We start from the raw sequence: 72089 nt of genomic DNA, 5'->3' as shown, positions 1-72089 counted from the left end.
GTTTTTGCTGTGCACATGGTACATCCGGGTCTTAGAGCAGATAATCAATGGCACATGTCCACATGTTAAAGGTTTTTAACCCTCGGCACTCAAACACAATTCATGAAATTTCATTGGGAATGAATATGTCACAAGGACAGGGATAAGCAATAGATTGAACAGCTTAGTCCCTCATTACTTTGGGCATGAAAGATTGTTCATTGTCGTCTGCTCAGTCATCAGGTGCCCGGTCTACAAAGCTGTCGCATCGCTGCCTCAAGTACATTTACCATGGCGATGTATCTCTTCACTGTATGTTATCATGGATATTGCGCCAGGCGCAGTTTGCGTCTGCTTCATAGGACGAGCTCCTGAAGGATGAAGTACGACTTTTTTTCTCAGGAACATAACTTCACGCTGACCTACACAAAAATAACAATACGTGTAAAATATTTTGTTCTTAACAGGTTTCTGCACCGCTTCCGCCAATCTCGCAAGGCTCACGTGGACACGAGTCAATGCCGAGCAGCCAAAAACAGATCTCCCGTGTAATGGGTTTACAGCGAAAGGTAACAACTTGTGGAACTTATAATCACCAAGAAGACGATAAGATTGTCTTCCGTAAATACCTGGGGAACTACAGGTGTTTTTCTGTCTTCGAAACATAACGTGAAATTTTATTCATTTATTTATTTATTTATTTTGATTTGGGTTAATTAACATGAAGGCAGAAGAAACCGGAATATACTTATGTGACTGATATGGGTGTGGCTCATAAATTGGCGGTTTTGATCAGTATAGCTTTATGTTGGTCTCACTCGGTGCTCAGGTTAATGGGCGCCTGTATTCTACGGCTGAGCTTGTGTTTGGTGTCCAGATTTGGTGTCCTAGTCAAGGTGTTCTGATGACTCAGTACTGCAAGTATGTTGTCACGCTGGGGTTGGCCGAATGCTGAAATGCCGAAATGAAACACCGTCGTCTGTATGAAAGATTACAGTATATTTGTTAAACCAGAGCTACGACGACAATGTGATAATTGGGAAATGCATGGTCACACATAATCGGTGAAATACAGCCTCTTGTCAGCTTATCTCAGTTATAGGTTTATTCTAAATTTTCATGTAAATGCTTAAAATTTAGCAACTTACACTCCCATATCACCATGGCATAAGCAAACAGAGAAACAAAGTTCCACACGTCTTTAATCACAAAAAAGGTTTTGATCCGTTTGACCCACATATTATAGTGTTTCTTAACGCCATACCGCCCGTACGTGGGACGGTCTTCCAGCAACCTGCGGATGGTCGTGGATTTCCCCCGGGCTCTGCCCGGTTTCCTCCCACCATAATGCTGGCAGCCGTCATATAAGTGGAATATTCTTGAGTGCGGCGTAAAACACCAATCAAATAAATAAATAATGCCATAACCAAGGCAAAAGATTCGAAGAACGAATGATTATGCTTAACGCCACTTCGGCGATATTGCGAGGGTTTGAAGTATACATTTGATACAACAGATATAAATCACGCTCAGATTTTGTAGCAACGTTTCAGCTAATCACACAGCTTCTCAATTAACTTTTAATCTGTACACAATAAATAGCTAGGAAGGTTTTTTTTTTTCAGTTAGGACCTCTAGCGGAGGAGCTGACTGGCTGGTCCTCCAACACACATATCAATGATACCGACGTGGATGACAAGGTAAGATGAGATGATTATGTAATATATTTTGCATGGCGTTTAGTCTAAAAGTTGGCAAAAGCTCTGACGTTTACTTCATCAAAGCCAACATAACAACAAGGGAGCAGCCATCTTGCAGGGCAACGTTATACCAAGGTTATCATGTATCACCTCAGATTAGTCTTATTACAATTTTCAATATTTAATGTCGTCACTGTCAGTGTTCAAATACAGACCCGTTTCTACTGTTTTTTTTCTATTTATTTATTTATTTGTTTCGTTGTTGTTTAACGCCATACACAAGAATATTTCACTTCTCCAGTGACGGTTAATATTATGAATAAAGAAACAGTGGAGTGGCATGGTAAACCACGGTCCTTTGGCAAGTAACTAACAAATATTTTCCACGCAGAGATTCAATGCATACCATACTGAAGGAACACAAGTGGTGTTGAACGTGACTGCGCCGTCTAACGTGTATTGTCAGCAAGGTTCCACGATCAATGAAAGCGGTCTAGATTAATTTCATGCTCAGAAAAAAATGTCAAATTCAGTGCATTACAAAGACTTCATTTCAAAAGCATAAATACAATTCCGGTTACAGTATCTTAAGTACGAAGCCATCTGGTATGCGATCAGAAAGTTACAGTGGACTAGGCCCGGTCTGATCTCGATTCTGACGGGATCCCTCCACCCTCCACTACAATCCCGAGATTTTCCACCAGGGTCCCTCCACCCTCCACCAAGATCTATCCAGAAAGCCAAAAGCCAGTGTGTACCCGACCCTCTGAAGCCTGAGCGCGAGCCGCAGCGTGCCCCACCACTCGTCCAGTATTCATTGCATCAAAAGGCTAGTAAACACACATCTGTTAATACGACTTATTCTTTGTCATTTTGATAACAGACTTGAGCATCATCTACTCAAACCCGCGAAGAGATCTTAGACTTAAGTTGAACTTTCAGATCACATTGAAATTACTAGTTCTTATGGAACAAGGTCAAAGTAGTGTTTGACAACATAAATTCTGGGCAAGTTATTTTGAAACAAATTTCTAAAATAAGGGAAAGAAACATACGAAGTATAATGATTGAAATGTTTAACTTAAGCCTAAGGTAGCTTCGTGATCATTGGCCGGGAGGCCCAAGTACTAGTATAAGGCGTACGCAGACAAGTCTCAGTAAGCTGCGTGTAGTTAGGCGAGGAGTAAGTCGAATAGGAAGTACCTGAAGTAATAGGAATACTGACATCAAAGACAAAAAATAAAGGTATATTCACAGCTGTTTATGTGAATTATGTGGTTGCCACTTATACAATCGTGATGTAAATCATTCCGTTAAAGGAATGTGAAAGACCGCTTTTCAAAGCAGCATCATCATGGCGGTTTTCTGGGATCATGAAATTGTCAGAAACTCTACATGATCATAGCCCTATAGCTTGTGAGCTTATTACTGAGCTGCGATCATTGGTTAGAAAAAATACTGTTCATTTTAATGGGAGAAAACTACTTTATACAGATGTATGCTTGGTCTGTATCCAAAATGCTTTTGTATTAAGTAACAATGAGGTTAATAATCATAATGTACCAGGCTTCATATATGTGTCGTCAAATTCGATCTCTTTGAAAGATACGGGGAAGGGAGCCATTTTGTAATTGAGTTATAACTTATAGATCGGAGCTCTCGAGCGCTCCTGTTAACCAAATATAAGGCATGAGCTGTATTTAAGCTCACAGCGGTCACACTGGTGAGATTCTACTAGAATATTGTGCTGCGATAACACGCTGTCACTCGGCCACGCGGTTGCCCCCAGACTCCTTTACCTGTGGCCTTGATTTCTGCTTAGCAAATCTGCCCCGGAATACTTTTGGAGCACGGTTTTAAACACCGATCAAATATATAAATACATCAACGAAAAGCTAGGTTATATGTTAAAAGACATTGGAAACTGGTTTGAAATTTCACCATTTCTGAGAAATTAACGTTAGAGCGACAGTGACAATACTTAGTCTCTAATCGCGTTCCATTCGAAGTGCACTATCGAAACTACGCGTAAAACTATCGAAACTACGCGTATGAAAGTTAACACGGAGCAAATGTTACGCTGTGTAACTCCCGCTCTATCCCACCCCACTTTTCACCCCGCAGATAGAGACCCCTGTACATTGGCAATGATCAATTAATGGCTAAAGGCTGACGTTAGCCAGTTTAATGGTACATGTAATACAAATCCACCCAGTCATAACATCTCTGTGACAATCCTTTCGAAATCCCTTGTAACATTATAATATATAATCACATTATAGACAGTGATCTTAAAGGTTTTATAAGGGATCGGGATTATTATTTGTAGTGTGACGTAATATTACAAGTAATAAAGTCGATTCTGGTCACGCATGATAAACCAGATCAATTAACTGGCATATTTGATCCGATTTCTATAAAATTACGCGACGAATTGCAAGCTTAAGACTTTGCAAGACAGCTCTGACATGGACGTAAGTTGCAAGCGTGAGAGCTGCATTCTATCGGTGTACGCTGTACGCTCGTGTACATTATACACATAGATAACAAATACGATAGTCGGTTTCATTTAAACTGTCGCCTGTATTCAGAAATGTGTAAAATCTCCCATACTCACTATCAAAACTGCTTTTCGTCAGTGACACATCGCGTTACAAGCTAGCTCCACATGTCGATATGTTAGACAACCACTCTGTTGCAGTTATTTTTAAATTAAAGTATAACGACAACCGAGACATTGAAGTCATGATCTCAAAAACAAGGGTTTAATATGAATTAGAAAGATCATTTCCCCTTTACACTAATATGGACGCTTAAGTGCATGTGGTATTATTTATTGATTTATTTTATTGGTGTTTTGCTCAAGAATATTTCACTTATACGACGGCGACCAGTATTATGGTTGGAGGACCGGGAAAAACCCACGGTTGCTAACATACCTTACAACGTAAGGCCGGAGAGGAAGCCAGTATGAGACTTGAACTCACAGCGACAACATTGGTGAGAGGCTTCCGAGCCATTGCGCCGCGATGGCACATTAACCACTTTGGCCACGAAAGCCCCGCGTGTGGAATTAAGAGTTGCTGACAAAAAACAATTTTGATGACGAGTATGAGTGATTTTACTGACAGCTGAATATGGGCTGATTGTGATAAGTTTAAAAAATAGACAACAAAACTGTGTAATACTGGTGCACATGACAGATGAAAAAATGAATTTGCACATTCGCGTTCGTTTCACAGACACGTTTTCATCAGGGAGCAAACAATGAAAACGTAAAATTCCATGCAGCGTTGTAAACGTATATGATATAATATAATATAATATAGTTTAGCAGGAATTAACGTCAGTTGTAATCTCTGCCAAAGACGATTGACTTGCAGTTAATAACTGGATTACAGTCTTAGTAGCTCTATCCGGATAGTTTTTTCAGCTCTAGTTTTTAAGCCTCTAATTTCTGCAGCAAAGCATTGGTTTGTTCAGTTTCGCATTGCTTGCAATACAGTGGTTGCTTCTAAACACAACACACAAACCTTGATACAAGAGCTTGGGGTTAATGGTCACGCGTCCTGGACTGCAAATTACAGCGAGCCTAGATTTTCCGCCCAGTGCGCATTATTAATTATTTACACTTGAACTGATTATACCTTTGTAGTGCTCGTTAGGTGAGCTGAACTCCGGTGTTGGATACGTGTATACTTACCTGTAGACAGGGTGTTACACCTGTATTTGTCATGAAATTAATACCTGACCCTGCAAAGTGCACCACTGTATATCTCGACATTGTTCCCAGACAACGGAAAACCCTCCATTAAATGTAGACCTTACAATGCTCGATAGTGCTATCAAATGAACCATTGCGCGATGTAGTATTGTTCTTGATTAATAGCCAGGTAATTCAACTCAGAACTGTTACAGTGGGGCTTAAATATCAGTTCAACACGAACGTTCATTCGGTTTGATTGTCCAAAATGTAAACAGCGTGTTATAACTCATTTCTCAACTTATATATGTGCATGGAACTATGAATGTGTATGCTGAAATGCCAGTCCCGACTTAGCTAGAACTGCCAGCCTGCTGAATACCTGTTGGATTTTTATCTCAACATGACGGACTTTACGGAAGATTTTCGTTGTGTTTCGTGTCTGGAATAGCTCCTGGGCCTATAGCCTTCAAAGAAATTACATTCCTGTGAAAATACATGTCATGGGTACACGTTGCTATCGTAGCCGCACGTATAGCTCGGTGTCGAACTGGATTACGGTATCAATAACTGAGATTTCCTGTTAGAACCTGGGTCATACAGCTAAATTCGAGATTGCTGTGTTGACATCTCATCTGACGTGACCTATCTGATATTGATTACAGGTGTGAAATCTGGACAGGTGGTGTTTTATTGCTCGTTGTACACCTTTTACAGCCTTGTCAGTCAATCTTGGCAGGAAAGCTTGATGTTGGTGTTGTTGTTGGCAACCATACCGTTGTATGTGAGGATAAGATACCGTAAGAGTTGTAACTCTGGAGACAATTTCATGGACTAGAAAATTCAGCACTTCATTCACAGGTGATAAAATCTCTGACAGATGTTAGCAAACCGACATGACTACCAATGGGTTCAGAGATTACGGCACTCCAGAACCAAACGCAAACGATGAAAGGCTCTCAGCTAGTCCAACTCATTAACATGGACCTTTCTTAAATTAACGAAGCTGAACTACCACGGTACAAATATCGACAGCGTTTACAAGGGTGATCGGATAGTGAACATGTAACTAGCATTTTAATCCAGTATTTGAGCAATACTAGAAGATGTAACAATGTGGCGGCGAAACAGTTCATATACATCGGTATACCAGAAGGAAGGGGTGTAGGTCTCTTACCTACTTGGACCTGCATGCTAAAGGATGAAATTGACGGGGCTTCCTCATGCGTATATGATTTGTGTGTTTATTTGTCCTGATTATGACCGGGGAGTGATTTAAATGTCTACCATACTCAAACAAAAGGCATAAGCAGTGAGAGTTGTTATTTAAAGACGGTTGCGAAGAGAAAAGACGTTTTAGAAGACTACTGATACCTGCCTGAAGGAGGAATGTTTGAATCAATGTACTTGTGCTAATGTTTGAAAGCAGATATACCTGAGTTTGTGGCCACACGACAGGTTACATACAGAGGGCACTGCTACTGCGTTTAGACACAAGCCATGCCGTCCTGTACCTAAAAAAACAGTATACGCACAGTACATGTAAGTCAGTACCAGCGCCTTTAATAGTCCTGGAGACCAAATATCAATATCTGTGGAAGTAAATGATTCAAGGCAAAACAACTGAACGGTTATGAAGAAGACGTAAGGTTGGCTGGCAAAGTGGTCAGCGTATAGTCATAGTGTTGCATATAACAAGGACAGTATTACTTGTAATCCATGGTACCGGCCATGGGAAGATCGGACTTTCCGAAGGGATAATTGGCCTGCTCGATCCAGGAATCCGTAGAGCCTGTTGGCCTCTCCAAAGCTCTGCTCATGACTTATGAATCATGAATTTGGTTTTCATGACGTGTAACTTCTTGCACAATTTCTGATAAGGAGGATCCATTTTCTGATCCTGAATTTGGTGGGCTGTTTCCTTATACCAATACAAGAAGTCGTGCCTTCATGGAAAATCCAGGCTTTTTGCCCTTTTATTTATTCTTTTAATTCCTGCCTGATTCAGACTTCGCATGAAAATGGCCAACTTCCGTATTGATTTTACGCCATCACAAATTCGTACATTTTCTAATGAGGGCATGATTCAAACACTGCCACAGTTTGTAAGACATGGCTCGTGGATGAATCCCGAAGGAAAGAATGGAATAATGGATAGAATAGGAACCAGTGGCACTAATAGTGATCGGAGAAAAGGGTACATCGTAAGCGAAGCTGGCAGAGAAGCCAAACAGGAGTTAGGGAATCTGGTGAGTGAAATTCATTTTGTACAAAGTTGTGTATGTGTAAAGGATGTACAAGAGATAGCTTAACACAAATTACTACTGCAAAGAGTGTTTGATTTAGCTGTTTGTGTTGTGACGTGGTTTATCCATTAAACCATCTTGGGAATTGTTATTTAACATCCAATACTAGCTGGTCGATGTTGGTTCTTTGAAAAGACAGCTATGTTATGATAGTTAATCATGAGGGTTAAATTCTCTCTGATGAGAACTCGATTTGCAATTCCGACTGTCTCATCTCCAACATTAGATATGTAATTCTGCACAATGATGTCTACACATTTTTCAGAATAGTTAAAAAAGAATAGTTAATTAGTTAATTACCTTTCAAATAAGGGGTTTATGTGTTGCTTGTGACTATTTGCCAGCGATATAAACACATCATTGTCATTCTGTGTTTTTTAACATGACAAACGTTTCCCATGACCTCATCGATAGCAATCATTCAAAACAATTATTGTGTATTTTTTAATTGTGTACCTACCATTGTGTAATCATTATCTTATATCCCTTAGCGTGTACACATTAGTAGCAGACTCCTTATTCTTGGCTCAAAATTGTAGACTCCTCACCTTAAACTCATTGTTTTTTTTTATCATTACTGCTTTTCTTATGCATAGCGTTTGAGGTAAAATAAACCAACAATAACATTTTTCGCCGTGTGTTGACGTGAACACATCGTCACAATTGTATCGAATTTTGTCTGTGGAACCATCACTTGTATGGCAATCGTACTAAAGACGCCAGAAATTTTTTGAACAGGCACAAGGTCTAAAAAAAATGGTAGCTTGATTCACTAAACAATATCGTCTAAATATTTACCTTTGACACACACGTGCGATGTGCTGAATAAACAAAGCAACGTTAACTTAAGCTTTAGAAAATCATCTCCTGGTTACACCGGCTGATCTTTGAAGACTGTCTTGTCATGTATCAATGTTTTCCATATCTAAAAGAGTTACATACTTGCGGATCAGTTCAATGTTTTGTTTTTTTGTTTTTTTTTTCCATCACAAATCCATCAGGCTTTGCTGGTCAGTTGATTTCATTTTTTATTTGATTTATTTATTTGATTGATGTTTCACGCCGTACTCAAGAATATTTCTCTTATAGGACGGTGGCCAGCAGTATGGTGGGAGGAAACCGGGCAAAGCCCAGGGGGGAACCCACGACCATCCGTAGGTTGTTGGCAGGCCTTCCGACGTACGGCCGGAGAGGCAGTTGATTTCTCCTTACATATGTACTACCACGCCATACAAATGACCTTTGATACCAGTCAAGCTTGTCAAGATGTGTTATCTAAGTTAAGTTAAATATGTTTATTAATAATTAAAAACTAAACCGTTGATGAATGTGGTTTGCATATGTGTTGTTTACTTTATTGATTTCTTTGATATTCTACACAATACTCATGATTATGTGTGGTTTTACGAAGGTTATATGTTTATTGAGAAATTCATTTGTATCTTAGAGTCCAGTCGGATTTTGCCGAGGAGAAATCCGTTCTCGCAAGGATTCCTTTGATAAAAGAGGAACGCTTAAAACTCACAAAGCAACCATTCCAAAGAAAGGTCAAATCAAGCTCACGGCCATGGACTACGAGATGGAAAACCCCACATTCTATGATAAACCGACAGGTACAGAGAGTTGCTTGTTTAACACTCTACGATAACCAGAAAGGGATAAAAAAATTAAAGATTAATTAAGATTATTTTCCTAACAACTGCTCTCATCGTACCATAAGCAAGTACAGTTATAGGCAGTTGTTCGTTTGACTAATAAAGCTAAAATTACTTGGTAGATACCATGGACAGCTGTTGTGGGTTTTTTGTCTAGTAAGCCAGAAAGTCACTTTCTTCCCCAAAAGCCACCGTATTTTACATAATCATACGGACACAAAAAGTGCTTATTTTTCTAGAACCAGAGAGCCGTTTTCTTGTCCAAAAAAGAAAAAAAACACTATATTCTACCATATACAAATAATTTCAGAGCGACAGTATATCACCGGTACGTGTGGCTTTACCAATTGTCACGCTGAAGTCGTTTCTCTGGTTTTATTGTCTGTGCTGTAGTTTTTTAACCCTAACAGATATATTTATTTATTTATTTATTTATTTATTTATTTATTTATTTATTTATTTATTTATTTATTTGATTGGTGTTTTACACCATACTCAAGAATATTTCACTTATTCGACGGCGGCAAGCATTATCTCGGGAGGAAAGCGGGCAGAGCCTGAGGGAAACCCACGATCATCCGCAGCCTGCTCGAAGACCTTCCCACTTACGGCCGGAGAGGAAGCCAGCATGAGCTGGACTTGAACTCAGAGCGCTAACAGATTCAGTGACTTTGGTTTATTGTTTAATGCCTTCAGTATGTAATCTGTTTTCTTATACAACGAAAATCCAAAATATATATACAATGGGCTTGCATATTATTTTCACAGTCGATGACCAAAACATTGAAAAGAAACAGCGTAAAAGGCGACCGAGAACGGAAAGTCTTACCTAATCAGCCGTCCTGAGATCGTGGATCAAATCCGTGAAGGGGACAAGCGACTGACGGAGGAGAGGATCAAAACTGCCCTGAGGAGGGCGAGGATGGCCTAGCCTCCCACACTGTCCCGGGATCTCACCTCTCTGCTGAACTTCACGGTAAGAATATACTCCATCATTTCCGTGTTATTTATTCATTAACTAACAGTGCTGGCTTAAGCCATGGTGCTAGGTAGCGTATAATTTACTACTGTTTAAAAAATGAATAAATGCTTGAGGGTTTTCCGTCGTACTAATAACAATTTTTCAGTCATATGACGATGAAGAGTCAATAGGTGTGTGTACATATACTGTGTCTTCTTGTGGCAGTCCGAGTCCATGCCACAAAGTGCTGCCGTTGTACTGACACCGGGTCAACCAGTCCACGTCTCATTGCTCTGACCTCTCTGCTGCGTGTCAGTAGAGACAGAAGCAAGTACCATTTTTAAAGTCTTTGGTATGACCCGACGTGGGTTCATCCCGGGGTCTGTCGACTTCGAGTACTATATTTTAAACATATACTCATATACAGTATGCATGCAAATGTTAATATAGAGTATAGCCCTAACTTAGGTAAATTGAGAAGACGATGTATTTCACCGGTTTTACGTGTGACCATTTGCCAACTACCACACTGTTGTCGAGGCTGGTTTTATTCACTCAGAGTAGAGTGAGATGCATCATGTGCAGGATGGCGTCACGAATGAGGATACAGAATAGAGTGAGATGCATCATGCAGAGGATGACGTCACAAATGAGGGTACAGATCAGAGTGAAATGCATCATTCTTAAAACGACGTCACAAATGAGGAGACAGTATAGTAGAGAGATGCATTATGTGTAGTATGACGTTACAGATGATACAATAACAAACAACAGCTCTCTCAACGAAATGAAGAGTGCCGTGAATTAATTACACCCAGAAGACTGTTATATCAAAATCCACATAAGACTAGTAGATTATCGAGTGTTTTAGCCTTGTTTCCGCATTACTAAGGTATTGACGTTTGGGTCGCCGTACTGACCCTCTGGCTTTTGCCTCGGTTCGATACGGAGACCCTTAGGCCAATGGGGAACTCGTAAAACTCTTTCCCGCCTGTTTCAAGACGGTCCAAAGCTGTGAACTCATGTTCATTCGTCTATTAGGTCACAATTATCGGGTGTATCTGTGCTCACAAAACATATATGAAGTACTCAGTCACAAAAGAAAAAGATGCGTTCTACTGTTATTTGGACCTTCTGTGTTACTCATCCTCGAGTCTCCCCATTGTCGATTGATAACATATTATCAGTGTTTCACGCCCTACTAAAAATATTCCACGTACAGACCGGTAGTCAGACTCAAGGCTGGATAAAACTACCGCATTTCACCAGTACCCTCACAACCCCTGTGGCTTAAACCGTAGACAAACCAGCCAAAGCTGGAGTTTAACTTGCTATAGGTCACTAGATAAGGGTTAACAACTGATATGGCAGCTTTGAGAAGTTCTTCTTTAAAATTACATTTTCCTTTCCTTCTATATTTAGGGACCATGTTCCTGGAAAGAAGGCATCGTTGTCGCTTCTTGTCTGAACTTTCATTTTCCTTCCCTTCATTTTAAGGACCATGTTCCTGGGAAGAAGGTATCGTATGGCATAAACCAAGAAATGCGGATAGATTCTTCTCCGCTTGCCCCACAATGGCCTTAAGTTGTCTACCGGAACAACGACACTCGTCCGGAACATACAGCTATAGCTCAGGCAGTTGGCAGACACAGATAGGACTTACACCGTCCAGTTTGTACCTCGAGAGAGGAATGGGAGGAGAAAGAGGTACACCAATAGCTTTTTCATCCCACGCCAATGAAACGTCCCCCAGTCTTCATGTAATACCTAGTCGGACCCCTGTAGTTCCGGCACAGACCCCTTGCGTACCCCTAATCTCCCCTGGTGTTCCCAGTCATTCGCCTGTCAACCCGGTGTATACCTTCGGAGCTTGTTTCGGGAACAAGGGTGTGTACAGCCTACCGCCTGCCGTCTCCATCTCCAACTCCTGTTCCAACCGCCTTCAGGGTGGCAAACGTGTTCCCACCTATGGCGAACGAGGCCCTGGCCTTTACGCCCTTCGTCCAAGGACACGCGATCACTGCCATGACCAAAGAGTCGCCATTTTACAGTCCTAACGCTCAGAAATACATACTGACGTCTACAGACTATAGGGTTCATCATTCAATGGCACCAATTGCTCCAACCGCGAGCTCTGTGTTGAAGGCTGACACTCATGGGCATGAAGAAATCGAAAGTGTTTGCGTGTCAAACACATGCCGTAATTCAGTCAGCAAACGCTGAGTTTTCATAAAGAAATCAGTAACTTTTCAGACAGAAATCAATAACTTTCCAGACAGCATTCAGTAAGTTGGGTTTGAAATTATCCTGTGGAAATGTTGCGTGATGTTGAATCCGATACTTTGATTGATCACGTCGAATGTTTCTGCGTTAGAGGATGAAATTGTATTCCGAACTAAAACACTTGTGTCCGTACTAACTAGGATCCCAAAAGACTATCTCAAGAAGTAATAAGTATTTGACTTGAATCTTCTGTAATAAAGCTTTAGGTCAACAAGATGTGGTACTTTTTTAGAGACAATCTAACGTTTGAAACATGCCTGTTTGATACAAGCTGTATTTGGTTTTGTGAACGTATAAGTGAAGCAAAAGCTGTATTTAGTTTTGTGAACATTTAAGTGAAGCAAAAGCTTGTATTTAGTTTTGTGAACATTTAAGTGAAGCAAAAGCCTGTATTTAGTTTTGTGAACATTTAAGTGAAGCAAAAGCTGTATTTGGTTTTGTGAACATATAAATGAAGCAAAAGCTTTATTTGGTTTTGTGAACGTATAAGTGAAGCAAAAGCTGTATGTGTTGCCTACTATTTGTTGCAATTTCAACAGATTAAGTCGTTGATATGCTGTTGAAATCATAAAAATGCTTATATCTTAATTTTGTTTTGAGTCAAAGGGAAAGGTCACGATAAGGATCTGTGCCATTGCTTTCATGAAAGTCACGAATTTCAGTACCTTGCAAAGGCTAGGAAACTCAATCCTCAGTTCTGTCAGAAAATATTTCAATACACACATTTATACACAAACAATATATTTTACTGTGCCTTGATTTCTTTCGCTGTGGTACACGGCTCCCTTCTGTAATCTTGACCTTAACTTAATCGGTCACAAATGCCGTCCGATGGTACAGGGCTTCATGGGTGTTGCACTGAAAATTTTCTAAAACAGCTTAATACATTTGACTCCAGAATTGTGAATACATGTACAATAGTGTAAAAAGCTAAAAATGTGAATATAAACCTAACATAGTTTTATTTACAAGAGGCCATATTTGGCCGCTCACGTGTAATCATTTGTAAATTACTAGTATCGCAATATCACTGCTGCTCTGGTTTTACTCACTATGTTCAGAGTTTGTTTTTACTACACTGTGTTCCTGCATAAGCCAGAATTCTGCTGGTGGGCGAATCATCCGAGAGGCTTGGTTCTGTTTAAACTATTACATGAGCAGTTAGAATAAACACTGAGATATATTGACAAGAGGATGAATTAGTGTCACCGGTTAACTATAACCATTTATCAATTACCACACTGTCGCAGCTGCTGTGGTTTTACTGTCTTTGTGTAAGTATTTCACTGCATTATGTCTTCGTGGTTTCAGGTTTCTTTGATAACGTAGGAACACAGAAAATAACATACTTACACATCACGCATTTTGTGCGTAACATTCTGTGTTTACTGTCGCAAACTAACTGCATGAGCACAAACGATCATTGTAATGCGATCTGAGAAATCCATGCGGCTATTAATATGTAGATATGTTTGGCACAATCTTGAGACACCCTTCAAGTTCGGCTTCAAATATGATGCAATCTCTGGGGTTCTGAGGTCTACATTTCACATGTTCACGGGGAGTGCTATATTACTCTCAGTTCAGTTGTCTTTATGCATTGTTTGCCCGCGTAGGATCCTGTCGGTGGACTCTGCATCACCAAGGCTTGGGCCGTTTTAATTGTTTGTTAATAATAATACAAAAATGCCATTGTGTGTTAAATGTGATGATAATATTTTGAGTAATTCTAAACCGGCGGCGTCTTATACATTACAATTAACAGCAATGCATATACATCTACCTAATTCTGCTTAGGCCATGGTACGAGGGGGTGTGTAATTTGCTACTGTTTAAATATGTACTTTAATAAAACCCTAACTGAGGTAAACTGACAAGAGGCCGTATTTCACCCGTTATACGTGTGACCATTTTCCTGCTATAGCACTGTCGTCATTGGTGTGGTTTTAGTCTTTGCGCTGTTGTCTTGTATATTATATTCATATGAGAAAAAATCTCTGAATGATGTCAGCTTGGAAGAATGGGTCTACATGTACCTCCGTCAGAGAAAGATTTATTTTATTTATTTGATTAGGTGTTTTACGCCGATCTCAAGAATATTTCTCTTATACGACGTTGGCCGGCATTATGGTGGGCGGAATGTATGTTCTCAGAATCTGTTGATTTTTATCCCCAAAAGTGTTTCGAATTTGTGCAAAAGGTATCCTATGATATACATATAGACTGCCGCTTGGAAAGACACAAACGTTAATTCTTTGATTTTTGGACTCTATAAGAAATGTCGGAAATCGTCATCTAATCGTAAGCTTGTCCGCTGTGGAATATGTGAAAATTTCTTAAGTACAATATTAAACACCAATCATCAAAATAAAAGAGTCACTTAACAGTTTTAAATTTATTACAGTTTAATGTCACTTAAAATCGAACGTCATCATCTTTGGACAAATGTGCATGAAAAAATGTCATAATGACAAGCTATATTTATCTGATACACTCTAAAAAATAACCTGTCTGTTGTCTGAGTGACAGTAGAATGTATTCTGTTATTGCAGATGATTTCTCTGTCAATCGAGGGGATTATTCCGCTGAATGTAGCGCATGTGTTCCATTCATTCAAAATTTAGGTTGTCTCAGGCTAATAGTATATTATGTTGAAATAATAACAGAATGCATTCTGGCATCACTCAAGGAACAGGCTTTCTGTTTTTAAAAAAAAAGATTGTTTTTGAAGTCTATAATTCTGTATTTGCAGTTTTGTTCAGCTCTAGGCTCTGGGTGATTCCTTGGTAGGGCACTATGGCCGCAATGGTTTAGGTACAGATGCACTTTCAGATTTATATTGGTCATTTTCTCCACTGCCAGTTGTCACGTGACAAGCACTGGTCAGTGAGAGTATACAGCACTGTACAGAGTGGGGTTTTCCGGACACTGTCCAAACGTGCTTGACCGACATACCGTGTTAACGACATCTGGGCCACTAAGATGCAATTGTTATGTACGAAATGAACAGAAAATTGGATCTGTTTGGGGAACGCCTTTAGGACTGGTGGAACTATTTTTACACACACATGTAAATAAAACTGTGTTAATATGGCTTAATCTGGTTTTAACTTGATTTAACTATAAACCAAGAACTGTTAGTACTTCTCCGGGGGCATCTCATTCGAACTCGTCGTAGATTAGTAAGAACGTTTCCCCATATGCAGCAGGTCTTACCGAAGGAGAAAACCTTTTTATTCAAGAGGCTAAATAAGAATAGTGTATGCGCCAGTGATTATAAAAAAGTTGTGAGGAGAAACAAAAACGAGGTAAGTAAATGTAAATTAGAAACATTTTGTAAACAGAACTTTGTCGGGTAATGATTTTAAAGAAAGATAGTTATTAATTCACATATAAATCCTTACACTAGATGTAAAACAATCCGAAAAAAGGAGAAAACTGAAATTATAATTGCTGACAGCATTAAAATAGCAATTAGTTCAATTAGTTATGAATTAAACGTAATTACTAAGTGCTAAACTGAAGCAAACTATGCATAGATGAACTGAAAGAGTTAGTATTGAGGTCAGAAATATGTAGGCCTACATACATGTATAGACTTTAGACAAAATTGTTTAGCGTTCTTTTTATTAAAATGAGTTAACGACTTTCTGACCAGGAAAAGACTCAGGGCAACTGCGTCGTTCCTTAATCTTTTGACGAAAAATTTGTCCAACGCTCAACATGAAGATAATTTTCAAGTATCTGAAATATTATGCATTGATCATCTAAAATCAACAGAAATATAGAGAGATTCGAGTTCGAACTCTTTTATTGTTGAAGATAAAAATAGTCCTTCTGTATCATGTGACTCGTAGAAAATGTTACGTAACCGTTGTTGACATTAACGTACTGATTGCTTGTCCCACCGTGTTTCAGAGGGACAAATGTCACACGTTTCCTTTAGAGACTTGTTAAGTTCACAAATCTTGAACTCTTCAACGCCTTCGTCTACTGTAAATAACTTTTTGTGATTTTTTTGACGCCTATGCTATGGTAAATGTGACCTTGCCTAACATTTTTGATAGGTCACATGATGCGGTAGGGCTTTTATTACCTTTATCGATAAAAGAGTTTGAACTCCAAACTCCCCTGTTGGATGTCAGTTCCAAAATTGTTTTAATAACATTTGTTTCTTGGGAATTAAACAAGGTTATACTAGCCTATACCCAAGATGTTTATCAAAGGTTGATCAGAGCAAATTCAATCGTTTTTTTCTATTGTTTAACAATACCACAAACAAATGCCTTTTACAAAATATGAGCCTCATATGCATATGTTACCACTCAAAATTGGTAATAGTTCTTAAACATTATAATGCGACCCGCTTTGTCAAAATTTAGAATCATTTTAACACTATAAAAGGCGCAGGTACGAATCTGATATTATTTGACAGGCAATAATATTAGCTATTCTAGGTAAATAGAACAGATTTGATTTCATTATAGTGAATATCAATCATTTGCTAAAAAATCTCCGGTATAGATATTAGATTAAAAGCTGAAACTTGGCGAAATCTTATTTTAATCGTATATTTCTACAATATCTTTAGGCAACTAAAAGTATCTTAAACTGTAGTAATCAGTGCATCATTTTCAGATTACCATGGACAAAATCCGGCATCTTCTACTCGTCACCTTCATACATATGAGCTCAGCTCAGTCTACGACTCTCAGTGATGTCACACTGTGCGATGACGTCATTAACTACAAGAGAGTCGTTCGTGACCTAGAAATCGTGACTAAGGAACTGAAGTCACTGCGCATGTCGGTGAAATCAGTCGAAACCTCTCAGTCCCAACTCGAGAAATCTTTGTCAGAAAGCTTACCGGATTCTAAGTCCTTTGCTGACGCAATAAATTCAATTGGCCTGGTCAAAACAACAGATCTTGAGAGCGCATTGAATGACCTTGTTGACAAGATATCAAGTCGTTTGGACGGTGCCGAGGGACGATTGGTGTCTAAACTTTCTCTTCTAGAGTCAACAGTTGACCACTACAAAGATAAATCGTCTCTGAATTCTCAGATGCTCAAGTTTGATCTTTCCCAGAAATTCACAGCCCTAGACACCTCTGGAAAATCATCTCTAGTTCAAATTGAAAGACAGTTGCAAAATGTGAACACAACAATTCTTGGAAAATTACAAGCTTTCTCGCAAAATATTTCTGCAACTGTGAGATCCACCTCGGCGAAATCTCGGGACTTCATAGCTGAGAAACTCGATTTCAAAATTACCCAAGCTCGTCTTGCTATGAAATCAGCGGTCACAAAAAGCAGCCAGTGGTTATCACGCAAAGTGGACAAGGTAACAACAACAACACTGGACAGCTTAATAAACATCAAGGACATACTGAATCATCACCACGGTAAGAGAACCAAATCTTTTGGGCTGACAAAATATGTTTTGTTGTACAGTAACAATTTTATTTCAGGTAATATGTTAAGCAAACATTCCTCGTAGGGTCTTCGAGGTGAAAAGAATAAGACTTCAGCCAACTATAGCTATAACTAGCTCGTCGTAGAAGCAAGTACCTGGATGGATGCGGATGATCGTGTGTTTTCCACGGATTCTACCCGTTTTTCCTCCACCCTAATGCTGGCCGCCGTCGGCGGTGAAAATTCAAATATTTTTGAGTACCGCGCAAAACACCAATCAAGAAATCGTAGAAGCAATTACTGTATAACGTGTCCTAGGACATGATTGAATTTATTTGATTGATGTCGTACTCAAGGATGTTTCACTTAAACCACGGCGGCCAGCATTTTGGTGGGAGGAAACCGGGAAGAGCCAGTATCGTTCGGTATCGTTCCTGTAGCGGCTCGTTCCAACTCCGGAGAAATTGGGACTGAAAATCTCCTTCTCATGATCTCGTGATAAATTTTAAAACTCGAAACCTCGATCTCGTTTGGGATCAACATGATCACCCCCACCCACCCCATACCCTTACTTCAGTGTTCTCGTATTGTTGAAAGCCACAACCCTCGGGGCTCCGTTCACATGTTTGTCTTATATGTTCATGTTCTGTGGTACTTCAGTGGTCTCCGCCCATGAAACGGATTGATGAGGCATGTGAGAAAAACGTTTATCTCCAGTCAATTTAAAATCAATCTAACAACTCTCTGTTATCACTTGTATCTAATGGTCAGGTGCGTATTAAGGACGATTAGTCCCTTTCCTCATAAAGAAGATATTCCACAGTCCCTGAATTACATCTAATTACATCCAAAACTAGTAGAATAAGCGTGATATATATACGTGATGCGTGATATATGTCTGATGAATATTTATTTACGAAATTCATACACAACTGCTATTCTAAGCTTGTTGGGGGTTCATTAGATCATTACCTTCATATTAATAACTGACATAAATAATTAGTATCAGTGAATTTATTCTTGTGATTTCTAGCGCAAGTTGACAAGACAACGGTGGGTTTTCTAACGTTTAAACTGTATAGATCAACGAGAAGCCCAAATGAATGGGAAACTTTACTGAAATTATTGTATTTACCTGATTTCTCTCTTTTCGACAAGTAACAACACGCCTAGCGGGTGGGACCTCAGCCTTTAACGGCCGCGTGGAAGTTTTTCTCAATGGTGTGTGGGGTTCAGTCTGTGACGACGGATGGGATGACGTAGACGCTGGTGTCGTGTGCAAAAAACTCGGGTTCTGCAACGGTACCGCAAAGTCACGTGGGTTCTATGGTCCCGGGAGTGGGCCGGTTATCTTGGATAACGTGGAATGTCGGGGAAACGAAACGGATCTTTTCGACTGCCCGCACAACGGCATTGGTATCGAGAACTGTGATAGATTTGAGGATGCCTCGGTGCAGTGTTCTCAATGCTAAGAAAATGTATGTATCCTGGCTCTGGTGATCCTTTTCAAACTACACAAAACGGGATCCAGAGCACCATCAGTGTTACTAGCAATGTTAGCAGTGTCAGTCGGTAATATGATGAGACATTGGGAATGGACTATTGTCAGCGTGGATAGAGTTGCTTTTCCAGATTACAGTCTACCAAACACACACAACACTAGCGAACAAAAAATGCTTTTACGGAAAAGTATATAGAAAAATTCACCCATGTGCGATATGTTTGAATCTGAGGCGTCTTAACGGCTATATGGATAGAGTGGCTTTTCAAGTTAGGCGTCTTAACGGCCATATGGATAGAGTGGCTTTTCAGGTTAGCTCGGCACACGCAAAAGTAGTAAATAAATATCCAAAAGTACAGAGAATGTGCAGAAGCTTCTTTGTAAGCTTGTTTGTAAGTCTTGTCGTCTTACAGAAGTTTTTAAGACGACAAGACTTTTTCCCAGACTGACTATAAAGCCACTGACAAAAAAGGTAAGACTTGAATGTAAAACTTAAAGAAGCATGTGTGTACAGTAATTATTTCGATTGTTAGAGGAATATTTAATTTATATTACTGCGCTAAGGCACATGCGTGTGTAGGTAATCATCGCATTTTGTGGATTACGGTATAGACATTAGGTAATAAACCTCATTTTGACAGAAAAGCTCTTCACTTCCGTTTTTTTTAGTAGTATTGTGCTCCTGACACAGTGAGAGATAGGAGAGCGCACTGTCTGGTGCAATGGAGTCATCATGTTCTCGGTCTACGAGTTCGAATGTAGTTCCACTAACTTTTTCACCACTTAACGTTGATTTTTTTAGGAAAGTAGTGTATTATATTGACTTGTTCTCATTCATCCTAAGAACTATTGTGGCTTTCGCTCTTGACGACATGTCAGTCTATAGCAAATGAACTGACTTGTTCGGAAACAGTTCCCATACGATTAACTTCACCTTTACAACATCAATTATGTCAGGTAACCGACTGTCCGGACATTTTCAGATTCATCCACTTTTCAGTCTGATCTAAATTTTAATTTAGTTTTGAAGGCTGGTAACATAGGGTCTTAGGCATGGTGTTTTACAGAGCCGGAAGGGAATCCAACCACTTTGTTCAAAACGGCTTGCCTGGTTTCCAATCCTAAAACATATCGTGATTTACAGGAAAGGCAGAAAATATTCACATTTGAAAGTATTGTGAAAAGATAAAAATAGCAAAGAACCAAAGTTCACGTTTAGTATTCCTTATTTATTTTCTGTATATATTACAGGAGAAAACGAGGGAACACACATACCTTACAACAGAAAAACGAGTTGTACTCAGATTCTAAATAAGAAATGGAAACGTAACAGAAACATAAAAATACATTTGGTATATATACAACATTTATACAGTAGGTAAATGGTAACGGCAACACAAAAGACACGCGTATCCTATACAATACTGCTTTTCTATGAACGTAAAAAAAAAAAACAGGTCAAAACTGGAATAGCTGAATGAGTATATGCATGATGTCAGTCCAGGCTATAGACAATATTTCTTACTCGTTACTGTCTGGAGTATTTATTTATTTGTTTATTTATTTACGTTCAGCATTATTAAGTATTTTATACTTAGGCCTAACGTATTTAGTCAGGTTTGTGAGATATCCAAAGAGGTACCTTCACCATATACGTGAAAAACCCATAACTTAGAGCCGCAGTCGATCCGGCAGGTGCAGGAATCAAGTCTCTGACCCAGGACAGATCGAACTATGCATTAGCGGAATAAGCTTCACGTAAGATCGGGCTCACAAAAAGAACAGTAGTCATGTAAGATGATACCACTGAATACCTTAGTTTTGGTTTTAACCCGAATTTGAATCTTAACTACTGTAATTTAACATACATCGGTAACTCAATTTTCCAAGACTAATTAGCAAGGAAACAACAACAGCAATATGTAGCAAAAGATGAATAAGTCATCATCATCATCACCATCAACGCGAATGTTGAATAGTGATACAAATTTTCTACACTGTGCTTTATCTTTGGAAGAACATGGAGAAAGCAATTTTCATAAATGTATTAAACAACTTTAATAGCTTTGTTTATACTTTTAAACAAAATTAGAAGCACTGGTAGAAACAATGTGAACAAAATATGGATTACACTGATAAAAGGCGTACAACGCGTTAATGTTGTCAGAAGCTTTTCCTTTTCTGGAATTAGTACTGCTAGATTAACTCCACTAATAAAGCGCACAATAAAGCATAGCGCCTTCGTGTTTTAAAGTACACATGACCTTCACTGAAATGAGAAAACACAGCCAGACTCTAAGTGACGACTTCTTTATAAAGACTACAGCATGAAGAGTGAAACCAAAGCAGCGACGCCAGAGTGATTACTGATGACACGTAACAGCTGAGATCTGGCTTCTTGTCCAATAATTTAGTGAGTCCTTGGGGTTTAGCGTCATTGTAACCGTTCATATAAATGCTTATGTAGTTCCAACTTACACCGCCCTAGCATCCTGGCTTCAGCATAGAGGTTTCGGTAAAATAAAACGCAGCGATGTTAATAACAATCTATTAGACAATCTATTAGCGTGAAACATCCTTCATGAAGACCACGTCACATTTCAGACATTAGATTGCATTTAATTCCATTCAAGACAAATTTTTTTAAAAAAGCAAATAAAGGTAAAACTAACATTATTTAAAGGTCTATCACGTTTTCGGATATGCAAATTAAATTAGAGGCAATTTTATTCGGTTTTAAATATAACCAATCCCATGGGTTTAAACAAAACAAAAGCAAAATTTTGGAGTGACTTATTTTCTGTAACAGGCAAAAAAGAAATATGATTGAAAATTTCAAGCCATCATGTTTGATCATGCTTACCCGAGGCCCATTGACATAGCCCGTACCACGTACAATTGTGGTCATGTAAGTGCGTAAACATGATTATCAAAAATGTGAAAGACTGGGCTAAGACAATGGATGTATTGTTGGGAATAACAGGACTGGAACACCGTCAGTGCAATCAACTACTTCAATCGGTATAGCTGACATATTTGCCGGAAGATAAAATATCGAGTTTGTGGAAATGAATTCAGACATTAGAGGTCAGTTTGCGAAATATGATCCTGTATCACCGATGGTCTTTTTCACTTTTTGCTCCACTGAGTCAAAAAAATTCTGAGTGGATCTGTATTTTGTAAAAACAATGCAAACGGGATTGTGACGAATTTCACATTGTAAATTATAAATATTTCCAAACCCAATGGGCCGTCGTATAAGTGAAATATTCTTGAGTACGGCGTAAAATACCACTGAAGTAAAGCACTCAAACAATCAATCAAACCCAATTAAAGTTAGATAAGACCTTTTGTTGATATAACTAAAATGAGTTTTAAAAAATCGAGTGATATCTGTGTCGGTCGTTAACCCGCTGCTCAGATGACAGCACCCACTCATTTACAATGTATAATTTACATTTTCCAGAGTTAAAGATTGGTGGATTCAATTTTTGCTGACTCATCATTGGCAGAATCCGCATTTGCCATGTGTACATTTTGTTTAAGGCCTGGTAAGGGAATGTCGTCTGATGCCACTACATTGGAGCCCGTGGGTTTTGAAGCAGAAGTGACCTTTGTGGAATGGTTGTCCTTTTCGTCAGTGGTTGGGATGTCGATTTTACTCTCTCCGAGTTTGGTCGACTCCGCATTTTTTGATGCTTCGACGTTTACGTGTACCTCTGCTGTGTCGAGTTTTGACGAGTCCTTGTTTCCGTCACCGCAGTTCAACGAGTCGAGGTCTTCTTCCTGTATGCTGTGGTAAACCGACCCAGAGGTGATATCAAATGAGCTATTGCTTGTCGAGTCGAAATTTGATGACAACGGTCTAGGATTCTGCTCCAGGCGGGAAAACATGGGGTTATACCGAGGACCGTGCCAAGAAGGATGGCGGTTCATATCCATTATGTAGTCTGGTTGCCATGACAACACGTGTCTGTTTAATGTTCTCACCCTCTTGTGTCTGTCTTGTAGGTGATGCAACAGATCAGGTTCGGCGTCAGTTTCTGCCACAGAGTCCGGCGAGAGATGCAAGATCTGAAGCATATAGAGATAACAACGGCATAGTCTCACGAAACATGGAGCGATACAATGGCAGAGTGATACATATTACGTTTCGCAGCTCTGTTTAGCTTTACACCTCTCGAATTGCTCTTATGCGTCTTTATGTCTAAGCTACAAAAATACAGGGTAAGGGTTTGAATATGACTGCCACGTTGGATACATGAAAGCCATTAAAAGCCCCTCTGAGATACACATTTTGATTAACGTCAACTCTCGCCAATGCGGTCACTGTGAGTTCAAGTCCAGCTCATGCTGGCTTCCTCTCCCACCATACGTGGGAAGGTCTGCCAGCAAACTGCGAACGGTGGTGGATTTCCCCCAGGCTGTGCCCGGTTTTCTCCCACCGTAATGCTGGCCGCCGTCGTATAAGTGAAATATTCTTAATAGACGCACGATTCGAATATTAATTTAATTGATTCGCTTTTAACATTTCTTGCGTATTTCCATCATTTTTGAAAACTGTTCATACATTGTCTGTATGAATCTGTCCTAATTTCTCACTTTATATAATTTCTTGTTCCAACCGCACGTGGAGAAAATTTGTGTGGGAGAAGAAAAGCTCTGTGCGCAAGTCATAAGGAAAAAAGCCACGCGGAGTTCACATATGTGTGTTGTTGTTGTATTCGAACGGTTTAACGTTTTTGTTAGACAGTAGACGTTAGACACCAACTCCGTAGCGCAATACAAACGAGATTCTTCAAGACTACAACATACATAGTAACCTATCGTTTTACTCTTCTGTACCTCATAATACACAGTCTCACATTCCTTGCAGCGCATGCGCCGCTCTCTACATTCGCTTTACATTGCAGCCACAACTAACAAATTTTGTATAGAAAGCATGCCTTCTCTAAAGGAATATGTAAACTGTTGTTTTTTTCCTTTACGATATTTTCATCATGTCTACAACTGTCAGAACCTTGGACTAAATTCAATGATACATATAGTTCCACCAAACAGGTTAGTCTTCACTAAGAAATCAAATGAAATCTTTCAGCAGATATCTTCAGTTGTTTGAATCAGGTGACCTGACGTTCACACATTAGACCTAAGAAGAGTTCTGCGTGGGAAGATCTGTCAGCAACCTGTGGATGGTGGTGGGTTTTCCCCGGGCTGTGCCCGGTCTCCTCCCACCATAATGTTGGCCGCAGTCATATAAGTGAAATATTCTTCAGTACGGCGTAAAATACAAATCAAATAAATAAATAAAAATAAATGAAGAGTTCTGAACAAGGGACAATACTCTAGGCACTATCACAAGATTGCCTTTGAGTCTTCTTTGGCGATTTTTTCTACTTTTATTTTATTTTTTCGATGTTTAACGCTCTGTCCCAATTTATTTCACTTATATGATGACGGTTTTTGAGTGGAAGCAACTGTCGAGCCCGGAGTAAGTTACTTTGAAACAGCGAGAGCTGCACGCCACCTCATTGGCTAAATACCTGGTCCCGGGATCATGGAGCAATGTTAGACTTAAGTCAAAACTTCAATCGTTAAATTTTGTTTGTTCCTTACCGTTATTTTAGTTGAAATTTGTTGTACACAAACTTACCCAGGATATATTTTGTCAGCAAAATTTTAATCTTGTAACATAAGAAACAACAATTTTAATGTGATTTGAAATCTTGACTTAAGTCTAAGATTGCTTCGTGATCCAGGGGCCTCATCGGCGCATTATGTCAGACAGACAGACGGACAAATAAACGCCGACAAGGGGATAATTTCTATGGTGGAGGTAATACACAAAACGCAGAAATGCTGTGCACTAAATAATTATAATCCCTCTATTCACGTGACACTTACGTTTCTTGCGCCTGTCGAGTGAAGAAGACGGATCATGTCCTGTGACGTCATTGAGGCTTTTCTCCCTTGAGGAGGAGGGTCACTCTGATGGCGACGTCTTGTGCCTTGTATTTGTATTTCTACAAAGAAGACAACAAAACCAAATTAAGCAGATAAATGACTAACTCCAAAAGAAGGGCGATTACTGTTACCTTGTAATTTTATAGGCAATGACTGTGAAATTATCATTCTTAAGTCATATTACTATCATCAGAAGAGTAATGTTGTTTTTATTAAAATAAAAAAAAATTGCTCATGGTAAATGTAGTTTTCATTAAATATAGATTCATCGTCACACTTTTAGACAACAGACAAACAGACGACTAATTTATCAAATGAATACGTACATAAGTACAGGAAATGAATAATAAATGATTAATAATTTCTCCAAACTTTAGATTTTTCAGAATACCGGTTAAAATATCACATGTAACTTACGTATTTCTTCTGATGCCGATTTGTCTAAGGGGCTGCCATTGTGTTTGGCAAACATCTCGTCTAAATCAGAGCTCTTGTCACCACTGCAACATTTATAACACAAAAACGCTGTCATCAAAACTTTTTTTTTCTCACCAACCAGATTCTATTTCCATTCATGCTGTAGTCAGTCAACCTCATGCATCTCTAAGTACTCATACATTCAAACTTTTGTTTTAACTATTTTTAAGTATTAAAATTTTCCCACCGCTTTAGAATATCGCCGCCTTTCTCGGATATATCAGCTATATATTTTTCGTTTTATAATGGTCAGTTACCTTTTTCTGCAGGTTAATTATGTTTAATTTGGCGTCATTCCGTCTCATGTAAAACATGTACTTTTTGGTAAATTTGTCAGTATATTTAAAGGTGAAGAATTGTGTTTCTCGCTCCATCCCATAATAATGGCTTTAGGAGTCATTTTAATATCACTTTTCCACTTTTGTGATATCCACTTTTCGTATTCTGACCACAATTTACGTGCTTTCGGACATTCAATGAGGGAGTGTTCTATAGTGTCCTTACCGAGTCTGCAGTAATTACAAATATCGTCGTGCCTCTGTGCTGTTTTAAACAGGTAAGATTTTGTTGGCGTTATCCTGTGTAAGATTTTGTATTGAAAATCTCGTAGATTGATGCATTGAGTGCATTGATAAATAGATTCGAATACCTTTTCCCAATCAGTTTCTTTATCTAACCTTAGAGTATCCTTCCATTTTTCGTGGGTTTTGATATTTTGCTGCAACTCATTATTTAAAAAATTGTAAAAGCGTTTTGTTCCCCGTTTTTGTTTAGTCAGTAATCGTATGTTCGATGGAAAGGAGGGGCAATATACATCATGCTTCTCATTTATCGTGAGCCACTCGGTTGAAACATTTCGAATTAACCTATTATAATCTAAGAAAGTACCTTTCACTTTAAATTTTTGTTTGAAATTTTTAAATATCAACAAATTTCCTTCTAAATTTCTAAATCCCTTATAAACCTTACATTATTTTGATACCAGTGGCTAATAAAAAAAATTTGGTGCTTTAAACCGTGGGTTATACAGTAAATGTTCATCAAAAATATACTCAATATTTGTCTGTTTTACTCTTTTTTACATATACTTACATTTTGCCCTTTATATTTCGCTATTACCAATATTCTCATCCAAGATATTGGTATTAAGTTTACCATCCGTAATCCACCTTTTGAGTAGTCCTTGTTGATAATGGATCTTTGTAAGTTTCCCACCCAATCTAATTTCATTTGCTGACCTAACTTTACATTGGATCCGGATAGAGAACCTATCCATGCTGCCTTTGTTTTTTTTTCTATATTGATTTTTAATCCTGAAAATTTGTAAAATATATCTATATCACGGTAATGATTCTCAGAGAGACTTTTCGGACCGATCTAAGATTAACTGTGTATCATCAGCGTATTGGCTTATTTTATGTTCTGTTTCGTTTATGTTTATTCCCTTTATATTTGGGTTATTTCGTATCAATGCACCTAAAATTTCAGCACATAACAGAATAATATACGGAGAAATTGGATTTCCTGGTCTACATCCTCTACTAATATTAAACAGAAGGGATATAATGCCATTTTGGAGGATACACGTAGAAATATCAGTTTGAAACAATTTTATCAAGGATCTTATATCTTGTCCAAAATTAAAGATCTCCAGTACTTCTTCTATGAGTCGAATGCCTTTTCAAAATCTGTTGACAGCAGTAACCCGGGTATTTGTCTCTCCTTTGTTTCAAACATTATGTCGTAAATTAGACGTATATTCTCTGCAATGCATCTTCCGAAAAAAAAAACCCTTTCTGATCTTCATTTATAATGTCATTAAGAACTGTCTTAAGCCGATTTGCAATGCAAGCACTGTAGAGTTTATAATTTACATTTAATAAGGTAATGAATCTCCAGTTTTTTAAAATTATTTCTAGGTTAATTTGGTTTTGGTAAACCTGTTATAATCCCTTGTTTTTGAGATCGTGACAATTAGCTTTTTAAAAAACTTTCATTTCCTGTCCTTAAAACAAAATATCCTACATCTTTCCAGAACATCTTATAGAATTCTACAGGGAAATCGTCCATTCCTGGAGTTTTTTCACTTTTCATATTTTTCAAACAGTTTGTTAACTCTTCTAAAGTCAATAACCCCTCTAATTTAACTGCATCGCCATCTAAGAGTCGATTGATGTCCTCAAGACGTCCCCTAAGGTATTTTTCCTCTCCTACCGTTTTTGTATACAGATTAAAATAATAATTTATCTATGCCTCCAGAATATCGGCCGTTTGGTATATTTCTTTCCCATCGTCAAGTGTTAGTTTTGAGATAAGTTTGTTTGTGTAATTCCTGTTTTTCGTAGCTAAAAATTTTTTTGGTCGGTTTTTCTCCTTGTTCGATCTTTCTTGCTTCTTGCTAGTCGGTGACAAACTTAGAAAACACAAACTGAGGCCTATACAATGTATCCAAGGAAAGCGTCATTCAGATACATACTTTAATCATGAGTCAATGTCGACAACGACAAATTCTGTGATAGGATTGTGCCACTTTTAAAACTTGTTATTTATTTATATTTGCTTAACGCCAGAATAAATAATTTTTTTACAATGGCTGTCAGCATTATAGTTGGAGTAAGTCTCAGTGCCTGCAATAAATCATCAAACCTTTGGCAAGATAGTGATAAACTTTCCCACATGTGATGTACTGATATACACACCGTATTGGACGATAGCACATGATCTTCAACCAGTATAAAAATACTAAGCAATTCTAGCACAGTTCAAGAAATGTTGAAATTAGGTGAATAGGATATAAAATGGAAACCAGTAAGGAGTTGTGCAAGAACTTTAAATAACCATGGAATGAATGGTTTATGACTCATATAATAACCTTGCTTGACTGGATATAAAAGCCAAAACAGTTTACACACAAAAGACAGCGATGCGTTTGGATATGAATAAAAGTAGACCCCAGTATGTTGTTAATGTGTTAGTAAAACTTTCTATCCCATCTTTAGACCTGTTTTTTTTTTATTCAAACATTGTGATGAACTTTTTCAATATGTTAATAGTTAATAAAGTTCGTACACCTGAAATGCATGTACAGCCTGTAATAGAAAAGGTTAGCAAATTCGTCACCAGAAACTATCAATTATCAATATTGGTTAATACCTACTTAAACAAACCCGTTATTCCTTAGACAAAGAGAAGTACTTACACAGCGCTATCCTCTTTCCCTCATTTTAGAAAGAAACAAACTAATCTTGTCAATGAAGAAGGAATATCCACTTCCAGAAAAGTTTCGCCGTGACCTTATCACTTAACCATAAAGGCGTTTGGAAAATATAAGGTCTTATCGCATTTTGTCTCCTGTTATTCCGATTTGCATAATCCTGTGCTCGCGACTATATGGCTGCAGAAGGGCCGAAGTGGCTTACTTGAAGCCATAATCTTTCATTCATTAATCTCCGATATGAATGATGCGAAGGATCATCCACAGCATCTCTGGAGCTTTCGGCAGGGTGATGTGCAAACAGTGCTTTGATTTAAATAGCTTTTTCTCACCAATAATCTCTTGTAGTTCCATTGGATAATATGGGGTCATCTTCTGGTGTGTCCACTGTTTGCTTTCTGTGTAAGACAAATAATATCTTCGCTTGAGCCACGAGAGTAAATTTGTACTTAACCTATACGAACTGCTGTCTGTGCTGTCAGCCAATCACCAAAATCTGTTTCCTGTTATAGGGTTTTTTCTTGCCATGTTCTAAGCTACTGGCTAATTTCGAAATTAATAGCTCTTTCCTATACTACACTCAAATTTCAATTCTTCGTTTTGGCTTAATTTTGCACTGCTGGCAGCTCGGTAAAGTTGGCACAAGATTCCAACACAACATTCAACACCCTATTCGCCAGAATGCAGCTCGTCCAGCTGCGAATATGGAGCTGAATGTCGTGTTGCAATATTGTGTCAACTTTACTTTGTAAAACCACATTCAGCTTGCTATAGACACATTTTTCAGATGGCATTTTTGACACAATAGCAAGTAGCAGACGGTCTAAGATTCCATTAATTATTAAGAATGAACACCATACTGTCTTTAAATCGCCTTTCTAGGGCGCCTGCGACTTGCACTGTATGCTTTGTTACCTTATAAGTGTTCCTGTAAAGCCTGTTTTCAACTAAGCAAATGACATTTTTCAGATGGCATTTTTGACACAATAGCAAGTAGCAAACGGTCTAAGATTCCATTAATTATTAAGAATGAACACCATACTGTCTTTAAATCGCCTTTCTAGGGCGCCTGTAAGTGTTCCTGTAAAGCCTGTTTTCAACTAAGCAAATGGCATTTTTGAGAAGGCGTATTTGACAAAGTAGCAATTAGCAGACGGTCTAAGATTGCATTAATTATTAAGAATGAACAACATACTGTCTTTGAATCGCCTTTCTAGGGCGTCTGCGACTTGCACTGTATGCTTTGCTACCTTATAAGTGTTCCTGTAAAGCCTGTTTTCAACTAAGCAAATGGCATTTTTGAGCTGGCCTTTTAGACACCGTTGCAAGTAGCAGACGGTCTAAGATGGCATTAAATATTAAAAATGAACAACATATTGTCGTGTAATCGCCATTTCAGGCCGTCCGCGACTTGCACTGTATGTTTTCTGACCCCATAAGTGGCCCTATAAAGACTGTTTTGATCTAAGTAAATGGCATTTTTGAGAATGCATTTTTGACAAGGTAGCAAGTAGCAGACGGTCTAAGATGGCATTAAATAAGAAGAATGAACAACATACAGTCGCTTAATCGCCTTTCCAGGGCGTCTTCGACTTGCACTGTATGCTTTGTTACCCTATAAGTGATGCTATAAAGCCTGTTTTAAACTAAGGCGTTTTGGAGAAAGTAGCAAGTAGTAGACGGGTTAAGATGGCATTCAATATTAAAAATGAATAACTTGCTGTCGTTTAATTGCCTTTTCATGGCGTCTGCGACTTGCATGTACGCTTTCTGACCCTATAAGTGGCCCTCTAAATCCTCTTTTAGAGTAAGCAAATGGCATTTTGAGATGGCAGACGGTCTTAGATGGCTTTGAATATTAAGAATGAACAGCATGCTGTCGTTTAATCCCCTTTTATAGGGAGTCTGCGCCTTACACTATATGTTTTCTAACCTTAAAATTGTACTAAAAATCAGTCCTAAAATAAGCCATTTACACTTTAAAGAAGACTTTCTTGACACTAAAGTAAGTTGGAGACGGTTTGAGATTGCACTGTATATCACGAATGAACAACATACCGTCGTTTTATCGCCTTTCCAGGGCGTCTGCAAATTGCACTGTATGTTTTTTGTAGATAAAATTATACCTTTCAGTCAGGTATCTACCTCATAAAGTGAAATTCAGAGGTCATTTTGATACCTAGGCATTTTGGCGGCAGTCTACGATGGCATTAAATATAAAGCGTAAACCAGATGATGTCCTGTATTACCCTTTACTGAACGTCCGCGACATATGTTGCATCTGTTGTGACTCCTGGTTTCCTGACCACAGCTATGCGGGTTTACACACATGTGCAGTTTGAGTTATGTTGCAAACGAAATACCTTTTGACGCTGTCAATGAAGTTGATGATTTGATTCATATTTACTTCAAAGCCTATGGGATTTTGACTGCATGTGAACTGACCATAGAAATGTATCCCTAGGGCCAGTTATAGGTAAAGGAACACACATTTCAAGAAGGTATTTAGAGCACTAAACTCGTTCGAAATGTGAAAATATATCTTATGTTTTCAGTGAGAATGAAATTTGTGTCTGTTTGGACGAACTATTAACTATCTAAGCAGCGCGCTATTATCCATGTCACATTCGTGCACAAGATGTGTCTATAACCAGCTAAATGTTGTTTTACAAAGTAAAGTTAACACAATATTGCGACACAACATTCAGCTCCATATTTGCAGCTGGACGAGCTGCATTCTGGAGAATAGGGTGTTGAATGTTGTGTTGGAATCTTGTGCCAACTTTACCGAGCTACTGCTGGCTCATTTCTACACTAGCAGCCAATTTCTACACTATTGGCTCATTTCTACAGTAGCAACTCATTTCTATTTAACCAGCTAATTTCTACACCATGGACGCAGTTTTGCTCTCACTTTTGGCTCATTTCCACAATTGTGTCTTATTGGCACTGCTGGCTCATGTCTACACTAGTGGCTCATTCCTACCCTACTGACTGATTTCTACATTAGTGGCCAAGTTCCACACTATTGACTCAATCTTACACCACTGATTTGTTTTCGCACTCTGTCTTTATTTACACGGCTGGTGTACTTCTACACGTCACTTCTTTTTGCATTGTTGGTTCATTTTTAAACTAGTGGCTCATTTCTATATATATTCATTTTTACAGCAAATTATTTCTGTATTTGATTTTCGCGTTACTTGCTCATTTTTACACTGTTGTCTCATTTCTACACTAGCAGCTCATTTCTACATAGCAACTCTTCTCTACTCTAGCAGCTCCTTTCTAAACCATTCGCTCATTTCTAAACTAGCCGCTCATTTCCACATTACTGGCTCATTTCTACAATAGCAGCTTATCTCTGCTCTTGTAACTCATTTTCACACTACTGACTCTTTTTCACACTATTGGCTAATTTCTACCCTAGCAATTTATTCCAGCATCTCATGTCTCTATTATAGGCTCATTTCTGCACTAGCAGCTCATTTCTTCTCAAGCAGCTCATTTCTACACTATTGGCTCATTTCTACACTACTGGCTCATTTCTGCACTATTGGCGCATTTCTACACTACTGGCTCATTTCTACACTACTGGCTCATTTCTACACTACTGGCTCATTTCTACACTACTACTGGCTCATTTCTACACCACCAGCAACTCATTTCTGCTCTAGCAGCTCATTTCTGCATTAACAGCTCATCTATTGGCAGTATAAATATGGAAAATCCAGCATCTTATGTTTCAATCAGCCTACTTACAGTGCTCTGACTAGGGCCGGTGACTGTGGGATCTTGGCCCCGCCAGCGTATAAGTTCTCCACGTGATCCCTATTAAAATAAAATGCGCAAAGGATAATTACTTTACACAAACAGACCTTTCCGAACATTTTATCAATCATAATCACCAGGATGTCCAACACACAGTAAATTAGGTTTTGTGACGTTTGATTAATTTTCTGTCAGAAAAACTTTAGCGTTGGCGTAAAAAAGCGTTCAGGGTTTTATGCGCTTCTGAAAGTGCCAGACTTTAGGTGAAATATGGTATACGTAGAATTTGTTGGCATAGCCTATGAACGTTACCGGAAGATAAACCTTGTGAAGTGCATTATATGGTGAGATTTCAGGTAGTGTGGAAATTGTGGAGAGTAATATGGGGATATAGATATCCTTCTTCAATAAAAAGAAATAGTAGCTCTTACTCGTTTGATTAACAACCGGTGCTTAAATGCGGCATGAAAAAAAAATGAACTTTTAACTATTACACATACAAAACAGATGTTGGCCATGATACCGCGTGGTGCCATAAAGGGAGACAACTTTTACCTCAGAACAACTTTCTGGTATATTCTCATAATTTCCTCCTTGGATTTCTGGGGTTTTCTCAGTAGCCATTTTTTCAGGTAAATATCTTCAAAATATTCAAAACTTGCCTGAAAAAAAGACACAAAACAGAACCAATGAAGTCGATATCTTTGGGAAATTGAGACTTTAATTTCCATTAATTACTCGAACTATTGATAGCTGGATAATAACTGATTGGTTTAATAAAATCTTTAAATGACCAACCTTGAAGTGATAGTTGCCTTTATATCCCATGATATCTTCCACCCCACTCATGATGTTGTCTGTCATCTGTAATAGAAAGGGTGCATTTTTTGCTGATACGTTCTACAAATTGGGTATTATATAAAAGACTATATATCTCCATTTAGAGAAGTACGGGTTCTGTTCGCTTTTTCTATGTGTCCTTATCATTAAAAAAAATTACAATTTGTTACCTTTAATAAAATAACTGATCAGAGTGTTTTCTTTTAAGTGTTAACACAGAATGTCACACCAATTAACCTTGCAAAAATAGCCTTTAACTGAAGCCCCGTTCAGATGTAAAACAATGCTAAATCCGTATGTTTACATATCAATACATTTAATTTCTTGCCACCTGTGAAAATATTTAACATTTGCACAGGCATTACAACTAAGTGATCACAACGTCCCGTGCAAAAATAAATTCAATTTTCAATTTTTTAATTTTCATTGAAATTTTTGTTTGCTTTACCTGTCTTATGATTTCCTCGAACAAAGTGGACTTGTCGGTGGACGCCATCTTTACTTCCAATAACCTAACCAAAGGCTTAATTGTTATGCCCTGCGGAGAAACGATAGAGTAAAAGGTATAGAAATATTACTTAAACTGATTGGCTGTTTGGTGTTTAGGATATTTGCGTGAGCCAATCCCCTGATGAACTAATTTTAGCCGCAACCAACAACCATATGGGCGTTATTCCATTATTTTTAACTGGTTGGCTGTTTGGGGTTTAGGATACTGTTGTGAGCCAGCCCCCCGATGGGACTAATTTTAACCATAACAATAAGGGCTTTACTCCGTTATTTAAACTGATTGGTTGTTTGGGGTTTAGGATATTGGCGTGAGCCAGTGCCCTAACGGGGCTGATTTTAACCACCACATAGGCGTTATTCCATTTTTTTTAAACTGGAAGACATTACCAGAGCACAGACCAGCGGAGCAGCTACATACACGTACATATACATGCCCGAACATTTGCAGATAAAGGGAGAATACTCTACACCCCTGTCCCATCTATATCAATCGTGAAGTATCTTTCCTGGACAAATTCGTTTACCCGAATGTCGATTTGGTTCACCATCAAACGGATTAAAGTATCGGCACTAATCCCAATATCAACCAATGCACTAAATTATACCTAGTTTATTAGACTTTGGGAAGCTCTTGTAGCAACCTACAGATCGAGGGTTTCCCCCGGCCTCTGTCTGGTTTCCTCCCACCATAATGTTGGGCGCCATCGTATATTCATGCGCGGTATAAAACATCAATGAAATTTATAAATAAATAGTAGACGTCACTGGTCTAGAATTATTCAAAATACTGTGTTTTCATCACATTTAACGAATACAAGTAATATCATGCAAACAAAGACAAGGGACCAGGGTCTCAGTGATGGTTAGTCCACCGGCAGAATCCTAGTTGCACCAGCATTCTCTTCCTCCACCCCTCGAACTACCCCAACACTCACCACACCCCAAACCCCACACAATTACCTGTACAAACACTGTGAAGATGATGACGGCTAGGGTAGCGGTCACAAACATGTTCCTGTTTTGCACCTCCCCGGGTTGTAACAGCCCCACCAACGAAAACGCCACAGCACCCCTCAGACCCCCGTAACTCTGTGAAGGAAGCCCCCACGCCCCAAAAAATGTTATTATGTATAAAGCTCACGTTTAAAATGACACTGGCACAATTTCATAGGCCATATTTCATAACAGTTATGGCCAGTTATCCTGAAAATACGAAAATTTATCGACATCACGATATTTAGTACCTTCCTTCTGGTAATTATGGATATATTTAAAATACTATATTATTAAATGTATTATGCAGATATATATACTTATAACATAGCATATGTTTCCCATAGCTTTTGGAGACCATATTATCTCTGTCTAGAAATTTTGACCTAAGTGAGAAATGGCTTTGTGTTATTAGTCCCAGGTTATTATTATCATAAAAAACTCGTCCTCTTTTTTTTTCTTAGTTGGTGTTCAATTTCCAAAAAAAATTCTTCAAGGCCAACAACTTATGAATGAAAAACAAAAATACTGGCTTTATAGTTTGAGTGCTGAAGCAAACAGATCTGTACCCTTGGTGCAAATGAATGATTGAATACATTGTATGTAACATTTCGCACTGTAAACACATACATGTATGTGTATCAAAGGTACAACTGTTTGTGCACATTTTAAGCGTAGGTACAAAGATGTGCATGCCAAGTATACAGGGTGTCCCCGAAGTCGCGCACCATTCAGGTTGAGATTGAATGCTTGAGCTACAGAGCGGTGTGTTGCCCCATCTCTGCCAAACATAAAAACCATTCAACTCTATTTGTACTGTTAGTTTATTACCCATAATTAACTCTGAAAAAGAGGAAAAAAAATTAAAATCAGTATTAAATCTGAAACACAGAAAAAAATGAAAATCAAGATGGCGCACGACTTCTGGGACACCCTGTATATTAATTTGCATGTGCAAACTTGTTAGAATCAAAGTGTACCCATGGTACACATCTTTTGTACACAACTGCTTTTAGAGAGTACACAAATCACCACACCGGCCAATGATCTTACAATGATGAACTGCTCCTGTAGAGAGATCTTTCGCACACGATATCGATCTTTGTTCAGGAGAAATGACAGTCCAAATGTAACTGAAAAAAAAAAACAAATTTCTTTTCAGGAATTTACCTCAAAAGGCCCAATATGACTATTTCTATGGGCCTTTTTCAAAACACTAATTCAAAATCAGAACGGAAATGAACATCATTATCAAATTATTTTGACTTTAAGTAAAAAATCAAACAGGAAATAGACACTGTCGTGTCTAAAACAACACTATATACATTTGTCCAAAATAGCGCATCCAAAATTTAATGGGGATTAGCCTGACAAAGTTTTCCCGCAGAAATAAATGATTCCTAACGTGTTTACTTATAAATCTTTAGGTAAGCCTATGAACATTGACCCGAAGAGGGAAATGTTTTAAACACAATTGTAAATCTTTTGAAAAGCGTAAGGAAAATGGACTACAAAATGAAATGTTTCCAAAACTGATTCACAAACCTAAGGATAAGAGTGACACTATGAAGAAAAAGAACCGTTTTCAAACCTGCTTACTTATAAGTTTACAGATAACGCCGGGAAAGATACGCCGAAATAAGAAATGATGTCGAACCGATTTTTTCCTGTAACCGCAAACAAGCTAGCCCATATCATGAAAAGTTTTCAATCATGCCCACTTATAAACCTGCGGACAAGCGTGAGAAACATGGCCAACAAGAATAAAGTGTTCCCAAAATGTTTCCAAACATGCTTACTTATAAACCTGTAGACAAGACTGGGAAACATGCTCCAAAAGGATGAAATTTTCCCAAAATGTTTCCAGACATGCTTACTTATAAACCTGCAGACAAGCCTGAAAAACATGGCCAACAAGGATAAAATGTTCCCAAAATGTTTCCAAACATACTTATGTAGAAACCTGCAGAAAAGCCCGAGAAACATGGCCAACAAGGATAAAATGTTCCCAAGGTGTTTCCAAACATGCTTACTTATAAACCTGCAGGCAAGCCTAAAAAACATGGCCAACAAGGATGAAATGTTCCCAAAATGTTTCCAAACATACTTATGTAAAAACCTGCAGACAAGCCTGAGAAACATGGCCCAAAAGGATGAAATGTTCCCAAAATGTTTCCAAACATGCTTACTTATGAACCTGCATACAAACCTGAAAAACATGGCCAACCAGGATAAAATATTCCCAAAATGTTTCCAGATATGCTTACCTATAAACCTGTAGACAAGCCTGAGAAACATGGTCCAAAAGGATGAAATGTTCCCAAATGTTTCCAACATGTTTAATTATAAACCTGCAGACAAGCCTGAGAAATATGGCCAACAAGGATGAAATGTTCCCAAAATGTTTCCAGGCATGCTTATTTATAAACCTGTAAACAAGCCTGAGAAACATGGTCCAAAGGGATAAAATGTTCCCAAAATGTTTCCAGATATGCTTACTTATAAACCTGTGGACAAGGCTGAGAAACATGCTCCAAAAGGATGAAATGTTCCCAAAATGTTTCCAGACATGCTTACTTAAAAACCTGTAAACAAGCCTGAGAAACATGGTCCACAAGGATGAAATGTTCCCAAAATGTTTCCAGACATGCTGACTTATAATCCTGCAGACAAGACTGAGAAACATGGTCCAAAGGGATGAAATATTCCCAAAATGTTTCCAAACATGCTTACATATAAACCTGCAGACAAGCCTGAGAAACATGGTCCAAAAGGATGAAATGTTCCCAAAATGTTTCCAAACATGTTTAATTATAAACCTGCAGACAAGCCTGAGAAATATGGCCCAAAAGGATGAAATGTTCCCAAAATGTTTCCAGGCATGCTGTAAACCTGTAAACAAGCCTGAGAAACATGGTCCAAAAGGATAAAATGTTCCCAAAATGTTTCCAGATATGCTTACTTATAAACCTGCAGCCAAGGCTGAAAATCAGGGCAAACAAGAATGAAATGTTCTCAAAATGTTTCTAAACATGTTTAATTATAAACCTGCAGACAAGCCTGAGAAACATGGCCAACAAGGATGAAATGTTCTCAAAATGTTTCCAGGCATGCTTACTTATAAACCTGTAAACAAGCCTGAGAAACATGGTCCACAAGGATGAAATGTTCCCCAAATGTTTCCAGACATGCTGACTTATAATCCTGTAAACAAGCCTGAGAAACATGGTCCAAAAATATAAAATGTTCCCAAAATGTTTCCAGATATGCTTAATAATAAACCCGCAGCCAAGGCTGAAAATCAGGGCAAACAAGAATGAAATGTTCTCAAAATGTTTCCAGACATGCTTACTTATAAACCTGTAAACAAGCCTGAGAAACATGGTCCACAAGGATGAAATGTTCCCAAAATGTTTCCAGACATGCTTATTTATAATCCTGCAGACAAGACTGAGAAACATGGTCCAAAGGGATGAAATATTCCCAAAATGTTTCCAAACATGCTTACATATAAACCTGCAGACAAGCCTGAGAAACATGGTCCAAAAGGATGAAATGTTCCAAAAATGTTTCCAAACATGTTTAATTATAAACCTGCAGACAAGCCTGAGAAATATGGCCAACAAGGATGAAATGTTCTCAAAATGTTTCCAGGCATGCTTATTTATAAACCTGTAAACAAGCCTGAGAAACATGGTCCAAAAGGATAAAATGTTCCCAAAATGTTTCCAGATATGCTTACTTATAAACCTGCAGCCAAGGCTGAAAATCAGGGCAAACAAGAATGAAATGTTCTCAAAATGTTTTTAAACATGCTTACTTATAAACCTGTAAACAAGCCTGAGAAACATGGTCCACAAGGATGAAATGTTCCCAAAATGTTTCCAGACATGCTGACTTATAATCCTGCAGACAAGACTGAGAAATATGGTCCAAAGGGATGAAATGTTCCCAAAATGTTTCCAAACATGCTTACATATAAACCTGCAGACAAGCCTGAGAAACATGGCCAACAAGGATAAAATGTTCCCAAAAATGTTTCCAGACATGCTTACTTATAAACCTGTGGACAAGGCTGAGAAACATGCTCCAAAAGGATGAAATGTTCCCAAAATGTTTCCAAACATGCTTATTTATAAACCTGCAGACAAGCCTGAGAAACATGGCCAACAAGAACAAAGTGTTCCCAAAATGTTTCCAGACATGCTTACTTATAAGCCTGCAGACAAGCCTGAGAAACATGGTCCAAAAGGATGAAATGTTCCCAAAATGTTTCCAGACATGCTGACTTATAATCCTGCAGACAAGACTGAGAAACCTGGTCCAAAGGGATGAAATGTTCCCAAAATGTTTCCAAACATGCTTACATATAAACCTGCAGACAAGCCTGAGAAACATGGCCAACAAGGATAAAATGTTCCCAAAATGTTTCCAAACATGCTTACTTATAAACCTGTGGACGAGCCTGAGAATCATGCTCCAAAAGGATGAAATGTTCCCAAAATGTTTCCAAACATGCTTATTTATAAACCTGCAGACAAGCCTGAGAAACATGGCCAACAAGAATAAAGTGTTTCCAAAATGTTTCCAGATATGCTTACTTATAAACCTGCAGACAAGCCTGAGAAACATGGCCAACAAGGATGAAATGTTCCCAAAATGTTTCCAAACATACTTACTTTTAAACCTGCAGACAAGCCTGAGAAACATGATCCACAGGGATGAAATATTTTCAAAATGTCCCCAAACATGCTTACTTGTAAACCTGTAAACAAGCCTGAGAAACATGGTTGAAAAGGATGAAATGTTCCCAAAATGTTTCCAGACATGCTTACTTATAAACCTGCAGACAAGCCTGAGAAACATGGCCAACAAGGATGAAATGTTCCCAAATGTTTCCAATCATGCCCACTTATAAACCTGCAGACAAGCCTGAGAAACATGGCCAACAAGGATGAAATGTGCCCAAAATGTTTCCAAACATGCTTACTTATAAACCTGCAGACAAGCCTGAGAAACATGGTCCAAATGATGAAATGTTCCCAACATGTTTCAAAACATGCTTACATATAAACCTGCAGGCAAGCCTAAAATCATGATGCACAAGGATGAAATGTTCCAAAAATGTTTCGAAACATGCTTAGTTATATTTCTGTAAACAAGGGTGAGAAACATGGTCCAAAGGGATGAAATGTTCCCAAAGTGTTTTGAAACACACTTACTTATAAACCTGCAGGCAAGCCTGAAAAACATGGCCAACAAGAATGAAATGTTCCCATATGTTTCCAAACATGCTTACTTATAAACCTGCAGACAAGCCTGAGAAATATGGTCTACAAGGATGAAATGTTCCCAAAATGTTTCCAAACATGCTTAATTAAACATCTGTAGACAAGCGTGAGAAAGATGTCCCAAAGTGATGAAACGTTTCCAAAATGTTTCCAAACATGCTTACTAATAAATCTGTAGACAAGCGTGAGAAGGATGGCCCATAGGACAAATCCGACCTGGAAGTTGTGTTCTGCACTGACCAACGACAAGCCCAGGAACAAAAATATCACAATCTCGGTGGCCGTGCTGTAAGCAAAAAAAAAAGAGATCAAGCACAACAATAAACCAGCAAGACTTAATTTTGAATAATTAAACTGATATGACTAATTAAGCCGTATGAAAAGCATTCCATATTTATCACGGTGGACCTGATTCGGGAGTGGCAAAAACAACACTAGTAATGCCCGGGGGAAGTACTCAGACACGTGATGTAAATGCTTGTACCTAACGAACCTACTGAAACAAGTACAACCCAGCATGCGGGACTTGGATTCGAACCTGTGACCTCACTGCTGAAGATGGGATAATGTTGAAGATTAATTAATAACAACAATTAAAATTCTTATATGTGAGAACTTTGTATGAGAATAAAGGGCATGTAAAGACAATAATGATAATAAAGACAATACTAAGAAAATCGATCAGAATTTTTAGTAGGTATATATATATTAAACATGTTAAAGTGAGAGTTACCTGAGAACTTTGGTGAAGTACTTGATGGTAGTGGCTGATGTTGGCGCTATATTACGAAATGTGTACTTCATCTGTACAACGCCACAGGCGATCATGCTGTCGGCAATACACAAGAATGTTGTCATCAGTGGATTTTATGAAAAACAAGCTCAAACTCACAATACCGGCGATATTCCTGTATTACACCCATATTCAAAGACAGGCAAGTCATGTTCAAAGTTAGGACGTCGAACATTTGACGGATAAACCGACCTACAGAACGGTCGATTTACAGCGCTGCGTATATAGTCGCAGCTGAAAAATCCACTCACACGTTTATAAAACGTACTTATTCTTCTTTGGGATTGTTAAATTCTTTTTAAAAAAGTGCAAAAAAATTGACAGGCTCACTTACATTTAAATGCAATGAGGAATTCATTTAATGGTTTGTATAACGGTGTGCTGAAGTGCTTGTATCGGTCTTGTCATACTCGTGCAGGTGGGGCAATTTGCTCATGCACAGTTACTATAATACAGAACCAATATGGAAGATAATGTGCATTTGGGGGGTATACTGTGTTCTTGAATGATAACTTGTATTTTAGCGACAAAATGTATTTGAGATAAGGTGTATTTTGACGACCCAGCATCAGTTTGACAATAAAATGTCTGAGGCAAACTGAGTTTGTGGGCTTCAGGAAACGATTCCGCACATGTAGTCTCTAAATGGAGGTAAAGTTAAACCATGATAATCTTCGCTGTATAACTCCGGTAGCATCCCAAAATAACTTTTTGCAGTTTTTACATAGACTAAAGTCGAAAATGATCTTGGGAAATAAGACTTAACACCATTCTGTGATGTCATTACGCCTTAATGTAACGTCACTACGCCATAAAACGACGAGGTCAGGCCATAAAACCACGAATAAACCACATCGCAATGGTTGCCTTGCTAAACAGGGGCAGAACTTTTGTCGTAACGTCGAAAGCCGATAACCGTGCGTGGCCAAGTCGCGAAAGATGAGATTTAACGAGACTATTGACACAAAAGATTTATGCACTGATATCCTCTGAACTCTGTTCGTCAAGGATTTGTGCGTTTCTATGCCAGCCACTTAAGTCTGGTTGGGCTGAGCTCTTGTACTAATTATGCTCTCCGCCCTTAGACGGTTTCGAGTTATGGGAAGAGAAGGGGGATTTCCCTGCTGTCGTAGCAATGGAAAATTTTACGCCAACGTACTATATTGCTGAAGTCAATAGCCACAAAATACTAAAGAGTTTTTCAATTTAACACACGACCTAAGTGGTGAAAGAACGCTCTGTCCGTGAAGAGGATTTCCAGTGAGCCATTTTACGTGAACACAATACACTGGTACTTAAATACACTGTTTACACGTTGTGGTAATGGTGTATGTCTACCGAGTTGATCTGCTAAATGAAACGCAACCTGTGTTACCATGGAGTGAAGATATGAAAAGTGGAAAAACTTGATCAGACCAAAATGTTGATCAGAGGGCAGGATGATCAGTATATATCCTTATTCACAGTGAATTATTTTAGAAATCTGATAATTTAGACTCCAAACGAAATAAAATTTATGAGAGACACTCATATTATTAATGTTAACTGTGGTTGTTGCTATTATTGGGTGCCCGAGAAATACAGGAACTGCTTCTTAGAGCTTGTAGCTACAAACTTCTTGAGTACGACGTAAAACACCAATCAAATAAATAAATCTTATAGCTATTACAATCACTATTGTTGTTGTTACATACCTGATAATTCCGGACAATGAGAAGATGTCGGCCACAATATATGACATATAGGCAAATATAAACACGGCGATGGGCTCAACCACTGGAAGAGAGAAGAGCGGCATTTTTTTTTCTCAAGACGCCAGAATTATATAATTTATATGACTATTTAGTATTGGCTGAACGGTGCATCTCATAGTGCATAATTGTCTACACGTTGAAAATGTAATCATATTTGATGAAGTTTTTGATTGGCTGATTGACTGATTCGACTGACTGATTCTGCTGATTGATTGGCTGATTGGCTGATTGACTTGATCCACTACTGACTGACTGATGGATTGACAGAATGATTCACTGATATACTGATTGGCTGGTTTGATGGCTGTGATATTCAGATCGACTCACCTCTGACAGAGTAGGTGTACTTGGTGACAATGGCGGATATCAAGCCGATAACCACACCGACCATAGCGCCCACTCCCGCCACAACCAGAAATGTCAGGATGCCCAGCAGGACCTGAGCGCGAGGAAAGACAACGATTGACTGACTGATTGATTGTTTGACTTATTAAATCATCTATTAAATCAATGATTCAAACTAAACTGTAGGTAGACTAAACTAGTTAATGACTAAAAGCAGACTGATTAACAGACAGATTATTTAAAAATAGAATACACTTATTTATGCTTCATTTATTCATGCATTTATCGACTTGTTTGTCGGTTGATTAGTACAAAATTAGCAAAAAAAGAGAAACAACAAGAAATGACAAGTGGATGGGCAAGTTTATTTCCGGCCACCTTGAACGTTAACACGACAAATTGGGCGATCTATTTACGACAGGGCGGCTATTACTGTCATGGTCTAGTTTCAACGTTTGGTTGTAACTCAGAAAGAACCCTTGATATTTTAGTCAATGTGGTGGACGAGGTCATTTGCCTTTCACTGAAAAGGTACTAACATCGTCTGTCCCTCTGACTTGTAAAGCTACCGTGGAACGCCCACTGAAGGAACATTATTTCAGCTCAAAAATCTCCTCAACATTTAACACTGATGAAAAATATGAAATAAAAAACAAATCTTGGCGACCTGATTTTAGTGGTGAAGAAAACCACAGTGCTCGGTCAGGTACCTGAAGATCATTTGTCCTCCACGTATCTGCACACCACAAGTGACAAAGTTCGCCAGTAACTCACCCAAGGTAGGTGGTTTACGTTGCAGGTTTCCCACACCCACAAAACTGACCACCATCGTAAAAAGTGAAATTTGGTCATGAGTTTCCCCCGGGCTCTGCCCGGTTTCCTCCCACCATAAAGCTGGCCGCCGTCGTATAAATGAAATATTCTTAAATACGGCGTAAAACACCAATCAAATAAATAAATAAATAAATAAAAAGTGAAATATTTTTTTGTATGGCGTCAAGTAAATATCAAATAAAATTTAATAAATGGATAGGTGAATAAATAAATGAAAGATTACCTCCTTGATGCCAATGTTATCCATGGCGTTAATATCGTGCATCACATTATAAAGAACGACAGTCACGCCATCTGGTGGAAGAAAACACAACCATTTCATTATAAAAGGCTATATATGTAACAACATTTTAACCCCACATGAACATTCAACGAAAAGGCAATAAAGATTTTTATCTTTTTGTTCCCAGCGTAAAGGGGATCAGTGTTACCGTTGAATTTTAAAGAATTTTAAATCATCTAACTTCACTTGAAGAAGTCCACGATCATAGACAGTCAGAAAAAAGTGCTTGAAGTCGTTCATTAATCATGTGACATTATTTCAAGTCATATGACGTCGTATTAAATCAGAGTCATAGCATAGTTCATCGTCGAGCGTATTTCTTGTATAACTATATTTTGTTAACCAAAAAGAAATTTAATCTAATAAATGAAGGAAATGTCTGACGTGTCGTTTCAGATCTTTTCTTGTCTTTTATTCCTTTATATATTTCCTTATCTGAAGTATGAAGTACTTAAGATTTTTACTTTAGATGAAGTACTCAATAGAAATGCCTAAGATAAAGCGGAGTGCCGAAAGTAATGCCGAAAGTGGCGAAAGTAATGCCGAAAGTAAACCTTCGCCTCTCGACAGGTAGTAATAGCGAAAGCTGTATTGTAGCCTGTGACATCACTGGTCAGAGATCGATGAAAGTGCATATCGTAATAGGCAGTAAGATATTATCAAGTACACTATTTTACTGTAGTATTCAACAATAAAAAAGTAACAGTAAAAACAGTTAATTGTCACCTTACCATTCAATAAAGATTCTCCAAAAACCATGAAATATAAGACGTTGTTCACTCCGACTTCTTCAAACACAGCCAAGACCTAAAATAGTCACCAATATTCATCAATTTCATTAAAATAACTATTTTTGGTCTCATCGAGAAGATACCATTTTTATTAAAATGTATATCACTCTGAACTTCTTGGGTAGTAAATTTCTCTCCATAGTTTCAACTTTATGAAGTATGAATCATAGCGGATCGACCTAAAAAGTGTTTACGAGGCCGACGCTCATACCACTCGGCCACCACGAAGAGGTTCAAATTGTAAAGTTTTATCTGTAGAACTCACCGCCACTGGGTCAACGGCCACAATCAGAGAACTGAATATCAATATTTCCACAGCCCCCAGTTCAAATGTGCCCATCGCGTGGATCCTGTTCAAGCCGTACATAGTGTAGCCTACGAATACAAAAGGGGTGAGTGTCAAGGGACGGCGAAAGTATAGGCCTAACGGCGAGAGATGCCCAGTACGGAACCGTAAAAGTGACATGGTAGGAAAAAAATATATAATAAGAACAACAATACAACATAGGTTTTAAAGTCTGAGATAGTTTTTTTTCATAAGTCATTCGCACGACTTAGTAATGATCTCATGCGCACGTCCTAATAAAGATCTCAAGGGTACGAGATAATTGACCAGTAGAAATGTGCAACTATGTCGTGCGGACGAGATCTTTATTAAGCGGTCAACTTAACAAAGATGTCGCGAGCATGACTTATTTTTAAAAAAACACACACAACTGACGCTTTGAAAGTTACGGAGCCGTAAAAGTGACATGCCAACTCGCCAGACCGCTTGATCACTATCAGCAAATGTCCAATAATGCTTCATGCAGTGTGAGTCTAAGACTCACATGTGCAACTTTTACCAGTATTTTTTCAAGATTATTTATTTGTTTATTCCTTTGTTTTTTCAAAATGTCGGAGAATTTGTCGCTTATATAACAGCGAGGCAGGTGTCAACAGGTGATGTATTGAACAGAGAACTGCATTATGTGACAAACTTTCTTCCTTAGTTTATATGATTTGAGTTTTACACCGTACTCAAGAATATTTCACTTATAAGACGGAGACCAGCATTATGGTGGGAGGAAACCGGGCAAAGTGCAAAGGGAAACCCAGGGCCATCAGCTGAATGCTAGATGGCCTTTGCACGTTTGACCACGTGTGAAGCCAATTTGTGCTTGACCTGACATGACAGTCATTGCAGGCTTTAGTGGTATACTAACACAGGAGCAACTAGGCTACTGACGCCTTCCATTTTGTAACAAACATGGAACCTTCGAGAGAAAAGGACACATAGACTTTGGACGCACCAGTGTCACAAGTTGCATAACTATGATATCTGATGAAAATGCTGTCTTGTATAACAAAAGTGGTTGCTGTGTAGAACAGTGTTACATTCATAGATGGGGCAGTCTGCCCATGTCAGTTTTATTCAAGTTGTTATACGGACTGACACAAGTGTTTACTTCAAGCCCTGCTCATGCATGGAACTGAATGAGTTTATAAATAGCGACACTTGTGTCTGTCACAGGGACTTGTCGATAATGTTTACCAAGTCACGCAGTGCAGCACGTATAATTATCCAAACACTTCCTTTCAGTAATGTGAGTTTTGTGCAACCGAATTATCCGAAATAAATAAATGGCTAACTGTAAACCATGAACTCACCTACAGCGAAGCATGCCAGAACTGTTCCCTTTGGAAACCAATAAACAAAGGCATTCAATAACAGAATAAAGAATTTTACCAAAAAAAAATATTTATTACGAAAAAAAGCTGGATGATGTGCATAGTCCGGATTGTTAGCAATTTTATGTAATTAACTTTATGTTTTACATATTTTAGAAGGTTCAGCCCCTGTCTTTTGATCATTATAGCTTGACTTGGACACATGTTATGCTCAGCTACAATTTGTATCCGATGTAGAATTTTGCAAACAGGATAAACGAGTTTTAACTTATATTGTGTCAGTCGTATTAATATCCCAGCTTGTGCCAGGGAAAAGGTAACCCCTATTTGCAAAACAATGTTCAAGAAAAGACCACCAGGCACCGGTTGTTCAAAACTATTTTAAGACTTGATACCAGATTAACTTTAAAGCCAAGTTTGTACCTAGCCCAAAAATAATTGCGTAATAGCATTTTGAATATGAACTAAATCTGAAGCTGTTACTAAGTATAGTCTGACTGTGAACAACTGAATTGCCTGCTGAGTTAGGCTAGAATTTTAAATACAAAATATGACTTAATACCAGTATTAGCTAATACACTTTCGAAAACCTGACTCCAGAAAAGGAAGAAATAATAACATAAGAAATTAGGACGGGGCCTTGTAAAGAAAAACAGTCATTAGTTTTGAAATTCAACCCCTATGACAAACGCTATAAACGTACCATTACGGCAAATGTTAAAATGGATCCCAGGTTGTTGAAGACTACCCTACTGTGAAGGCTGAACGAAGCTTCTAAAATTATCCTGGGAAAAAACAAAAACAAATAAATTAAGAAATGATAGGTAAGAGCTGTTCTTCCATGTCCATTACATGCGTTGGATTTGATTATTAGAACTTACAGCAAAGCAAAACATCACATTCACATGTCACTGGTGAATTCTGATTGATTGATTGATTGATTGACTGGTTGGTTTAAATGACTGAGTTCTAATGTACTAAGGAATATTTTACTTCTAATACTGTCCGCCAGTTTCGTTGCTATGGCATTTGGCAAGTGACCAGCTTTCTCACATATGACGCATAAGTATTTATAAGTGACGTGCAACAAATTCCGACGGCTTGTTACCAACAATGCCCTCCAAGAACAACGAAGGCAATAGAATCTGGAAAACTTCCTGTTTGAAGCTGGGCTTGAACCTCCGCCCCCTGTGTCCGACGATGCAAACATTAAAGTTGGAAAACATAAAATTTACATAAAGCTTGAAAAAAAAAAATTTTTGTATGGTGGGTATTTGAGGCCACTTTTTGGTATGTATAGTCTTTGTGTAATAATGTCATAAATTAGGATGTAACACATGTTTAATAAATAAATTTGCACTAGAATTTGTTCTTTTCAGGTAACACGTATTCAACCTGGATTTTCATCGTATTTATAGTTTTCATATATTCTTAGATATTACCATAATTCAGATTAAATGCATATGACTGAATATAATCAAAACATTTACATTTTAATATATTTATTAGACATGCACCACATCCTAATTCATAGAACGTTATTATGCAACGACGAAATGTACTAAAAGCTGGTCCCAAATACCCAACATCAAAAACATTTTCCAATACCCTTTTCTCCGGCAATAAAAAAATCGAAAAAAATATTGAAGACTATACTTGCAGATAAGTTTTGACGCTCTTTTCCGTTTTCTTCTCCTTTAAGTATTTAGGCCACGACTAAACTTGCGAATTTCTGGATTACTATGGTACTAACAATATATTTGTACCATGGAGACATGGTAGAATTGAGACGTTGAGCTGCATTTCTTTCCGTAAAAATAGGATTTTAACAAAAAAAAGTACCTAGGCATTTTCACACATCATTATTTTTGAAACATAGACAGTTTCACATACCCAAAACAAAAAGCAGTCATCCGTTGTTCTGTCTTACGGGAGGTACTTACGGAGGGAGGAGGTAGAGGAAGAATTCATGAGGCTCAAAGAAATGGGGTAAATGCGATGAGAGTCCAGAAAAGCTGAAAACGGAAAAAAGTTTGCATTACGATGGTATTCATACGTTTTGTTATTCCCACTTGTTTTAATTGTGTAAAGACACAATATTTTTTTTCATCCAGTTTACTGACTAAGCCGCATTCAAATGACTGGTTTTGTGGACTTCGAACAGCCGAATGAAAATAGAACACCCTGCACTCCGCTTGTTGAATGCTACAAATCGTATAAAATAACGAATTTCTTTCGACTGTTCGAATAGGGCAATTTCGAGGACTCTTTGAAAGTAAAAACCGTCTTAGTGTACCATGTGAATGTTATGCAATTATTTTAAATATTGCTATAACATACATTTGCGTATGGGAAAAAAAGTTTCACAAAAGTTATTTAGAGTAAACAAACGATGGAAATAACTGAGGCGCTGAACATCTGTGAGCTTATGAAGTTCCAGCGAGACAGATGATCGGTAAACCATAGCCAACAAAAAAAAAGTCAGATACAGAAGGGCTTTTTCTCCCTTCAGCGGCAAAATAGATGGAACTAGACATTCGACGGGTCAATACAAAAAAATCGTACCTTGTGAATGTGGCTTAAATTAGTGTTATGCGTGTAAGACGGAAGTCTTAGGGACGGAGGAAACCAGGGCAAAACTTTCTCACTCACAGCCGCAGTCCACGACTCGTGAGCTTGACTCGATCACGTCATCCCCGTGCGAAACAGGCGACTGACACGTATAGCGAGGGCATAGTCTTGCACATTGACGTCAATGCCTTGAGATACATGTTCCTGCTGTTCTGTGGACTGTATTGTAGCGGGACCATTAAAAAGTGTTTTTTGAAAAAAACAATAATGCTAGGATCTTCAAAACGATGATGTTAATGAATTGTCACTGGTAAATTTTGTTTTCACACGTTAGCTTGCTTCCGAATTTGAGAACAGGAACTCTGCTGAGACCACATCATTTCGTATACAGCCAATCAGGTTTCATTGAAACGATGTATATGTTCTCATTGTTTTCGGAACTTGTTTCTCTGTTCTCTTAGACTGTCTCCTAGTCGCCTGGTAATGTGAAACAATGTGAGATTTAGCGAGGCCAGGAAGGGCCCTCATCAGTTGCGTCTAAAAATGTTGATGTACGGAACAGTTAAAACAGCACCGGAGTATTGTTTATGTTGGTCAGTTTTTGCGGCTTAGTAAAGTTTGAGTTCTTTCGTGTTTCGTTGTTCCACAGACAAGATGGGAACCGCCGTACTACTTTAGGTCATAAATTTAAGCCCAAGTTTCACAGAAACACGAGGTGTGAAAGGTTATAGAAAATAGAAACTATGAAGGAACAGTGGCTGAAGACAAAGAAAATAAACAGTATGTGTGTTTGGTGAACATTGTCAAGGGGAGCTGTATCTGCCAAAAGTAGAGTTTGAATTTTGAGTAGCTGGGAAGAGTATATACAGATAGCTTGAACTTACTGTAGAATTGCTCCAGTAATTACGCCCACAACGATCAGAAGGCTACGAATAAAGAAAAACAATATGAATGGATGTGATTTTGATCACAGAAAAGAAACTGTGTAACTAGACGCAAATCGCTCAAATTAACTCGAAATTTATAGCATTTAGGTTAACACTCTAGAGATACGGCTACCTTTTCAGAAACATTTCACTATTTTATACAATCTCTCATAAATGGGGACTTAAATAAATCAATTACTGGTCCAAGTTCAAAACTGTATGTATGTAAACGTAGAAAAATTTTTGAATTTATGGATCGGGTCTAAAATGTTAATTAAATTAAATTAGCGAATCCTTGAATTTATGCTGCTGGTTTAAAATGATAACCAACATGAAACGCAAAAAACGTCTCAAATGCGTATATTGTTCCAGTCTGAATCTTTCTCGTTTTAAAAGATGTATTGTTAAATATTGTTTTAAAACGTAAAGAAAACGAGAATAACTAAGTAAATACAGCCCATAAATACTTTAGGATGAGATCTGTGAAGATTAATATCTGGGAGGAAGAAAACTGACCAGGACTCAGGCACTTTAGAGGAGACAATGGCCACGTGATGGAAAACTGCAAGTAAAAACATCAAAAAAAACAAGATGTAGAGAGCAGAAAGAATTTCTGTTTAATTGATTAATGCTTTGCTCCAAACAAATATCACTGAATTGGTCTTATTTGACGACTGTCGCGCTTTTGAGCGGAGAAAACTTAGCAGTTGTCGAAGGCTCAAACTATTCACTCAATAAGTGGTATTATTCACGAATGTGAAGGTCGCTCCCACTCAACTCTTTTTACTACCCAAACAGGCCGAAGTGAATCCGGCAATTCCAGGTAAAAATAAAAAACCGGATTCAGGATTTTTACAAAGAGCTTTTACACCCGGCTTAAGAACCCGCCCCTGCCCTCATAAATCATTATTTGTCCTCTGTAAGTAACTATGTTTAGACATTTTTCTTGCATTTTCTTGTGTATAGTTACTTCAGGCTTCCGTTTTAGCTTTTTTTAAGAAAAGACTACAGAAACGATACATTCATCATAATGTTAATCAATTTAAAAATAAATTATGAATACAACGCCAGTTTTTTATATTGCTTCAAATTTCCATTTTACGAAATAATAAGGAGAAGCTATGCATTCATCGCATTGTTCATCAGTTTTCTTGTAACTCAGCGTTGGCCAAAGCTATACAATGCCAAATGGTTACGTAATTTAATGCTAAATATTTATGAAAATTTGTAAATGAACTTATGGGTTATCCACAGAATTACTTTAACAATATCAAGAAATAGAATCTAGGGATGTCGACAGAGAAGGTATTCATGGGATGCTATAAAAAGCAGACGCGATCCGCCACTAAATGGAAACGAGAGTCACGTGTTCTGTAGAAAGTGGAAAGTCTTCAGGGCTTCATTCACATGTTGACAAAGAGACTCATGTATCATTATCTGGTGGTCGGAGAAGGACCATGCACAAAATAGAGGTACCGGTATTAACAACTGACAGGGCAAATATTTGTCTTCGGTACGGTACCATTCACAACCGACAGTTCAAGGATCTATGCGTCGAAACAGACATTCTTACACAATGACACAAGGTGCACAATGACATAGATACACACTGACATTGCAGCTGAATGCCGGATATAAATACCACTGTGACACATGCGCATTTCAAAAATTCACTACTTGATCAAAAACCACTCCCAACCAAAACAACAACAATGCTGTCCTCCCAGAGAGCTATATTCACCTTAGCTAAAAATAGCCCTGTATGGACATTTTCATTGAAAATGTTTGTCACCATAAGTCTGGACTTTTTTCAAATATTTCATACCGTTATGCCCTTCCACAGTTGCCATGACGACGCATAGTGTACTTCAGCGAGTGCCTTGTTGACGGCAGACCTGCCTTCAACCCCGAGTCTGACATAAGTCAGTAAAATAAGTCAGTTGGCCATGTATCGCACAGTGTCAGTTAAGTGGGAATGGATGAGATTCCATATCTAGTGTCTTCGGAATGACTTTTAAGCCAGGCGGCACCATACATATGTCGGCATTGGAACGGGCGTTTTACAAGAGGGCAACGTTGATATATCCTCAAGAACTGATAAAAGAGATTTCACCACACAAAACTGGCAACAGTAAAAACCTAAAAAAGCTTGAAAGATACATGAAAAAAGGAAACTCCAAAATGAAGATTATGGTTTTAAAGAAATGGAAATGAAGTTTTTCTAAAAGAAATAAACGTTTCATGTATCCTTTAAGACCAAGGCGTAACGTAGCCCAATTTAGCAGCATCTTGTAGAAACTTTACTTTGCTAAGAAAGCTGTCTCGTCAGATGTTCACAAGATCATGTCAAAAAATACAATGTATGTACATGATTGTAATCGCTAGACACTTTCTCGCATCTAAATACTAGATGGTTTTCTCGTAATTGCGAGATTTTTCATTTGTAATTATCAGACACTACTTACGTAAGATTAATGAACCATGCTTAACAAAACAAGCATCCAACTTGCATTTTCTTCAGTCCAATAACGTTCACACCCCTTCAGGGGAGATAACTTACCTATTTTGCTGAGAGCTGCTAGTAAGACAACCACGCAGATCAGGAACGGCATCTTGGTTTCTTCGAAATTTATCTTCGCTACTGTTATCCCGTGGGGAGTTTCGGTTTCATTTTCCGACATTGATTCGATACTGTCGTTTCTCCCTGAATTCTCTTGTCCTTGTACCCTGCCAGTTTGGAGACTCAACAGACATACTGACATAAGAATGAGAGCTCCTACCGAAGCCCATCTCTTCGCTAAATCCGCCATTGCGACTAGGTAGTTGGGACAACGGGTATCGAATGCCTTAAGAAGAAACAGAAAATGAAAGCTTAAAATGAACGATTGTTTTTGGCGGTTCTTAAAAGAGAATAGAAAAAAGTACAGTTAGCTCTAAAGCTATAACACAACAGTCTTATATCTCGCTATATAACACTATTGTATAAAGAAGGCCTATAGCATGCTTGACCAATGAGAACACGCCTTACAAACCACCAAGTCCGTTTCGGGCTTAGAAGACGGATGTTCACCAGGGCGTGGTTTCCTCACAGGTGAGATTCTTAGTCTAATACGCTTACCGCTTGTCATGCAACAGAAAAGCAGTAAGTAAAAACGTATAAAGCATTATGTTAAAAGGAGCTCGAAAGGCGTAAATACCTATTTTAAGTTACGTTTATAACCCGATCTCTGGGAAAATTTAATATTTGCTTCAATTGATAGATCATTATAAGGCTTTAAAGGACCGATCACAGGGTTCTGGGAAACCAAAAGAACAATCTGGTTAAAATAAAAACTAGCAGAATATAACCTTAATACTGTTTTCGATATAAAAATAGCTTTTTGTAATGGGTTTGTCTTGGTCACGAATTGCGCAGTTATGAGCGAGGAGCCATGGTAGACGCCAAAAGCTGTATTGTCACACTGAAAACCTAAAATAGGTTACATTTATAGACCGAGATTCAATTGTGAAGTAAGAATGTTCAGTTCAATAGTTTTATTTCATGTCATACGTTGGAATTTAGGTCAGCAACCTGCGCATGGTCGTGAATTTCCGCCCGGGCTTTGTCCACTTTCCTCCCTCCATAGTGCTTGCCGCCACCTATAGAGGCCTAAATGAAATATTTTTAAGTACAGCTGAAAAAACCTATCAAACAAATAAACAGGTTAAATAAATAAATGTTTTATACACATGAAAAAGTCCTTCTACGTCGGTGACCGTTTCTGGCGTTTAATGAATCTGTTTTTATTGCCGTGTTAAGCTTTGGTCAGCCATGGTTTTATACTTGTTCTTAATACTTACTTACTTACGACATCATCACCACATACATGTTTCTGTGTGTGTGTGCGCGCACTTAACCTATGCACTGGCGAACCTCTATCATAGCCAGTGCACAGCGGAACACAAAAGATTAAGAGGATTGATACGACAATCTGACGACTGTTCTAATGCCACATGTACCCAGATCACATTCCAAGGTATGCGCAAATCGAGCACAGTGAATCCAGATACCGTTTCATTCTATCCGGATACAGAGTGACAAGATCCTCTTTTTTTGTACGTCTGAACATTTGGTTTATCACTCCTTCTCCTTTTGCCGAAACCCTAGTTCCGTTTTCATTAAAGTACGCGTTCTACAAACCAGAACACGGATGTCAACGCCAGGTCTTTGTTATCATTTTTATCGTTTTTAGTATATTTTCTGCGTATTATACGCTCCAACTATCAAAGATGTTATACTATCTAAACAGGATCTGTATCAAATAGCTCACCCCTGTGGATATGCTTGCTTTATATCAAGACAGACATTTTGTGTTTGATCACAGAACTTTCTGCCTTATCACCATGAACCCAGTGACCTCGACCGTAGTTGATATGCTAGACGGTGGCAGTGATGTAAAGCGAGCGTAGGCCTATATAATGTGCGTGATGTATGTGGCATGTAGTGATATTGTTGGCTAATTACATAAAGCCGGTGCCCTGACTGTTTGTTTACCTATTAAATTGTTACATCGTACCATTGGAATTTACTTGCCTGTACAACAGATGTATAGTATATAAACTAAAATATCTTAAAATATTAAAGTTATAATAACAGGCGAAAGCGAATTACAAAGATGACAATAGAGCTCTTTTTCATATTATTCTATTTCCTATGTGTACACAACTATACAATTTCACACAGTGCTACGAGAGTGTTCAAAGTATGTTTTCAAGCTCAAAGAGGTCATGGTCAAAGTAAAGTGTTCTCGAGTACAGCATGTAACCCATGTTACCAATGAAATACGTCCTCTTGTCAGTTTACATTACTAAAGATTTTATTCGAAATCTTCACATTAATGCTTAAATAGCAGCAAATTACTAGCCCCATGGCTTAGACAGAATTAGGTAAAAAGATATGTAGTAATTTTAATTGCAATTACTCAAAACGATGACGGTGGCTGCCATGAAACAAACGGAAAATGCTCAGAAATGCGAATACCAGCATCTTAAAAAGCAAGCTGTTACAAAATGTAGATTACAAGGCCTTTTAACCTTTTTAATGCGAAACGTATCATGAATGAAAGGTTAAGGCTTATCGCTACCTACACAATATTGCAGCATATCTCGTGGCGAGAAAGGCGTCATGAAAATGGAACACGTGGAACAAAAGTTCTAAAATTTCTAACATTTCTAACATTAATTTAACAGTGCAAAGGCTCGTTAACCACTGCTAAAATTTTAGACTCAACATTAGTAAAGCTTTATTTCAGTATTAAAAGTGGAATCGACCAAAATGTTCTTTTTGTTTTTCGAAACCGTTCCTCTGTTGGGTGTCAGTTCTTCTTATTGACACGTGGAATATGAAATGGTTACCACTTAAATTATCACTGCCAGTCAGCGCGAGAATCGCAGTCATAACCAAATGTTTGTACAATGTGATAATGGAAGACGTCGGTGTGACTATGACCATCTTTAGTGGCTGTGGTCCAGGTCTTACTGGTCTTGGCCCGATTTAGCCAAATTTTAAAATTCCAGCAGCTCCTTCAGCTCCATTTCGCTGACAGGGCTATAGACGGTGTCTTTGGCGCTGTATCGCTAATTTAAGCCCACCTGTTTAAACGGAATGAAGTCAGATTAAATAAAATAATAATTATTCGGACACCACTGGATAGCGCTGTATGGCTAATCTAAGCCCACTTGCCATATTGCTCGCTAGGTCATCGCCCGCCGCTGTTTGCTTCCGCTTATACATGAAAAGGTATGACTGCCGATGCCTACAGATAATTGCGTGACGTGATAAGCTATTCTATAAGACAATCCAGAAGCTAGAGACCACGTGATTTCCCTGGTTGCAAACAGGGTGGGTGAAGAAATTCGTCTCGCAAAACATATTACAGAGGAAAATGCCTGTTGTCAAATCGATGTCGGCAATAGTGTATTCGTTGGATTTGTGTCATCTTCAGCTTTTTGGCGCTGTATAAGTGAATATTCTTGAGTACGGCGTAAAACAACAATCAAATAAATAAATAAAAAATATACCATACTATAATTGTATTATACTCTACTATATTTACACTCTGTTATACGATACTATATCTATACTATGCGATACTATAACTATACTAGACTATAAATAGTCTGCAAGCCCCTGCGGACGTCGGCTGACACTCTGCGCGCGGGAAGTCACGTAATCACACGCCCCAGACCTTTCACACGCAGTCACCGTGCTATGCGACCGTACCATTCCCTACTGTAGTTTTACTATAGTATAGCTATACAATATTATAGTTATACTGTACTATAGTTATACTCTACGATACTATAGTTATACTCTACGATACTATAGTTATACTCTACGATACTATAGTTATACTCAACGATACTATGGTTATACTCTACTCTACCTTACTCTACACTTTGTTACAGAGACCCATTTTTCCCACCACCACCACCACCGCAAACGAAGCCAGCTCCACAGCCAGCTCGAGTGACACCCCCCCCCCCTCCCCGCCGCCCGATTCCAGCCCGACCCAACCCAACCCTTCGACGACTTCCTGCCTGGCAGTGAGAGTGATCTACAAGAACTGTATCGGCAGCATTGGCGCTCGATTCGGAGCCATTTTTTTACCGCTGGAGGCCCATCCAACATCTCTACAATTACCGGCTCAGCAATCTCGGAGCCATCCCCGCCTGTCTGAACCCGATTTATGAGGACCAGCCAACCGCCATCACCGTCAACTACAGCTTTAGGTATATCCTAAGGAGACGGGGCAGGTGCGTTACTTTTACTATAGCACCAATAATGCCCAGGTACTCAAAGCTCCGTACCACATGGCGAATCGGGCTGACTTGCGTGAACTCCTCACCGATCATCTCCCCAGCCAAAATCCACTCACCTGAACGCAAAAGCAACGCCCCGATACGAACCTCCTCACGAACGTGTTGTTTTTTGCGCACAAACTACCCCATCAGAGCATCGGTGAGGGTGGGGCAATGTTGCGGCCTTACCTGACGGCGAACAAGGGGCTTCACACGTTGGTGGAACGAGCTCATGGCCCTTACAGGGACCATTTATGTCTATTCCGGCGCTTATCCGTCCATCTGTACAAAGCCGACCCCAAAAAACTGTCAGACTCGACATCACCACAATATTTATCCGGAAGCGGTAGAGATGGAGCCCAGGAATTTCCGCGATGTACCCCTCAGTGCGCTGGACACGGTGGAGAGCCTATGCTTCTGATGACCGGCTCAACGGCATGGACGTCCCAACACATCCTCCTTAGTGTCAGCGTGAACTCAAATGTGCCCGGCTACGAGCAGCCCTTGTGCTTCATCTCTACCGGTAATCCCCACTCGCTCGACGAGTTAGACGAGCGCATCGATCCCAACGACACCAAGCCGTCTTACACTCGGCGGGTGCAGGACAAATTCGTCGCCTATATCATCCAGCTCCCCGTCCTCGGCTTCAACTCGGGCAACTACGACCTGAACTTAATCAAGCAATAGCTTTACCCCCACCTGGTCAAGGCCGGTGATTCTGAGTGTGTTATCGACCGTAACAATAACCACATGGCCCTCAGCACGCCGCAGGTGAAATTTCTGGACATTTCACGGCGTGTGGAATGGCGGGGGTGGTTAGAGCCAGTAGGGACAGCAAGGGGCCGTAACAATGGAGCCGGCGGGACATCCCGGGTGGCTGACATGGAAACAACTGATTGGGCAGATCGTGCATACAAAGTTTTATGACTTGGGCACGTAGGAGTGCTGAATCCCCCGGAGGAAGATGTGGGTGAAAAGTCGCCGGTGGTCGGATGTGGCTGGCTTGAAATCCACCAGCAAATACCCGTGAGGTTCGGCGGTGGCATCCTCAAACGCCTCGCGCACGTACTGCGTCCGCCCCGAAGCCATCTGTTCCACGATCGTGGTAATCTGAGACGCGTCTTGCGGGTTTTTAAACAATACCAGGTTGTGTGCGTTCAGACTGATTGTCAATGATCTTTGGTTTTGTTGAGCAAGTTCTGCACGATGTACACCACGCTGATATTGCGGTGGTGGCTGCCTTTGGTAAAGAGTTTTGTCACGCGTTCGTTCACTTCCGCCATCAAATCGTCCACGACGACTCCTCCGCTCCCCCGGGTCGAATGCTGACGGGCTGGGCACACCTTAAAATCGAACGTTGGGTAGCGTTGTGTACAAAGGCTGCCACTCACCGTAACACGAGACAACGCGTTGCGGGGGGAGGGTAAATGAAAGCTTGAACGTGGGCTACCAACCGTTTCACAAACATGGATTTTCCACACCCGTCGGTCCACTGACGTTGCAGGTAAACGGATGCTCCCATCGAGTATCCATGAATGGAGAACCTGGGGGAATCAGTTCGGCAGGTCGTACTGGTGAGGGTGAGGTACAGTGCGGGAGGCCGCTGCGGTCACCACCGCCGTCGCCGGGTAGCGGGGTGGAGGTCAGGTCCTCGCCTGGGACACTTCTGTCAAGCCGACGCACGATGTCACTCGGCGACGACGGTGGTGATGGTGGTGGTGACGGCGGCGGCGGCAGGGACAAAGGCTTCCGTGACCAACGGAAGAGCATCTTGTTCAAATGCCCTTGTAGATATTGAAAGGTTGTCTGGTCTTGGAGGAGCTGCACGCTGAGTTCCGCGGCCAATTCACCCACTAAAATTCCGATGTACCAGAGAACTCCGAGAAAGGCTGCCACGGTGCCTTTATTCCCGCGCAAGCCTTGTACCCACTGATCCATTCCTTGAAATAGGTCGATAAGGAATGACAGTCACCCCAGTCATCATCGAGGTTAAATACGTTTGGCGTCCGTGGCCAGCACCCAAGAATTAAAGCTGGGTGGATAGACGACCCACTTCACCCAATAGAAGAGTTTTCCTCGGCGACATTCCCTTTGCAAGCTGATAAAACTTATCTGCCGCAGCCGTCACTGGTTGCAGTTCGGTCTCCTAAAACGTCGAGAGCAACCGTTCCCCGTTCAAGTCCTCCAGTGTGTACATGACAGGCTAACGAAGGTGAGTGCGGACAATGCGGAACACTTCCGTGCTCCAATTCGGGAGGTGCGATTTTTCGAATTTCCCTTTCACATTACTTGTACGCACGAGATCGCCGTCGCAATAACGGTACACCAATCCTTTGCACATGCGTCCTTTCAAAGTACGGTTAACCCGTTCTACCACGGAAGCTTTGGTCTCGTTAAACGTGTGAAAGAAAAAACTCCGTTATTCTACAAAAATTCCTGGAACGGTCTTTTCAGAAACTCTTTGCCTTCGCTGTTTGCAGGTACAACGTTCGACGTCCCGACGTACCACCCAAGCGTTCTTGGAGAGGGCATCGATGCAGGTAAGAAGGTAACGGTTATCGTCGTTCTCTTTCGCAAACGCTGTCATGTCGGCTAGGTCCGGCTGTCACTGACTGTCTATACCACCAACCACAACTCGGTTACGAGGGTAGTGCCGTCGAGCGGGACGGTGCAGCGTATACGTGTTCTGCTGGGGCAGCCAACCCGACACGCGGGTCCGACTCACTTTGAGTCCATGTTATCGAGCTGCCTTGAGCAAGGGCTGGACTGCCGCAAGCCTCTGGACTGTCGGGGTTGTAGTACAGTGCGTGGAGAGCGGTATCGATCTGGTCTGAGTCTCTGCCCGCGAACGTTCTCTGACACCGCTTCCGTCCCCGCCACTACTGTTGCTGCTGCTGGCGACGTGACTAGCGGCCTGTGTGAGGCATAGTCCGGTGTCGTCCCTGTGTCCATGTATAGTGAGTGAGCCTATCCCAGACAGCGGATATATATCAGGCGCCAAGACCGACCACGAGGTCGCCCATGGGTTAGTTTGGGCGCCGAGGAGCTGAAGGAGCTGAGCTCAAGGGGCTGCTCAGAGGGAGCTGCTCAACCCTAACATACCAAGACCGCGTGGTTGTCGACGTTTTGGCGCGAAATGGAGTTGAAGGAGCTGCGCTCATTGGTCCGTTGGCGCGCCTCGCGTGACATACTCGCATGCGCTGACGTCACGCGCATGCGCTTAGGGGAGCGCCGGCTCAACGACACACCTCCACCTCCGCAGTCCCACCTCCCCAATGCGACATGTTTGCAACATTCTCTACTACTCATGTCTTTGACTGGGTAAAATGCCATGTCTGATGTCTTCAGCATGGCGTTTCATTGAATCAGTACTATAATAAAAACGTACATGTCGTGTTACTAGCTGAAATAATGTTAAAAGAGTACACATGCTGCTGTCGCTTTGCAAACATTTTATAGCTCTAGGCGGTCACAAAACAGGCCGGTATAACCCATCATCTTTTACCCACGAACCCTATAAAACATAACGATTATGCAGAAATAGAAAATCGACGGGAAGGTGGAAACAAGATTTGAGCGTGTATTTGCACAATCAGCAGTCACAATGCACAGCTAACGCCTAAAATAGCGACAGGGGGTTTGCTATTTAGTTTTCCTATATACCAGTAAGTACAATCAAATACCGTGACGCAAACATTTCCACACAACGGCTATGGGTGCAAAGAAGCTTGGTTTATAGAGCGTTGCATGAATCTAAACTGCCACGGGTCTTTGTCATGCGCTTCGTTCTCTTTTCAGTGGCAGGACCTTGACAAAAACTGACCTTGACCCATCGAGCTTCCTAAGGCTTTTAGTGATTCACGTGCATCCATTTTACAAAGAACAGCAGAACATCATTCACTGAAAACCTCTCGAGCACACTCTATATCGTCAAGCTACTTTTATTTTTCCTTTCCGAAAAGAGTATTAAATATATGGTTTACACGACAAGGCTGTCACCCGTGTTTCACAAACCATGTTATGATACAAAATCTCCTAACTCTTTTGTCATTGAGGTCAAAACTGCTGTTTTTACAATCGCGTGTCACATAATCGTCAAACTGACACTGCCGTCATTTTCAGGACACGTTAATATCCGACTTGGGGGCAAACTGAATTGATAATGATTGTTCTGGTGTCTTACATGAATATAATACCAGTTTATCCATGAAACGTCCCCACACAAGCAGAAATGGACAAGAGACAGATGAGGCCCGAATGGTTTTACGGCAGAAAAGTTCCCCCTTTTATGTAATTTGTAAGAAATTGACAAAGGCACACTACACTTAAGTCATGCGCGAGACGAAGGTGCACTAAACGCTATCATTATATGCAAATTATGTCAGTAAATCTACGACAGAAATATGTAGAAATTCCTCTCAGATCGAGTTATTTTAGTACATCGACCTTAAAGACTGATGTGAAATTAACAAGATAAAACATTTTTTCTGAATGTTGGCACATTATATTACGTTATCACAAACCTGTTTTGTCCCCACAGAATACTTTCAATGTGATATATATAGGGTGTTGTCCATAATAACATACGTTTTCTGAGGTAACATAATCTATTGAGTAGCGCTCAGATAACATAACATTATGTTAAATTTGATAGGCCGCTTTCCTATAAGTGAAATATTCTTGAGCATGACACCAATCAAATACAAAATTTATCACATAAGTTTTTAGAAGGTATATTTGTTTTCTTTTTTATTATTATGTTGCTCTGTTGATGAAACGCACAGATTTAATCAGAAACTGCGAGATAAATGCAAGATTACACGCTACTATATTTCTCATGTTGATGATGCCTACAGCACAGAGGTTATAAGTGGAAAGGGAGGCGATAATTAAATCTGCATCCAAAGGCGCGTGCGTGTGTTGGTACACGTATCTGCAACGTGCACTAATAAAGTACATGGTATGACTTGGATTTTTTTTCTGTCGCCATCTCACCATATAGTGTTACTTTTCGAATAATCTCCAGTCCGTTGTAAAGCCGAAAGCCAACATCCTATATCGCATTCCGGGCATAAATGGAAATGACAACCCTTTTGTCTTATCGTTTCCATTGTTTGCCTTGTGGTATATAGTTCGCTGTAAACTTTGTCTTGTGTGGAATTTCTGAATACCTTCTCGCGGGTTAAAATGTGAGTGGATAACGTTCATGTCAGAGTAGTAAGTGGATGTGTCATGTATGCACATACACAATGCCCAAGTCGGTTCAGTTGGTTCAGAACCGAAGGCCTTGCGATTATTCACCCGGAACACAGAACGCCCTTTTTGGTTGACGGCGGCTGGTGCACAAATGTCTCAAATTTCTAATATCTATAATGCACTCCACAATCGATAACAAGAACACAACCCTCAGCAAAATCAGCACAGGTGTTCAGGTAAGGCAAAAAATTATACAGATGTACGTAGACTTAGTCTACATTTTACACACAGGTGAGACCAACGCACAGTAACACAGAGAGAGTGACTAATGGAATTTTGTCACGTGCGCCTATAACCGGAAAATTCACTTGATACCTTTCCCCTCCGCTGAGGTTTTATTGTGATTCCATGACAACGCATAATTGCAGTAGCTCGTAAACCCATTAGATCAATTAAATTATATATATTTACAGACAATATATTTAGCATCCGAGTTCATCACTTAAATGTTTTATCACAAACCAATTCATTTAAAACTGACCTGTCGTCAGTGAACATTACAGGTGTGATAAGAAGGACTGGTCTTGGTTGTTAAAAGAAACTAAAAATAATAGAACATTTTGAGAGTTAATATAATACTATCCAGTTTGCGATTTAGAATTGCTCTTTAACATCGAAGGAAAGCCACTGCACTGCTGTCAAATTTACTTATCCGCTTCTTTATTTTATTATTTATTGCCACTTCACATTATTATACGGAAGATCTGCTAGCAACTTAGGATGAACGTGGGTTTCCCCCCGGGCCCTGTCTGGTTTCCTCCCACCATAAAGATGGCCGCCGTCGCGTAAGTAAAATATTCTTGAGTGCGGCGTAGAATACCAATCAAATAAATAAATAAATAAATACACTATGATACTAGCGTCAGACTCGGTGTTCGATGTCTTCACCCCTTTGTTGCTTTCCAAACACCATTATATGTTATATGTGGCTGTTTTATACTACATTACCCTTTTCTTTTCTGCTGGTTTCCTTTCGTGATATCTACGACTTCTAAATCGCCAAGAGGCCAAGTGTTCCACTGTAGTTTTACAGTAAAAGTACTGGTAATTTTGAGACAAGTGAATTCAACTGTAAGCCAACATCTACTGTAGCAGGGTAACTAATTATACATCAGTCACCAGTACATATCCTATACAAACTAAACTGACGTTACTGTATGTATGGAAGCAGAGATACACGATTTTATTCTGTGTGTATAGGCTCCTCGCAGCTGCTATTCACATGAAAATACACAGCCTAATTCACTGGTTCACTGGTGAATTTTTCCTGTCTAAGTATTTGTAATTCTTTATTTGATTAAGATGAATCAATGAATGCTTGGGGTTTAATGTCGTACACATTTGATTAGTGTTTTACCCCTTATACTCATTCCCGCCCTAAGTAATATTCAGGTCAAAGCTGAGTAGTCTAGTCTATCTATTGTTCATTTCTGCCTCGGCAATGATTTTTGATGGACATAACGGACTACTGGTGTACTGCAAGAGAACATCGCATAGTCAGTTCAGCTTGAACCCGAGTCACTATTGCACGGGAAAAGATATCCAATTTACACCACTTTTAGCTGTAAAAATGTACAGCAGCCTTTCGCACTGTATATGCTGTATTCTGTTGGCGGGTCGTGTTTGGCGATAGCAACGCGAATGTACAGCATTTTGTACAGCATGTACTAAATAACGGATGAGTTGAAATGCATATGCCACTATGCAAAAGACGAGCAGACGCGTCTACAGAGCAGGCCTTCATTCTTTATCATCTCTTTATTCCTTGAAACTTCTCAAGCCACGACAAGGATAATGCTTCAATACAGAGATCGGTGCCATATAGCAAATATAGTAAGAGGAGACGCCTGATAGGTTTTTCTTTTGTTAAAGGACAGACTCGGTTCAGTTTCAGTTTCAAACACACTTAACGAAAACTTGGCTGGACCGGTCGAACTACTTATAGGACTGTCAGCGGTTTGCGCAGCTTTCGTCTTCAATGTGTTGCACACTTTATCGGCTAAAACGAACAAACAAAAACTCTTTATACATCTTGGCCCCTGGATTAGAAAGCTTTCTGCCATTAAGTTGTTATGAAGTTATTAAACGTAAGTCTGACTTTATAAGATAAATCATGTCCCCTGTACCCGCCCCGCCCCCTTACCCCTCAGGATATGCCAACGCAATCTCGTTACCTGCTTTATAATTTCCTTTTATTTTTTAGCAGTCATGAACTATTGTATTACACACTGTACTCATTGTTTTATCACGTGTACATAAGTCATGACTATTGTATTACTACACTGTACTCATTGTTTTATCACGTGCACATAAGTCATGACTATTGTATTGTTACACAGTCCTCATTGTTTTATCACCTGTACATACAATGAGGTATATGAAAACGTGTTAGTTCTACTCCTCCCCTCCCTCCACCCCCCACCCACACACACGTTCAAGACGTTCGTACTGGAATATTTACATACTATTTCAGTAACTTCAACACATTCGTACTCGAACATTTACATCATATTTCAGTAATTTCAAGAAGTTCGTACTGGAATATTTACATTCTATTTCAGCATTTTCCAGACGTTCGTACTGGAATATTTACATCCTATTTCAGCATCTTCAAGACGTTTGTACTGCAATATTTACATCATATTTCAGTAACTTCAAGACGTTAGTACTGGAACATTTACATCATATTTTAGTAACTTCAAGACGCTCGTAATCTCAAAAACATTAAAATTTCTTTTAATAGGTTTTATCCTACCTCACGTATGTAAATTAATACTCATGAAGTTTTCCTTCCTACTTTCCCTCCCTCACCCACCCAAACTATATAAAACATCAACAGTTTGTCATGGTACACTGTATAAAGTTCAAGCTGAACATGCTGAACATAAAAAATGAAGTTGTATCTAATTAATTAATAGAAACAATTAAAATCAATGGACAATACACATTAATTAAACATTATATCATACCTTTTGTATTAAGGCACAGCAACAAAGGACTCTCAGCGCAACAGATGTGAGTAGGTAGGTGCAGAGTCACTCAGCAACTAACTGTCACAGTCCCGTGGGTATACTTCAGCAGTAGGCCTGTAGCCAGACTTTCGACAGGTAAAATGTGAAGCTTCGTCATACCAAAAAATTGCGCCTTTGAAAGAGTTTTTTATATATCCCTAGTCTCACAAAACGTATTTTAAGATGGGTTGGAGAACTATTTTTATTTCTTCTGAGAGGTTAAACCCCCGTTGACTAACGCGCAACAAAACGGTCGTTCAGAAGAGCCTAAACAGTTGACATAGCAAACAGAGTGATACGTAATCTGCCCGACATGTTCAGGTCATTAAAATACGTGAAAAAACTACGAAAAAAAAAGCTTCGCTTGAGTCAGCATGGTTTTTGTGTTACGAAGTGATAAGAGATCTTTGCGAAGTTTCGCCTGATTTCACTTTGTCATATGCTGTTAGCCTATGTGTTACATGACAGTGTCCCACTACACACACTTCCGGACCCAAACCAGTTCTTATGAACTCATACTCTGTTTAAAAAACAACAAAAAAACGAAAAAAAAAATCACTTTGTATACCGAACAAAATTGATAGTCTCATAGTTATAGTACTTCTTTAGTACCATTGCTTGTACCAGATTTCATCTGTGTCGGGTGACTCCGACATCTTTGGTGGGTAATTCTAGCCCAGCTCGAAGTCAGTTTATCTCCTGTGGCGAACCGGAAAAGAACCTCGGCATTGTGAAGGTTCCTTGTGTTACCTCATACTAGCCACAGAAGCCGACCGTTTTGCCATGTTTTGCCTTTCCTCCGTACTGAAACTGTCGTCTGCCCATGTACGTGACTAAATTTGAAACCCTAAAACCCTATGGGGTTGCCACATGCGCGCAATTCACCAAATTTTGTGCACTTTATTTTGACACCCGAAAGTTTACACGTGATCGAGTATAGTTCTATACCGTGCTAACAAGACAAGAGTTCATTACTGAGATGTTGCCAGTCTGTGATGCCATCGCCTAGGTACGTGTATTAATAGCCATCTGCTTTTGTCTGACCCATGTATGAGCCACTCTGCACTGACGCGCCCCTCGAAATAAGGAGCATTTCAAATCTAAACATTTATGCACGAGTATATTAAAGTATTTTACAATTTACTCCCACATGCTTAAAATATACACTTATCAGCTTAACTTTTAAAGAGATGATTGCATATAGTATGCATGCCCGTTTTACACCAGTTTTATGTTTCGGCCATTCTCTTGTTGAAGAGAAGGTTGATTTTGGAATGCCTATTCCTGGGTATGTCGAAAGATCACGAGACTAAGGAAATCACGAAAATAAGGTCAGCCGAAAATGCAATGTGGCATGTAAGCTCCTCTTGAAATCGAAGAGCTCCGGTGCATTTAAATTTGTCATTTTCTGACAAAGCTTTTCTGCGTGATGAGACTTGAATGGGTTTTCAGTGCGTTTGTTCTTGTTTCAGTGCAATTAGTTCTACGTTGCGGCTGACAAATTCTTGAAATAAAAATCTTTTTTTTTTAATTTGCTAAACGGTGGTAAAATGTGTCTCACGTATAGGTCTAATACCACAGCACAGCCAGCTACACATCTGGATTCCAACACGTAGAACCAGCATAACCAACAAAAGGAGTGAGTTTAAACATTTAAGCCTAGCATCAACCCAATGATCGGAAACAATGTCACTTTGTTACGTAACAAGCTTCATTAAGACAGGTATTAGCTCAAGTTTAATCCTCACTTAACTTATAACGCACTTTTGAAGTCGCTACCCTTAACCGTCGGCATGCAAATTGTCCAGAATGCTTTGGGAAGTTATGGGGGGCAAAATAAAACCGCGCATGCGTGCAGGCATGTGCTAATATACTATTTCAAAAAGAGTAGAGAATATTCCAATTCGTTTTGATATTTCTTGACAATAAGATTGCATAAATGTTAATGAATAACACGTGAAGATTCACAATCTGTCATGGTAATCGTCAAAAAGGCATCAATGCTGTGTGCAGGTGCATGTTTCGCATGAGATCACGTTAATCTTGTTTCTCATTTATATGAGGGGTTTTTTTTCTTTTGGAAAAGCACATAGTATTGGTTATCTTTCCTTCGTGGTTCATACGCGTTCAGATGGTATATGTTGTCCGCTAACTTTGGATGCTTTTACCTTATTCTCCTCATATAGGCCTTGTTGTTTTCTGTAAATATTTTAACTTTGCACTTTAACAGTCAACAAACATTTCCTATCTTACCTTGCAAGTCGTTCGACATAAATACTTCATGTAATAAGTCCTGAATCATGGATAGCATTACAGGGTTATTATTGTATATACCCACGGATATTAAAAGGCACTTTTTATAGATTTGGCAGTCTTCTCAACATTTTTCTTCACCTTCCATTTCGTCGTATTCAGTACAACTTTTCACTAGTATAAACAACTTTCGGAACTATTTTTTAAATATAGTACTTGTTACTGCCTCGCTTGGAACTTAGATGTTACAGAGCAAGGAAACAGGACTGGATGGCCCTCTTTCATTATAATGTGATTGGGTGGGATATCATGTCTGGTGTCTTCCGCACGATACTTTGGCTGTCTGGGCTCGCCCTTCCACAAGAAGACACAGCATATGTACACACACCTAATGATCCCTCGTCGTCAAATGACTGAAAAATGATTAATTACCACGTTAAACCCCAAGCATACATACATATATATTTATGTAGCTGATTAGAACTGAAGTATAATAAAACCGGTGAGTAGACAGTATTGTTGAATGTCATTATATGTTAGGCCTATATTACTGTCAGTTATATGGGGGCCTATTTTGACTTCATGTTTTATCGCTCTTGTTGAGTGCCTCTCTACTCGCTGCCTTCTTGTCAGTTTCTTAACAATATAGTGCCTGAATTTATGAGCTCATAAAAGTTTTGTATCAGCATAGTTAAATTTGGCCATTGTGTAACGATGTATATTGCGCTCTAAGGAGAACGAAACTCATTTCTTTTCACAGGCGAAACCGTTTGTACGAGTTTACAATTGGCAGTAGTTAGTGGCATTCCCCAAGAAGGCCTCTCACATCGCTCCCAAGAATGTGGACATGCATACACGGTTAAATAGTTCATATGTTATTGAGCTGTACGGGGTGGAATGACTTTGATGGATTCGTGTTCATATATTAATTTTGTTGAATATAATAAAATTATGGCCCATAAATAGTAAGCAAAATAAATGTGCTTATTTAAGGGGATACAGAATCGACACTGATTGGCTGAGAGTGGAGATAGGGTTTCCTGGATTAAATTATGGTCGAACTTAAATAAATGTACCATACCTAAAATTCGGTTTAGTTGAGGCATAGCCTGGACTTGCGAATCTTTCACACCGGCCAATCAGGAACGTTTCTTTATCCTTTAAACCAATATATAACGGCATTGCCTCAATACGTCAACCAGGGTTGTATTAACCTTATAAGTCAGTATACCTCTGTGTTTTAATATCAAACAGATTATATTCAGGTGAGCGATATCATCTTCCTGGTAAAAGTAACGCCCTTACAACGCTATTAAGAAAGCATTGTCCCGTTATCTGACATAATCCAGACCTGATTTGCGTACTCCACCCACAGTTTACTTATATCTGTGGTATGACAGTATGCATGGACTTAACAAGCTTGACCTTTGACCCGAAACGTGACAGTGTCTTGACGCAAAACCGTTTACGCATTTCCGCTATGATCGCAGTTACGGAATTTATTATCTCTCTTGGGACTTGCACTTTACTCGGAATTTTGAGGGGTGGTAATGAATTGGCAAACGGCACTGAAATGTTTTTACGCGCCTTGTTTATACATGCTTACAAAGCGAAAGAAAAATAAAATAACAAACCATGGGTTGCGAATGTTGATTCTGCTCATTTTAATGGTTTTTAAATATTTTCTCACGTTAATTATATACACAATATGTGATCCAATTAACGTTTAAATTTCAATTGCCGGACTGAAGACGGTCGGCTCTGAGACGGTTTTCCTTCATTTCACGATTACACTACTTGTAGGCTGATTGGGAGATGTATAATTTGATTCACCTACAAGGTGCGCAAACTCGCACCTGTCAATTAGGAACTAGTATGCAATTGAGCCGGCACTTGCCCTTTTTGCGCTTACAGGGGTGAGAGTGGCGGATCAAAAACGCTGTCCTAATTTATTGTTTAGATCATCTTTCTTCGCTAGTACAAACGTCCAAATCGCTGTCAAGCCACCGATTTTTACCAGTGCAACCGCAGCATTGGAGGGACTTCAAACATACACATGCCTGTAACTAAGGTTCTTATATATGCCGGGAAATTGATACAAACATGAAGACATGCACAATACTTGCTTATATTCTGGAGATGTTTAAGAGCTACACATGACAAAAGAGACGCGCGTTCAATCCCGACCCCTGAAATTTCCAGATAAGTCATTGTTTTTGTCTGTGGTTTACTAATAGTAGCAAGAGTGTATAACGAATTATACAGCGGAACATGCACCATGAGGAATATTTTTTGCCTTTTCTCTGCTAGTGGTGGTAGAGATATAATCGAGTGTATCCAGTCGGGCGAGTGCATGCATGTTTAATTGTTCCTCATTCGCTAATTTATTTGTTTATTTATATGTTTGATTGGTGTTTTACGCCGTACTCAAGAATATTATCTATACGACGGCGGCCAGCAATATGGTGAGAGGAAACCGGGCAAAGCCTGAGCGAAACCCGCAGCCATCCGGAGGTTGCTGACAGACCTTCTCATTTGCTAATGGTGATAGAAATGTAGAGCGAGTGCATAGAGTTGGGCACGCGCTGACAGGGAGTGTTTTGTACACATGTACAACGAGCGTAGTTAGCGACACATGTAAAACGAGCTTACTGAGCGACATATGCACTGCGGAGAGTTCTGTCAGAAAGTTCAAGCCTGAGTGTGTCATATGAGAATCCAGCTCTTACGCAACATTCTCCCAGCACACACTCAGCCGGTTTTCAAATAATGCATCATTTAAAAGACCACAAAAGGGATTGGCACGCATGTAGAGGTTTATGATCTGTGACACAGACCTGCACAGCTTCGTGTGCGTGTTTTTTTTTTATCTGTTGGCTTCCTGAATTAATTACTGCGTTGCCCCGGCAGAATTTTACCGTGTATATGATTCAGCTATATGCTACTATAATAAAGCACTGTGGGACGTCTCGCCTGGATTGTTCGATGGCTTTCTGTTAAACCCATCCCAATTAAGACAGCCCACATTTTATATTAAAGTTCCGTGAAGAATAAAATGTTGAATAACCCCTGATGATATCGATCTAGTTTTCTTTCATTTCGTCAAAACTCTTTTGTTGGAATTCTTCAAAAGAATATATATCCGGTACATTGCTTCAATGCGCTTTTTTTGTTTTTTTCTTTCTTTTTTATAGGCAACACAAAACTGTGCCGTTTCAAAGGGACAGTTTGAATAAAATATGACGGAAAAGTTGTTAGGTACATACGTAAATATAGGCCCTGTACAAACCATTTGAAACTGAAAATGCATTCGACGGTGAAAACGAAGGGCAACAGCCATTAGGCATTTGTGTGTATTACCAATGATCACAATCCTGATTGGTCATGGTGAGTTACAGTCCACTGTACCATTGTTTTGTGGAACAAGTCCCTAGACTATATACCTGGTTGATTTAATCTCCCTGACATTCGAACAGCTCCCTAGCATGGTGTGTGAAACCCAGCCTGAACCATCAAAGATGCTTTCGTGAACGATTTCCAGGGTTTGGGGCAAATATTGAAACATGAACTTAACAACGTTTATAGACAACAACGCCTTTGTCGGTGAGATCGCGAGATCGAAACCAGCTCTTGCTTATTCGACTGTGGCTTTTCGTTACCGCGTTTTTTCAGTAATCTCCCGAGAGGCAATGTTTTTTGGATGCCTTTTCGGTCCGTAAACAATTTACTTATCACAATACTATCAGAAGTGCACAATTTGTCCGTATATAAACGAAAATTCATATATTAATATATATACACATTAAAACACAAGAAAAATCAACCGTTAAACATTGTAAATAAAATTTTACAAAACTTACCTCACGAGTAAAACCTCTTTTGAAGAAGTCCAAGCAGTCCAATGCAATCCCTTGACTGATTCAGTTAAGATAATAGTTCTCATTTAAATGACTGAAATTAAAAAGCACAGCTAAATTATCGTCTGTCACAGGCTTGTCCTTTATAACCCAACTAGATTGAAGTAAGGTGTATATACATGTGTAATTTATAAACGTAGCCTTATGTAAATGGCGTTTTCTAGAGGCTTCGGTGATCACGGCACTGCAGAACCTTTGAAATCGTACTCCGTTACATTTTGTCTCGCGTTATATCGAAATACTTCTTTATAGGTTAAATGAGCTCCATTTATATTCACGAGG

At 39.2% G+C, this 72089-nt stretch overlaps 2 protein-coding genes across 4 annotated transcripts; one reads left to right on the top strand and one right to left on the bottom strand.

Moving 5' to 3' along the window:
- Positions 1-7512: 7512 nt before the first annotated feature.
- LOC135479098 (uncharacterized) lies at positions 7513-11891 on the top strand. Its single transcript, XM_064758820.1, has 4 exons — positions 7513-7631; positions 9136-9301; positions 10112-10319; positions 11802-11891. The coding sequence occupies exons 1-3, from the start codon at positions 7533-7535 to the stop codon at positions 10174-10176; spliced, it is 330 nt and encodes a 109-aa protein (XP_064614890.1). The 5' UTR covers positions 7513-7532; the 3' UTR covers positions 10177-10319; positions 11802-11891.
- Positions 11892-20744: 8853 nt separating this feature from the next.
- Positions 20745-71887, bottom strand: LOC135479455 (probable Na(+)/H(+) antiporter nhx-9). 3 transcript variants are annotated; one of them, XM_064759285.1, is made up of 24 exons: positions 71751-71887; positions 53091-53376; positions 51047-51092; positions 50489-50530; positions 48977-49048; positions 47737-47818; positions 47013-47040; positions 45628-45737; positions 45303-45378; positions 44512-44582; positions 43437-43548; positions 43050-43131; positions 41296-41391; positions 40727-40848; positions 36325-36404; positions 35239-35367; positions 34217-34306; positions 33727-33792; positions 33484-33590; positions 32920-32988; positions 29490-29555; positions 25884-25966; positions 25407-25525; positions 20745-23576 (listed from the first exon to the last, which is right to left on the bottom strand). In XM_064759285.1, exons 2-24 carry the CDS (start codon positions 53338-53340, stop codon positions 22971-22973), a joined length of 2604 nt encoding a protein of 867 aa, XP_064615355.1. In that variant the 5' UTR covers positions 53341-53376; positions 71751-71887; the 3' UTR covers positions 20745-22970. The 3 variants fall into 3 exon arrangements, with proteins under 3 accessions (XP_064615355.1, XP_064615356.1, XP_064615357.1); XM_064759286.1 differs by lacking the exon at positions 71751-71887 and adding an exon at positions 65596-65946; XM_064759287.1 differs by lacking the exons at positions 29490-29555; positions 71751-71887 and having other exon boundaries at positions 53091-53489.
- Positions 71888-72089: the final 202 nt, after the last annotated feature.

Source organism: Liolophura sinensis, chromosome 12 (assembly GCF_032854445.1).
Source record: "Liolophura sinensis isolate JHLJ2023 chromosome 12, CUHK_Ljap_v2, whole genome shotgun sequence".
Taxonomy (NCBI): domain Eukaryota; kingdom Metazoa; phylum Mollusca; class Polyplacophora; order Chitonida; family Chitonidae; genus Liolophura; species Liolophura sinensis.
Note: the sequence above shows the minus strand (reverse complement) of the source record. Positions and strands in the feature narration are given on the sequence as shown.

Bases quoted from the DNA above. Each gene is read 5' to 3' on its own strand.
- LOC135479098 (XM_064758820.1), top strand. From the start codon at position 7,533: ATGGATAGAATAGGAACCAGTGGCACTAATAGTGATCGGAGAAAAGGG. The intron at 7,632-9,135 runs GTGAGTGAAATT...TTTGTATCTTAG, and splicing joins AACAGGAGTTAGGGAATCTG to AGTCCAGTCGGATTTTGCCG. The intron at 9,302-10,111 runs GTACAGAGAGTT...TTATTTTCACAG, and splicing joins ATTCTATGATAAACCGACAG to TCGATGACCAAAACATTGAA.
- LOC135479455 (XM_064759285.1), bottom strand. From the start codon at position 53,340: ATGGCGGATTTAGCGAAGAGATGGGCTTCGGTAGGAGCTCTCATTCTT. The intron at 43,549-44,511 runs GTAATCTTTCAT...CCTCGCGCTCAG, and splicing joins ATAACATTGGCATCAAGGAG to GTCCTGCTGGGCATCCTGAC. The intron at 32,989-33,483 runs GTAAAAGTTGTC...TTATTTTAATAG, and splicing joins TACCAGAAAGTTGTTCTGAG to GGATCACGTGGAGAACTTAT.